The sequence below is a fragment of the Lonchura striata genome, chromosome 2 (assembly GCF_046129695.1).
Source record: "Lonchura striata isolate bLonStr1 chromosome 2, bLonStr1.mat, whole genome shotgun sequence".
Classification (NCBI taxonomy): domain Eukaryota; kingdom Metazoa; phylum Chordata; class Aves; order Passeriformes; family Estrildidae; genus Lonchura; species Lonchura striata.
In genome coordinates, this window is record NC_134604.1 from 14,745,409 (window position 1) to 14,816,136 (window position 70,728).

The window sequence follows — 70,728 nt, forward strand, 5'->3', positions numbered from 1 at the left end:
GCCCTGCTGCTGCAACCACACAAACAAAAAGCTGGGGGCACAACCTTTGGGCAAAGCAGTCAGGGCACAGATAGCCCCTTAGAAGGGTCTCACAAAAGAAGCATCACTCAACAACTTGCCTTTCTTATGGGCAGGCCTTCAGCTTCAGGAGTACCTTCAGTGTGACTCAGTATGACAGTCCTTTCAATAGCTAACCATTATTTCAGTGAAGCACTTTCTTCTGATATCCAGTCTGAGCCTCCCTGGGTGCAACTTGGGGCCCATTTAACCAGCAAACTATTTACACCTTGTCTGTCTTCTAAAGATGTAACAAAACTGAGCACCTGTTGAAAGACTTCTCAATGCAGTTTCCCTGGTTGCTTTCCTGGGGTTTCTCCAGCTTTCAGCCCTTAGCTGGTTTTGCAAGTGCATGGCCAAAGCCATAAATCCAGGTAATGGGTAATCTGGCAATCAGGAACCAAGATAAGGGAGTCACTCTTGTAACAGACAAGCTTTTCTGGGGATACAAACACAGCCTCCTCTGCCAAGATGCACCATTGTGTTGGCCACCTGTCCCAGGAGTCTTGGGAGCTGGCACTGATGAATTCACACAGGTGTGTCCACTTGTTCTTTGTTCTCTTTAATTTTTTTTTTCCAGTTACTCAAAGCTGGGAATGCCTCTGCTGCCCCTGGTTGATTCTCCTCCTCTAGCTGTTACACTCCTTTTATGTCTACAAAGGATATTTTTTCCTTGATTTTACTTAGGGAGTCTTAAAAATCATACAATGACAGCTACTCTCTGTTCTGGGTGAGGGAAGGGTCCCTCTCAGATTCCTTACATTAACCTTCACACATGTCAGCTACAGACTGCTGGTACACAAGCGTGTACCTAGGAAAACTCCCAGTGATAAATCTCCTCAAGTTCATGTCACTTGCCAAAGTGGCAAACCTGGTGCACAAACATAACTTTGATTTTGCATTTCATATGTGATTGGCCAAACACAGAGGCCAGTTTCTTCATAAAGGGAGCTTACATCATCATTTGTAAAAAAACAGGGCATCAAAAACAGCAGGTCCACGGATGTCAACACATTTTAATCTTTTTTTATTTGGAAAATCTACAGTTTATCCAGTCTGGGTAAGCTTGAATCAAACCTAGCAAAAAGTTTGTGGCAACCCCTTTGTTGCCCTCACCATGTGTCTGTAGTCACTTTGATGGCCATCTCAGTCTCAGCCTGTCACAGGTGTCCTTGAGTGCCCTGACAGAAAGCTCTTCTTTCTGCACCCATTTTTAAGGCTGCTAGTAAATTCACCTCAGTGTAAGAAGCTCAAAGCAGCAGTTCTTGATCAAACACAATATGAACACTTTAAGATGGAATCCTCTCACAATACTGGCACCTATTTCGGTGTGAAGAACGTACTCCTTGAAAAACAGGGAAGGTGCTCTGAACTACAAAGAAATGGAACATGAAGTGGTGATGCTGCCAAGCTTCTGGTGGTTTGCTTGTTCACTTCCACAAGCACATGCCTAGGTTAAGGTATTGCATTTTAGCATTGATACATCAACTGTTTGCTTTCTGGTTTTTCAATCAGTCTGGTGTCAGTTTGCTTTCTGCCATTTTTTTCCCCTTAAATGCCATGGAGATGTGGAGATCCTCAGCACCTGACTGGACATGGCCTTCAGCAGCCTGCTCTGGCTGACCCTGCTTCACAGGGAGTTGGACTAGGTGGTCTCCAGGGCTGCCTTCCAACCTGTGAGTCAGTAATTCCAACATCATAAACCACTGGGAGAGGGGGAAGATTTAATACTTCACATCCAAACCAAGGGCTGCCATTATCTGCTTGGAAAGCACTTAACTTTCTGCAGCGTTAACAAGCAGTCTTCTCCAGGCTATGAAAAACTGCATGTGTTGATGGAGCTGAAATGCTTGGAATAGTTTCCTGTCAAACGGGCTTGAAGAAGAGTAAGACAGTGAACTGTTCTCCTTGTTTATATATCTTTTAGCAGCTCTTCAGAGTGTTGGTGCTCTCTGCATATAAGTGATTGATGTATCACTCCATGCCAAAAGTTTTTTCAGTGCAGGTGAAAATGGTTGATCAATACCTAAGTTTAAGAAACAATCTTCAGTGGGCAGCCACAATTCTTCAAATGTCTTTCTTAAACTTACTTCTTTCTATTTAGATGGCAGTTTTGCTCAGTGTAAATGAATTTCTATAAAAGCTGCTGGGTAGGTACGGTGTTCCTTTCAGCACTACAATACCAAGAGAAATGCAAAGGCTAAGACTAGCTAGAGCTTGCTGCAAAATGGAAAAACAGTTCAGTACTTCTCCTAACTCTGTCATTCCCACCAGATTTCTTTCATTACTTTTCTCCAACATTGGAGTTTGGTCATTTCAATTATTTAAGCATTGGGGACTTTTTAGAGACAAAACACTTTTAATAATAAAAGCATAGAGACTTTTAATACTGATATATTGGCCTTGTCAAAACAAAACCAAAAATAAAAGAAAGGTGACTGTTAAATCACTAGCCAGCTGAAGTTCAAAGTAATCAAAGACTGAAATTGCTCTGATGTTGTAAAAAAAATGGAGCCAAGGTTTGATATGGTAGTGTTTCTGAACTATTACAGATATTTTGAAATGCAAGTTGGTTTTTATACCTTCTGTCTAGATTCAAGCAGTTTTATTTTAGTAGTGATGTAGTAAATGCTGGCTTGTCATTTATAATCAACCTAGAGTTACTTTGTTTCTTTTCCTTTTCCTTGAAGTAGAGTCACATTACCCATTTTTTATACTTCGTTACTTTACACATTTTCAAGACAGCCAAATCTTTTTCTGAAGATTTCTCACAAATTGCGAACTTTTAATTACTGAACTGGAGGACAGTATGGTATAAAAAGTGTTCTCACATTTCAAAATATCTGTAATAGTTCAGAAACTGCTGAAATAATACACAGAATGCTGAAAGGAAGAAACCTCTGGAATCCAACCTCCTGCTCAAAGCAGGACTGTCACCAGCACCAGATCAGGTTAGGCAAGGCCACAGTCAAAAAACCTCCAGTGATGGAGATCCAGCAACCAGCCATCTTCCCCTTTTGTCCTTTTGGTCCTTTTGCACCCATTCATACTTTGCCTGTGAACACAGTGATCTCCAGCCCTCCACACTTGTAAGCAAATGTGCTGTATGGCACAAGCACAAAGAGGACACAGCAATGTGCCTGTCAGTTGTAGTGTTTTGTAAATTGATGGAGTTATGTTTTCCCTTTCATTCTATTTCTGTATTCCCATCTTATTTTGTTGATGACTGTTTCTCCATCTGTACACAGCCATGGAATCTGATGAGCCTGTATCAGTCATCACTTCTCCAGCAGAAAAGGTCTTTCATGCAAATTGGTATTTTAACTTTAACAAACAAAGCCTCAGCAGGAGAACACTGAACCCTGTCCATTTGTCTCTTACTGCAGTTCCCATACACTTCAGGGTACACAGTGACTAAGGCTGCTGACTAATTCACATTGTTTGTGCCCTGCTAACAATAGCTTGAAGTGAAAAGGGAATCTGGAGGCTTTTAGGTATTTTTCTCTTTGTTACCAGGAAAGATTTTCAGATTCCTGAAAAAACACTCTTCTTTTTGTCATCCTGGAGGTCCTCAACTCATAGCCAGCCTATTTTGTACCCCTACTAAGCACAAACTATGTTATTTCCACGTTTTAGCTCCTAGAAAGGCTGGGTAATTTTGTCTTTTATAACCTGGGAGCAAAACCATCACCCATAAATGCAGTGTGCTCATCAGTTGGGACACCGGGGTCAAGGTGAAAAACAGCTTGGTTTTTTACAGCTTCGGGAAACCCGTCTGCTGTCTCATGCCTGTGGCCACAGGGTGGCTTCCTCTGTCTGCAAAGCTGCTCACGGTCCTCGGGTAAGGCGGCAGGGAACCCAAGTGCTACCGTGCCTAAGCAAACCCCTTCCCACGTCAGCTCCCGTGCAGGGAGAACTTCTCCAGCATCAGCGGGGGAAGAACTCAAGCAAACACACCCAAGCTCTCATATTTTCCACCACAATTCATGGAAATACGCAGAGTCAACTTCTTTCTTCCCTCCAGGTATGTGTTACCTGGAGAAATTAAGAAGAGCAGGCACCACAATGTAAACGCATGTACATTTCCTTCCACTAGGGAAACAGTGGCAAATACAAAGCTAATAATTCCAGAATAATGACTTTCTATATCTTCTCCCACTTTGCACAGCATTGTGTCCTCACACGGAACTCCTTCCTGTGTGTCCTGTTTTCTACCCCTGATTAAGTACTACACCCCCCCAGTTCAGCTGCTTTCCTTTCTGCCCTGAAGCTAAGCCTGGCAGTAAGATGTCACAGCTCCTGCTTGTTCCGTGGTTTAAGCCCAGTTGGAAATAAAACACACAACCTCTCGCTCAATCCCCCTCACTCCTTTTCAGCCCGGGGAAGTGGGGAGGAGAATCAAAAGTAAAACTTTTAGGTTGAAATAAGAACAGTTTCCTGATTGAAAACACAGTAAAATGCAATAATAATGGTAAATAATAATCATAATATAAAGGGAAAGGGGAAAAAAAAATTAAAAGAGTGAGCACAATGCAATTGTTCACCACCCCTTTCCTGAAATCAGATTGGTCCCACTTCCAAGTAACCAAGTTTATACACTGGGCATGAGTTCTATGATGTGGAATATCCCTTCAGCCAGTTCCAGTCACCCATCCCGGCTATGCCCCCACCTAGTTTCCTTTCGTGCAGCCCCTCACTGGCAGAGCACACACATACCAAATAATAATTAAAAAAAAAATTAAAAAAAAAATTAAAAGACCTTGATTTAGGATAAAGACGACTCAGCAGAAACCAAAGCTGTGGACAGGAACTTCATGTACACAGATGATCTTCCTGTTTTGGTTTTCATTCACGTTCAAGCAATAACTCAATGCACTCAAGGCTATGCTGCTGCTAGTAACAGATGAAATCCCTGCAGGAGTGTCCCTTCTGTTGATGCAGTTTGTGCCCTCCTTCCATGGAGACATGACTGGGATCCTGGGAAAGGAGGTAGTTCTTTCTTCCTCCTGACTACCCTGTCATACAGAAGTTACCTGCTTCCTGCCATAGCAAATCTGACCGTAGCAGCAGTGTGTCTGTGGCAACCTGAACTAGGAATTTTTGCAGGATCAGAAGGGAACTCTTCCTTCTACCCTGTCTGCCTGCTGAGATGCTCCCCAGGGCAGTGGTTGTTGGGCATTTGTCAGGTGCTGGTACCACCTCTGAAATGCTGATGGATTTGCTCCTCCAAAGTTCCTGTTTGTTGACAGCTCTCAGAGCAAATCCCTTCTGTTTGTTATGAGTTGCCCGGGGGGAAATATCTGTGTGGACACGTTTGTGACTGCAGCTCTGGAGCGGGGGCTGCCCATCTGGTATCACCTTGCAGCATGTAAATAGCTTGGGCTGGCTGTAAATAGCTTGGAGTGGCAAAATCCTGAGAGCTGCAGGGCTGCAGAAAGCAACCTCTCTTTATATCAGCTTGGAACTGCTGGAAACAATCTGTCTGCACAGGTGGTCCACTTCAACATTCAGCAAATACTTGAGGTAGGGACTCAGATTGAGGGGGGTTTTTTTATTATTATTTTTGCTGAAGCTTTCATTTTGCTCATCTGTTTATGTTTTCCTTCATGATTCTGCAGCTCACAATTGCATCCTTTCTCTTTTGCTTACTCACTTTCCTTCTTTGCCACGGAGAAGAAAATATTTCCTGCTTTGCCACAGAGAAGAAAAGATTTCAAGACTGGTGGTTTTGTAATCCCTGGCATCTGAGGTACAAAACTGTCCTGTTCACCTGAGCTGTCTCCTTGATTCTGACACTGTCCAATCCCTTATTCCCACCATTAAATAGCTGGTGTTGGATGAAGTGGTCTGGGCACCCATGAGTTTGCAGTATTTTGCCCACCTGTCCAGTAAGTCAGCTCCATGTGGAGCTTGAGTGGTTGTGCAGCATCTTTGAAGTGAAGAAAAAAAAAATAACTCTGAAGATTAAAAGCAGGGTGGGGGGAGGTAATGCCTTTAAAGCTTTAAAAATATTCCCATGAGTGATCTCAGCTTTAGCTGTGGTACATGTCACTCCCTGCTCCTAGATTTATCCCCCCAGTATCCCTTCCCTGATATCTTTGATTCTTACTTTTTAAAATAAAATGGGATCTTTCTTACCATTATGTTTTCCTTCTTCTGCTGCTTTTTTTCTGCAGAAACTGCTAATGCCAGCCCTCTTGATGCTAACTGCTGTTGCTTACTGTTTGGCTGGTTTTGGCCTCAAAACAGTAAATACTGACAGAAAAATTCTTGTCTTGGGTGTTGATGGCATTTGTAAGGGCAGCCTGCCCAACAGTTGCATTCATGGTGGTTGTTGGAGCTCAGCAGGGATGCCAGGCTGGGAAGTGACAGAATCCAGCTAGAGTAGACAAGATATCAAATTGGTTTTTTGTTGAGTTTTTCTGCCTCAGCCTGAGAGTCTTGGAGGAGAAAGAAGAGATAGCAAATACAAAAATCAGGTTCTGGTGTCTAAGAAGTAATCTTCTATTTAAAATACTTTTAGGAGAGTAATTAGACTTTTGGCTGTCGTTATTGAAGAAATAAGCCTAAATGTGGCTGGGTTTTGCTCTTTTCTGACACCTGTATCTATGATTATTGTCATCCAACTCTAAGCCCAGCACGTCTGGTGCCGTGTTCTGACATGTATCACTTATCAGAAGAGGAGCAACCTTGAGTCTCCTTCAAGAAAAATATCTGACACCAGATGCCTCAGTATGGCACAAGATGTCCATAAATGTTTGTTGCTCAGTTGACTCAATTTCTTTAAGTAATCACTCTGTTTGTTCCCAGTATTCAGCAGGGGCAGTAGATTTTAAGACCTCTTGCTGAATATTCAACTAAGATTGCTTTTGTTTGCTCCTGCAGGAAGGATTCCTGGTTGCTGAACCTGATGTAACTGCGCAGATGGACCAGGAAGAAGAGCAAGAAGAGCCTTGGAGGAGACACACATGGGTGAGGAGCAAGTGATGTCAGTTTATAAACACAGAGCAAGCAAAATGCTCTTCAGGCTGCCTCAGTGCTATTTGAACCACTCTGTTTTATGCAGGTCACATTGAGACTTGCTCTTTCCCCTCAGGGAAAGCAGCCTGCTTGCCTTTGTCAGCTTGCAGGTAAGGGTGTGTAGGAAAAGGGAATATTAGGAATGTGTGAAGGTTTTTTGGGGATAAGGAGACACCTGTAGTATTGCTCTTGGCTCTGCTGTTCATGGCACGTCTGCTCAGGGTCATGTGATGAGGCTGAAGAGCCTCTCCATCTGGGTTTCCATTTGCTCCCAGTCTTCCCTTTACTGCTTCTCCTACATGGTGCAAACAAGGCTCCCTAAGGTAGTAGCTTGCCTGTTTGCTGTGCCAATTCCCAGTGGGAATCACAGCCATGCATTTTGTTCCAGGTGGTGAGCTGGGGCCCCTTCCAGATCACCTTGAATGCACATATCTGCAGGACGTGCTGGCAGCGGGCTCCAGAGGAGGAGAGGAGCAGTTTGGGGACAGCATGGGAGTCAGCGTGGTTGCTCAGAGGCCCAGCAAGGTGGCTGTGAGGAGGGAAAGGAGGTTTAGCTGCCCTGCTCTGACATCAGCCTGGTGAAAAGGTGGGTGAGAAGGGCGGCAGCTTCAAGGTGGGTCCTTCACATGGAGCATCCAACCATCTGCTCCGAGTGCATCTAGGGCTTCAGCCGGTGCATCTACTGGTCCAGCACCAGCGCACGCACACCGGGGAACGCTCCTTCCTGTGCAGGGCCTGCGGCAAGGCCTCCAGCCAGAGCTCCCACCTCATCCAGCACCGGCACGCCCACACGGGCCAGAAGCCCTGCACCTCCACAAGTGCAGCAAAGCCTTCAGCCAGAGCTCCAGCCTCCTCAAGCAGCAGCGCGTCCACACAGGGCTCAAGCTGTACACATGCAGCGAATGCGGGAAGTTCTTCAGTTCTTCCGCAGCAGCTCCACCTGCATCAAGCACCAGTGCATGCACACGGGCCAGCGGCCCTACAAGCATGCAGCCTGCAGGAAGGGCTTCGGCCGGCACCGCCACCTCCTGCAGCCCTGTGGCCATGGGCAGTGCGGGAAGCGCTTCAGGCAGAGCTCCAACCTCATCAACCACACGCACACCTCTTGGGGTCTGGGTGTTGGGATGACCCCAAGATTGTAAAAGTCCTTGTTTCCCAGTCCATGCCAAAGAAGGAGTCTGAATGCATAGGACTGGCTTCTCAAGGTTGTTTCTTTTTCCTTATCTATGACATTCTTTCTCTGACCTGCTGAGTTCTGTCTAGCAAGTCGGCCATGGCATTCTGTCCCCAGTCTCAGGTGGCATTTACATTTTATACTCAAAACTACGTGTACTATGTTTACAATAATGTGCCAATATCTATCACTTATGTTAGACAGTGTGTTTCTACCTTAAACCAATAGAAAAGTGTCACCATCACACCAAGACATGGAGGACAAGAAGAAGAAGAAGGCCAGGACATGCCCAAATCCCTCCATCTGCTACCCCCTCAACCCCATTCTAAAAACCCCAAAATTCTACTTTTTCACCTTGTGCTAACTCAACTATCACATTACTCAAACCCTTGTGGCTTCTAATTCCTTGGACAAAGTTGTCAGTTTTTTCCACAGGTTAAAATTGAAGCTGCAGGTGTTTTTGACTTCATGCCAAGGTCTCCAAGCCCCCTGCCAGGGTCTCAGGGCAGCCAGAGGGATGTCCTGGACTACGACACACACCCACAGTGAAGCCGTACAAGTAGGCAGTGTGGCTGTGGCTTCAGCAGCAGCCCCACCACTGCTGCCAGCGTTGGGAGAGCTCTCACTTCCAGCCCCAGCTGGTGCAGCACCAGAAGCACCACGTGGAGTAGTTGGTGCAGAGGAGAAGGCTCCATGGATCATAGGAAGCTGGCAGGTGTTGGGAAGACATAAAGCTGCTCCCTGGACATCTTGTAAAGGGCATGAATTTTGGTGGAGGAAGCCCTCAGAGCCTGTCCCTTTTTTGTTTTCCTTTTTAAATTTTTTTTTTTTTACTTTGCGGTATTCACATTTCCTCTGAACAGAGAGAGACTTAGATTTCTCAGGATTTTTCCTGAAAGAAGCTGTGAGAGAAGCAGAGAAAAGAATGATCAAAACAATTCTTATCTCACTTGCTGCTGCTCATTGTTGTGCACATGTGGAATGTGTTAGAGAGATTGTTTACCCAAGGTGATTTCTTAATTGGACACTGGTGATGGTGATTGATTGACCAATTAGGTCACAGCTGTGGTGGTATTCTTAGCAGAGACAGTCACAGGTTTTTCTAGTTAGTTAGTTAGTGATAGTTCTTGTTAGTGTAATATAGTATAATATAGTATAATAAAGTAATTAATTAGCCTTCTGATATCATGGAGTTCTGTGTATCATTCTTCCCACATCAGGCATCGCAGCACCGATATTACTTTTTTGTTGTTGTTGGATTTATCCAAATCTGTTAGTGAGCACTGTCCCAACACTCAAGCAGGGATGCAGGCCACTGCTGAATAAATGAAATTACGTAGAGCACGTTCACTGTGGTGCAGTGTTTGTTGTGAGCCTCTCTTTTGGGGATGAAGAACAGAGGGGTACTTACACAGTATGGTACATTCAAGGACAGAGAGAACCTAGAAATGTTCCAAGGATCAGTGTCTTTTTTTGTTATTTCTAGAGAGGAGTGATTTTTATCCCAATAAAAACCAGCTAAAATTTGTACCTGTTTCCTGTACAAGCTGCCTGTGTTTTCTCTCATGGTAAGGTCGCAGCCTGGGATGATTGCTTCCCATAGAATCCATATCTCCCACATGCCAGCAGTCTTGGCTTTAGATGGTGTTTGCATCTATTTATTTGAAACCCCTGCAATGCTGTGCTGGGAGCCTCTGTGTGCATATTGTGGGCCCAGCTGATGCTGTTCCGGGACCATGCGTATGAAACTGTGTGTTTGCTGGGTTGTATCATTGTTAAATTGACAATTCCACAAATCATGCTGCTGTCTGACAGCTTAGTCCTCAGCAGCAGTTAACTAAACTAACATCCTAATAGGTTTTTCTCTCAGAGTCCTGTTTAGGTGCTTTTGTGGGTGGTACTTTATGAATGTTTCTGTAAGGCTTTAAAAAGTATTTAGGATGACTTTTTCAATTGCAGTCTTTTAATTGTCTGATGAACTGAAAATGAACAGGAAAATGATGAACAGAAAAATTATGGCACTTGAAAAATGAGCTGTGTCAAACTGATCTTGTATTAAATGTTAAACATTTTTTCTTGCATAAAACCTTTGAATTCAAATACCATGGGTTTGCATTGTTAATTATTACAAAGAATAATTACGATTTCTTGGCCGATTCTGAGAATTCTGTGATGTTTTTGTGAGTGGTTTTGACAGTTTTAATAATTACTGTCTAAGGAACATGAGGGATGCAGGATTCTGAGAAAGCAGAAGGGTCTGACCTCTGAGGAGGTCTTCTTCACTTTGAGGAGGAGAATACTACTACTGGAAGTCTGTCCTTAATAGGAATTCTAGCTCAGGCGACCACTTGGTACGGGGGAGGAGGAGGGAACTGGCAGTAATAACAAAGATGTTAATATCTCTAGCATGGAAGAACTCCCTGTAATGAGTGTGGCAGTATATACTGAAATGCCTGTTCCACCCACAAAGACAAATGGGAAGAAATCACAGTGTGCTTCAGGCAAGAAAACGAAGCCATCAAATCTGTTGTGCTACAGAATTTTTATTTTCAGCACCATACATGGGTCTGGTGCAAACAATGAGCTTTCACACAGGGGTGAGCTCCCAAATGGGGGAGATCACTCAGGGAAGAGAGAATGCCCAGCATGAAGAGCACAGGATCCCTAGGAAACAAGGAAGCTGTGACCAGAATATGAGTGGAATTAATGTCTGAGTAATGTGGATACATCCATGCCTCCCTTAGCCACCAACTGCTGCCACAAAGTGCACAACTTCTTGCTCCACCAGCAGCAGATCTGGTTTAAGTCATTTGGTCTCTACTCCCACCTTCTCCCTGAGAGCCTGAATTAATACAGTTGTGCTAAGTGTTCACATGGCTGTACTCTTAAGATCCATGAGATGATCCATGATTTTTAAATGACAGACTTCTCAGAATTCATTCCAAACTTGATTAGTCCAATCTAGACCACAGGCTCATGAGGAGCACGGTATGTACCACTGAGAGGCTTGGAGTCAGAGAAAAGACAGGCCAAAAAAAAAAAAAAGGAAAGAAATAATGTGGCCAGAATTGCTGTTTGTTCCAAAAGAGACATAATTTAGGAGGTTTGTTGCTTTTCTTAATCATTTTTTTAAAGTTTCTAAGAAGGGCTAGACCTGAAAAAGCCTGACACATAGCCTTTGTTGTTTCTGCATTCTCAGCCCCATCAGAAAGTCCATTGCCACCAGAGGATGGAAACTACTATTCATTTTGGTGGTGTCCTTGCTGCACATGCTGTTACCAAAACATTTATTTATTCTGAATATTAATTCTGCCCCCATAAAGTGGCCGAAAAGATGTCTCTTGCCTCAGAGTTGGAGTTGCAGCCAATTGTGTACATTTGCAGAATAGACAAAGCAAGGCCAGGGACATGACATTTACAGAGTAAAAGGTGCCAGGAGCACAGAAGCCAAGCAGTATTAACCCAGGTGAACTCTTCTGCTCTAATACTGTTTCTGTTAGTTTTCAAACTAGGCTCATGGAGAGCCTGCTGATGGGCATTACCTGCACCCAGTTAAGTCCTCACAGGGGCACTGCTGCTGTGCCCTTACTCTCCACTCCTGCCATGACAAGCCAGGGCACTTTGTGCTCTCTCTGTTCAGTCATTATAAATCCCCTGGTTCAGAGCCTATAGCACCCAGTTCAGCTTCATTACATGGTTAATTCAGGTTCCCTTAGCTGGGAGCCAGGCAGAGTGGGAGAACTATGAATATCGGAGGACATTTTCTTATTCTCTCCTAGTCATTCATTGAGGTACAAGAAGAATAGGCCATTTGGGGATCAGCCTCTTTCTAGAGATGGCAAACAAAAGTGCTGTGAGGATTTGGCCTGACTGCATGACTTCTCAGAGAGCTGGCTGTCATGTTCTAAAAACGCCAGGTTGCCACCTAACTAGCTGTGGCCTGGACAATATGTTGGTTTTGGTGCATCTCATGCCTTGATCTTCTAGACTTCTAGCTCTTGCTGCAAGTGCCCCCATGGACAGCCTTGTTCATCTGGCAGTGAGTGACTGAATGTGGGCTGTGACAAACAATTTTACTCCAGAATATACTATATAGAGAGAATATAGTACACTAATACCTTATGCAGAGCAGATGGACAGGGACAGCACCCAGGTTCACTCCCTGGGGGTGTACTATACGTGGGTAAAACAACATAAGAGTCCTAATCAGCTGAGTAAGGTGATCGATGCTCATGCAGCATTTTTGTGTTGCCACTTGATGTGCTGAAGTACACCAGTGTGTTACCCTTCCCTTTGCTAGAATTTAGTGTTAACCTGCAGGCAGCTGTTTTCCTTTTCCTTTTCTGTTTTCCTCCTCCCAACTGGCAGCCTCACAGACACCAGCATTCTCACTTGCCCACCTAAACAGTTTGTCCAGTATTTAGACCATTACTTTTTTTTTGTTTTCCCATTAATCTGAACTAGTTTAATCATGAAATCAAGTGTAATTTAGATGCTGAAACAGGAAATCCGTTAAGCTTAGCTGCAAGGGAAGTTTTTACATTGATTTTCTTGCAAGTAAGGTTGAGCTTTTCACAGAAGTGTGTGGATCTCAGATGTTCCCAGTAATACTTGGGATGCTATCCACACTCTGCCTTTCAAAGATCTTTGAAGTAATACAAAATTAGGCTTCTGTTCTTCAAACACATTTTAAAATATGTTCTCTGCATGCTGCACATGCTTGAGTGTTTAACTTTTATATAGACTTATAATTATCTTGAAAACCTCTAAATCCCTTTGTTTTTGGGAGCTCTGTAACTCCAAGCTCATTGATATGATGAGGGAAGTTGGAACACTTAGGAATTGTTTCATCTACAATGCAGCATCTTCTCTTAATTAAGAAGTGTCTCTCATCAGGATGACAGGCTGTCCATGGAGACCTCTTGATTACAGAGCTCTGCTACAGTAACTTTCCTTTTACAGCTATTCACAAGAACCAGCCTAAGTTGCATTTTACTGAAACTGGTGAGAGAAATTTTTCATTCAAGCACCATAGTGGCCTGAACAGAAGGCAGCCTCAGATCCCTCTTCTGAGGAGCAAAGACAAAAACTTTTATATATATAAATATATATTTCTATTTAAAGAGGGGAAAAAAAGAAAAAAAAAGAAAAAAAACCACCCAAACTCCAAACACATTTCATAATTTCCCTCCCCCAGTACTAATTAAAACATACCTTAGGCTCAGAGGCTGCTACCCACACAAGTTCTTTCACTCTGTCCATGGGGTGAAGGCCTTCCAGTGCATGGGACCAAGTGATGTCCAAGCCTTGGCAGCTCAGCTCCACAAAGATCCAGTTCCAAGTTGCATCAGTTGGCTCTGGCTGCCAGGGTTGCACATTGCTCTCTCTGTAAATTGGCTGCACTGGGGTGTTGTGTGCACTGTGGTTTTACCAATTTGAGTCTTTTTACTCTCTCAGAAATCCTGAACACTTGACTGTGCTGAAAGCTTCAGCTCAAGAAGCTGAGACTCCAAGTTATAAAGAAAAGCATTCCAGGTACCAGGTCCACACACCCTTTCTGTATGCACTCAGTAACTGTGGCCAAGTTCATGCATGAAGATTTGTAGGACCTGCATTTTAGACAGCTATTGTTCAAACTTTAAATGCATAGGTCTACTCTTCAAAGCCCAAAATTGCCAAAAATCTGAAAGAGAAATCCAGGAGAGTTTACATAGCTAAAATAGCCTTCAATTTAGTGACCTCAGCTTCCTTACAGAATCAGTGATGTGAAGATGAGAGGGGTTGCAAACCCCTTGTCAGGGATGCTGTCAGCAGCGGGGCTGTTCCCTGAGGGCAGCCCCAGAGCCAGCAACAGTAGATCCTGCTGGGCTATGTCCTTCCAACAGGGCCAGGGGCCAGAGGCCTCTGGGCATTCTCATTTGGCTGTCTTGCTTTGGCCCATATTTCCCTCTACATCCTCCTGCCAGAGGTTCATTTGCAAGGACCATGGGTGACTTTTCTGTCACTGCACATAAATTTAGTAATGACTAGTAGACATACTGGTCCTGAGGAAGGACACAATAGTGGGCAGTGTATCTTTACACTTTTTACACACTTTACACACCTTTTACACACTTTACACAAGGTAAAGCTTTTAGCTTTTTGTGCTACTGCTTTACCTGATCTCCACACTACTTGATGTTAAAACTCCTTGCCAAAACTTTTAACTCCAAGGTGAGCAGGCCTGAGGCCTGTAGAAAGACACATTCTGGTTTTGCCAGGAAACAGAGAATTTTGAGAGACTAAATTAATTAATGATTTAGCAGGCTCTTGAGTGTAATATGCAACCAGTTGGAGCTCTGCCTCTCACTACCCTGCAGTACCTATTCAGAGACAAGTGCACTGAGTGATTTGTTGCTCAAAGAGAAGATCTGATAACTAGGACATGAAAATCACTCCCACCTGCTCTGGAGAGGCTGATGGAAACCAACATGTCATGTAAGCAGAAAGGATTTCTGTCACACAGCAAGGATTAAATGAAAACACTACACCTGCTGTAATAAGTGGTCCTGTGCCATTTGAGGCATTTTCTTCAGGCTTCTTTCTCTAATTCAGAAATGGCCCTGAATCACAAACCTGTACCTACAGCCAGGTGCTCATGGATAAGTGCACAAGTTGAAACCAGGAATTCCTGTGGGAGCTGCAGGGCATCTCATTTTGGCTGGCACGGACACTTTCCCACCCAGAAGTGACTTCCTGCAGAGCTCTGAGCTGGGTGACCTCTCTGTGTTTCTGCTGTCAGGTCTCCCTCACCCTCATTAGGCTTTAAGCTATGGATGGACACCTTTCTTGCTCCATGTTGGCTTGGAGACTTCTGCAGAGGGGGAGCATTGAGGGACAGACAGGAGTGATAAAGAAGCCTGAAGAAACACTGAGCACTTTTACTGAGAGCACTGAGCACTTTTTTAGGTGATAAAAGAGAGGATGAGTGACAATTTTCAGAGCAAAGGGATGCTGTGCCTTGCACAGGGAAATACAGGGCAGAGCTGGGAGCTGTTTCTCCTGCACCTGACTGCTGATAACACCTATCAGACATGATCTAAACACGTAAATGCTGCTTAGGTGACTCCTACAAATAATGTGAGTCTTAAAACCAATACTGAGACAGGATCTGAATGAAGCTGATTGTTTATGACACAAAAATAATCCAGAGTACTGCAGACCTAAGGACAAAGAAGCCAAAAGAAAAGAACATGCCTCAAATAAAAAGATAAAGGCTTTCTGAATTAAAAATAAGGTTTTACATTTGCAAGAACAGAGGAGAGTTTATCCTTCCTCTGAAGGAGTTTGACTCCATAGGGTACCTGCATGGATTTTTTTGTATGAAAATGGTGGGCAGAATGTATTTTCTGTTATCCTGTGAATGGTATGATATTTATGGAGGGTCTGCTGCTCCACTGGAGAATATTTGGTTTATTGCCCAGTAATCAAAAAAATGGGTTGAAAACTATTCATGTAAACTGCTCACATCTTAGCAAAAACTGGGCAAATTATTTGCCTGCAGGATAATAAAAAGGCAGATTGGTGGGAGCTTTTCCTGCTTTTATTCTCCATGGTGACAACTCAAAGGCAATGACTTCGATGTTGTACGCATGGCAAATGTATAATGCTTGGTAACTGGGGATGTGGATGTCTACCAAAAAGCTATAAAAGTGTTACATTTTCATTATAGAGTATTGTTACATTCTTCTTCCCCTCATATTGAAGAAGTTCATTACAGGGGAGGATAATCTAAGTAAAATAACAGCAGAAAAGAAAGCCACTCACTCACTGTGTGATGGCTGGGAAATGGCTGTGGCAGGCAGCAACAGAGGCAGGAAAAAAGCCCAGCCCATCTGTAAACAGCAAGAGAACTGTACTCCTGGGCCAGGGCTCAAGTTTCCCTGGACTGAATTTTGCTTTTAAGCCAAGCCTGTCAGCTTCTAGTTCACACTTGTAACTCACATGCAAGTAATAGCACCTTGGAACTCCATTTGCTTTCTGACTCATTAAATGCTGTTCCTCTCTGCCACTGCCCTCACCAAGGACAATGAAACCTGAATGCATTTGCTCCTGCTGTTTGCACTCCACAGCTCTGACTGCAGCTGCCCTGGGGTTAAAAAAAATACTGACCAATTTTGAAATTATGTTCAGCTTTAATTTTTAAAATGTTTCCAGTAACACCCCTGCTTGGGCTTGAGAGACTATCTAGAGGGCTTGGGGTTTTGTTGGGGCATTCTGTAATTTTTGTTTTTATAGGAGGTAAAAGTGCTTTTACAAAATGCCACTTATTCTACATCCAAACCAGTTGGAACCCCAAGGCACCACATTAAAGGCTGACTGGAAATAGCCAAGGGAAAGCAGAGGGGTCATAGAAGCATTACAAGCATGACAAAAAATGACAGGCAAAAGGGAGAAGAGGTGATGGCCTCCCCTGGCAAGGGTCCCTGTGCAGGCAGGGGTGAACGTCAGAATTATAAAGGTCAGAAAAGCATTCACATGGAAATCATGGCAGGTTCCTTCCTTCAATATTAGCTAACTTTAAATTTCTGCTGTTTCTAATGCTGGTAAATCCAGCTGGCATTTTTGAGATCACATCAAAATGATAGCTGTTCCTTCACATCATGCAGTAGATACCTTCTCTGATCTTCCAGGAAATGAGAAAAGGACTTTACAAGCCTCAGGTGACATGAGGGTGGTTTCAATATCACAGGTGTTGTAGAAAGCATGTACAGCTGGCAAAGCCTGGTGAAGACGCTACACCACAGAGGTTTCTGGAATTACAGGGGCAAATCTGCAGCACCTGGTAGATGCCAAAGGTTTCTTTGTTCCTGGATTCTACTTTGCTCCAGTAAAAAATGGGCTAAATCCCATTTTAGCTTTTATTTCCACATGTGCCAAACCCAGTACTTGGTGACGAAGAACGGATCCTCACCCACATCTTGTGTGAAAGCTACCTGGAGAAAAAGACAGCTCCATGCAGTTTCTCAATGATCTCCACATCACTAACATTATTTTCAGAATAGCCCAGGCATGATAAACACTGTGATGCTGCCTTTATGTACCTGGAACAGCTTGTGGCAAGGTTTGACTGCTGAAATATTTTGTGATTGCTCCTTCTCAGGGGTCTCTCCCAGAAGCTGTCCTTTATCTCTCAGAGATGCAGCTCTGGGGTGCTGATAGCCACCCCTGACCCAACACCAGTAACAAAGGTGGAGAAGTTAAAACTCCAGTCCCTTTTACCATATGTCAGCACAAAGACCTGAGCAATTCTGGCTGCCTGTTTCAGATCATAAATGTTGAGGGTTTATCAAAAATTTAAAGTATTCAGAGTGCTAGTTTTGTTAATTTTCCCTTTCAGTGGAAATGGAGTGTTCTGAGGATGTTCACACCGAAACCACCCACTGGAACTTTTACAATGTACTTTAAAGGAATAATGGGATTGATGAGAAGTCATTACCATTGATATTTATTTTCCCATTCCATTATGTCAAAACCTTTTTTTTCTCCAGTAGCCAAGATCACTTTTTTTGACAGTACAGCCAAATCTACTGCTAAAGCTTGATCCTGCTTTTGATCTAGGGGCTCTTTTAAATTTTTACAGGATTCTCTCTCATTATCTATTTTCTTAGCATATCACTGTTGTGATGCTGTCATTTTAAGACTACAAACCTCTCCATGTCCTTGACATGACCCAGACATCTGTATCTAGTAAGAAAAGGATTTTAATTTTATGCCAGCAATAAAAATTCATCACTGGAAAACTTATAATTTAAGACCCCATATTAACCAGGCTCATTATTTCCCAGCACTAGCATTCTGCAGGTGTTCTGAAAGATGGCACAGACACAAACCATTACTCCTCTCCTGAAACACGAGGCTCCTCTCTAGCTGTCTGTCAGTCTCTGGGCCCCTGCTCCCCTGCTGCAGGAGTCACAGGTCATTAGGGTTGTGTAGCTGTGCAGACACTCTCTAGTCACCCCTCACTTCTTGATTTGGTCCATTTGCTGCTGCTGCAGACACATTTCTAATGGGAAAAATAAAGGTGGCCTGAGGACAGACATGATTAGTAACTGAAAATTCCTGCAGATTTGTACAGAGATACAAATCCAAAATTGTAGAGCAAGGTTGCTGATGCTCAGATCTGACTTAAGGGACTTAAGGCCTCCTTTTTTCTGCAGCTGAAACTTTTATCATCTGGTAAAACTCACAGAATCACTAGTCATAAAATCTTTAGTACTCTTCCAGGTACTTAGATTCAAGAGATGTTTCCAAATTCTCACAAACAGTTGTTTGTACAATTAGAACAGTTTTCTTAAAATAATTAGCTTGCAACTACTTACTTATAAGCTAGATACATAAATGGCAACTTCTCACACACAGTGCACAGATACACCAAAGTACCAGCACTGCACAAACAAAACTGACTCAAATAAATGAAGACTTGTATTTTTAATACACAGAGCTCATTCCTGAGGGCTTGATCAAATAAACTAGAGTGACTGAGATAAGGGACAGAACATAACTGAAATGAGATGATTGTAATACTCAGGCTTTCAGTATTATTTAAAATACAGAGGTATTCAGAGACTGTAAAACTGCTGGTTTGGCCCCTTTCTGGCATAGTTAGATGCACTTTCAAATTTCTATGTCAAGTGTTTCCTGGGGCTAAGGGAAATTATAGCAGGCTAAACTGCCTTGAAATTCATGGCACAGGGGTTGCCAAGGTTTTCAGACTAACAAAATACCAACTTACTAAAATCCTCATATGTCAGGAATTAAATGTTTGATTTAAAACAGCATGGAGTGTAGCTCTGTAGACTTCTTAAAGCCTCAGAGACCTCAGATGGCAGGCACCTGCCCACCTCTTGCTAACTGTGCTATGATTTTCCTAAGAACACAAAATTAATGGTAAAAAAAAGATTAAAATACATAAAATGTTACGTCTCTCCAGCCATAATACAGACAGATGGTAAATGCAGTTGCTAAGTTGCTCTCCCTGTTTGAAAAGTCATGACACTCAGGCAGTCAGGTCCCCAGTGCTGGTAGAAGGGAAACATCAGACCCGTTTTAAAGGGACAAAAGAACAGGGCCCCAGGAACTCTTGACCAATCAGCCTCACCTCTGTGCCCTGAAAGATCCTCCTGAAAGCCATCTCAGGGGAGATGGATGGGAGAGAAGTGATTAAAGCTGGCTTGGCTTCACCAGGGACAAATCACACCTACTTACTCAGAGACCTTCTTGGCAGAGTGTTTGCACTGATGGATAAGAAAACATCTGATGTCATGCACCTTGACTTCTGGCCTTTGACACAGTCTCACACAACATTTAATTTCTAAACTGGAGAGAGATGGGTTTGATGGATGGACTGCTAGATGGACAAGGAATTGGCTGGATGGCCACATCCAGAGCATCAGTAAATGGCTCAGTGTCCAAAAGGACATCAGTTACAAGTGTTGTCCCTCAAGGGCCTGCACCAAGGCTGACACTGTTCAACCTTCATTAATGGCACAGACAGTGGGACTGAGTGCCCTCTCAGCAGTCTGTGGGTGACACCAAGCTGGATGATGCCAGGGATGCCATTCAGAGTGACCCTGGGACAGGCCTGAGGAGCAGGCCCATGAGAACCTCAGCAAAGTGTGGGGTGCTACACCTGAGTCAGAGCAATCCCTGGTATTGATGCACACTGGGGGAAGAATGGACTGGGAGGCCTGAGAGGGACTTGGGGAACTAGATGATCTTTAAGGTCTCTTCCAAACCACACTACAATTCTATAATTTTACAGTGGTGGATGAAGACTGGACATGAGCTAGCCATGTGGTCTCACTGCCCAGAAAACCAACCATATCCTGGGCTGCATCAGGTGAGTGACCAGCAAGCCAAGGAGTGGAATTTCCCTCTGCTCTATTCTCTTGAGACCCCACACAGTGTACTGCATTCAACTCTGGGACCACCCACACAAAGACATGAACCTGTTAGAGCAGATCCAGAGGAGGGAGACAAAAATAGTCAGAGGGGCTGGAATATCTCTTCTATAAAGACAGGCTGAGAGAGTCGGCACTGTTAAGCCTGGAGAAGGCTCCGTGGAGACCTTAGAACCTTCCAGTGGCTAAAGGGGCCTACAAGAAAGTTGGATATGGGCATTTTACATTGATTTTCAAGTAAAAGAGGGTAATTTTAGATTAGATACAAGGAAGAAATTCTTTACTGTGAGGGTGATGAAATTCTGGAACAGGTTGCCCAGAGAAGCTGTGAATGTTCTATCCCTGAATGTGTTCGTGGCCCCAGCTGGATGGGGCTTTGAGCAACCTCCTATGTAGAAGACATCCCTTCCCTTTGCAGAGGTTTGAAACTTTAAATGTTGAAATTTTTAAAGGATACCTCCTGCACAAACAATTCTGCAATTCCACAATTGTATGCTCCTGCTGGCTAATTTCTCTCTGGCCAGGAAGACCCAGGACTGGGATTTCCAAAACTACAGTCATCACTAGAGGAGCATGGGAGAAGAATGTTTTCCTTTCATCAACTCACCCTCTCACGTGAAAACTGACATCAAATCTATGGGGATTAGTTTTCCTCTCCTCTGACCATTCCTGGTGGGTAAACTATCTGGCAAAGGAGTAATACAGAAATTAATCTAAAATTTTTATGGAGAACTGCAGTGACATTAAAAACAGTACTGCCAGTATAAGCATGTGAGGCCAGACAGCTTCCCAAATTCCCAGAGGAACAACAAAGATGTTATTTCAGAGGCTGATAATGTCCCTAACACAACAGGGCACTAAGTTGTTTCTAGGTATAATAGGAATTAAGATACTGGACCTTAAAATGTTCCCATCATCTTCCCTCACATGATGATTTTAGCAGCTAAATAAATGACTGCATAATACTCTATGAAAACCAGAATGTCAGGCTTCCAAATGGTGTGAAGCACTCACTTCTAAATAAAGCTATTCCTGAGACAACAGCCACTAAAACCACATCCCAACCAAAGTGAATGGAATAGTTTTAAGTGAAAAAGATGACTTTCAAAGCTGGTATCCATCCACAGTGCTTGTTCTTTTCCCACTGCTGTTCCTGCTCTCTTCAGCAGTAGTTTCTCCTGGGAAACTATTCCCAGAAAGGATTGATACCAGCGGCACAGGATGATGGTCTGCAGCTGCCCTTTGATACTGATACTGTCCCCTTTTTGCTTCCTTGAAACAAAAAAGCCACTCACTAGAGTGGCAGAAGTGTCTGGTGGTGCTGGAAGCAGAGCAGTAGGAAGGCTAGAGCACTGCTTTTAAAACAGCAGAGTAGGTACTCCAGCTTGAAGCTCTACAGGGGCACAGTTGAGCTGCAAGGAAATGCAACAGCATCAAAACAAAACACAGTTGGGGGCAGGGGGGAAACAAATCATGCTCTCATCACAATAAAAGCTACTTTGACCCACTTTCAAAACAATACATCAATCTCACCTGCAACTCTCATCACACAACGAACAGAACTAAATATATTGAACAAACCAACTCATAATTGTCTCTTTCCCCATTCAGCCCTTATCAAGGTAACATCTCATGAGTCATTTTCTTACAGTGTCTGAAAGGATGTGGATTTTCTTTCATGATTTAGGGCCTGATCAGCTGGAGGCAGTCTGCAGTTGTAAGAACAAGGCCTCCTCCCAGCACAGGGGTGATACAGAAAAAGCTTTCAGTGTGGAAACAATTTTGATCCAAACAGAACTGAGGAGACAGAGAGAGCAAGAGGTACACAGGCCTCCCTCTGCACATGGGACAGGGCAAGAGGCACAAAGGCAGCCTCACTTGTAGTTCAGGGCTGCAGGGAGGGCTGCAGGGACAGTAGGAATGTGGCTGCCCTCCAGTGCAGAATGGATGGCACTGGAAAACAGGGTGCCAAAGAGAGCCCTAGCCTCATTTTCCTGGCAGATTCCCAGAGCCTCTGAGATAGAGTGCTGTCCATGGGAGTCTGTCTCTTACAAAAGCCTCAGCTCCCCTGGATGAAAGAAAAAATTGAAACAGTCCATGGCTGATGGCTGCAAAGGTTCACAGAGGCATGTCTTGCTTGGTGCTCTGCATCTTCTCTGCAGTCACTTCATGACATCCAGCCCATCAAATGACAGGTCCACAACAAGTTCAAACCACAAGGGACATCCTTGTTGGGAAATCATTCTGAGAGGAAAGAGAGAAGATTAAATGTCAACAGGAAAGCTCTCGTTGGAACAGACAGAGGGACAGACAAAGCTTTGACAGAGACACAACAGTAACAGCTTTGTACACTCACAATCCAGTCCTCTCTCCCACAGCCAAGCTACTCTAATGATAAGGTCTCCCTCATGGTGCAGCCTTCCCCAGCTGGGTTAGATTGGGAAGATCCCCTTCCCCAGCAGCCATGAACTTATCAGGCCTCACTAGCTTGGATTGTGGCAGGATGTTTTGCACTTGCTGGTATCCTAGGGGAGGAATGCTTTTGGCATGAATGGCCCCCAAGGGAGCCCATGGGCCCATGCACCCATGGGAGTCTGTGATCTCACCCCTTTCAGAAAGATGTCTCTTACATCATCCCCTGCTACCAGCCCTGTCCCAGTCCAGAAGAACAAGAGCCTCTCAACCCTTCCTTAACAAGAATCAAGGCCAAAGCAAAGCTGTAATTTCTGTAAGGCCTGGGTAACTTCCCTACCATGATCCTCCTGAACGCTAGATAAACTCCTACCATCTTGGATTACCAGGCCACAGATGCCAAAGACATCCCTGACCTCCCCAGTCCCAGACACATCTGGCTTTCCCCTCCTTCATGGACTCCTGTGTAAGAGTTATTACCCTTTCTGGCTTCCTGCCCCCCCAGTTCCTTTCCCTCTTCCCACAGGGAGTGACACCTAGACCCCAGGTGTCACTCTCCTGGAAAACCCCCTTGCCCATCAACTTGGGTTAGTAACCCCTGCCTGGTGGCTCTCTGCTCAGCCTATTTGGACGAGGACCACCAGACATGGCCTCACTGTTTTCTTGGGGTCCTTTTTCCTCTTCTTGTCAGAGGCATTGAGGTAGGCCTGTTCCCTGGCCCTGTAGGAAGGGCCTCGGCTCAGCTCCCTCTCGCTGTAGGGGGGCAGGCTGTCCTCCTCCTCCTCCTCGTCCTGCTCGGGGGATGACGACTGCTGCGGCGGCGGCTGCGACTTCTCGGCTTTGTAGGTGGAGGGTGGTGACCAGGCGTAGTACGTGCTGCCTCCTCTCTGGCTGGGCTGCGAGCTCAGCTTCGAGGGGGTCGCACAATGGTCACCGCTCTCGTCATAGCTCCGGGATTTCCTCTCCAAGACGCTGCTGAGGTAGGAGTGATCGTATTTCTGGCTCCCTCCGGGCGTCCGGCTCACCAGCCTGGGAAGGTGCTTCTCCTCGTGGGCCCGTCTCCGTGGCGGGCTGTAGGACCAGCCCCGATCCGAGTCCGTCAGCGGCTCCCGGTTGCCCCTGCAGCGCTTGGTGTAGTATTCCTCCAGGGAGCTGTCCTGGTGGGGCAGCCCCCCGCCGCGCCCGCCGTGCGACTCGGAGCGCTCGAAGCGCCGCATCTCCTGGCTGTCCGCCCGCCGCGGCCGCTGGCTGTAGGACTCGGCAAAGGCCGCCAGCTCGTCCATGGACACGGCCGGCACTCCCACAGAGAAACTCTTACGGGACAGCATCTCTGACTTGGATCTCTGCTGGCTGGAAGAGGGAGGAGGTAGAGTTAGAGGGCAGGATACAGCTGCATGCATCCCCTAGGCTGCCTGCAGACAATGGAGGGAAACAGGCCCTCCTGGGGGCATGAATCATCTGAGCTGTTTTCATCATCTTCCACAGGAAAAGAATCTATCACATCCTTGAAACCCTGGGTTCTCTTTGCTGAATGTAAAGGCAGCTTAGTGCCGATAGCTCAGGCTCTTCATGTCTAATGTTACCTGAGGTTATCCCCAGGGTGCACCTGCCCTGTCCTCCAACATGCAGGGCTGGACCTGCTTCTCCTTCATCCTAGAACTTGTGGGTGTATATCCTGCTGAAAAACCCAAGAGCCCAGCTATAGAAGCTCACAGCAGGGCAGTTTTGAAGCAGGTTTAAAGACAGTGAGCTGGTACAATAGCCCAGTACTGAAGGAAGAAAACCCCTGCCATTGCTTTTTGAATGCTGGGATGCTTGAGGGAAGGGTTATGCTATCTCTCTTCTAGGCACCAGAGTGCGAGTCCTTCGAGCCTGGAGCACCTGTCTAGCTGCACCAAAGCAGGAGGGTATGACTCCTATATAAAAAAGCACACCAGCACTGGGAAGTGCTGGAGGCATCAAGTACAAAGCTCAAGAGAGAGATTTCACACTATGGGAAGGCTGGCTTGGTTCCGTATTGCTCTCACTTTCACATCCCACTGGGACTGGGGCTTGTACCTAGCTTTACCCAGCTGGGTAAGCTTCAGCAGGCTTGTGGCAATCAGCTTTATTCTGACCTCATCTAATGATATGTCCAGATTTCCTATTTCTCTCTAGCCACTCTCTCCTGCTAAGCATAACACAGGCAGCAGGAAATAGGGGACAGCTAACAGTCCATCTGTCCCTTCTGCTTTCTTTACCACTTTGCCAGATAGAGGCGCCCCCCGATGTGGTGTCCCTCACCTGTGCCAGTAGCTGTCCCGCTCATCCCTGTAATCAGACACAGCCTGTGATCTGGAGGTGCTGCCGCTGCCCACGACTCCTGCCCAGTACTCGGCGTCGCCGTCCATGTCCCCCGCGGGGGGCAGAGGCTTCCTCCGCGCCTGCCGGTAGGGCTGGCGGAAGTTCAGGTCCTCCTCGTGCAGCGAGCTCAGCTCAGAGACAGTGTTGTTATCTGCAGGGAAGGATGCAGGAAAGAAATGAGATGGGCATTGCCTGATGGCAGCCAGGCGGGGATTCTGAGGGTATCACAAACGGTGCGAGATGCCAGTGCTCCAGATAAGTGACTTCAGCCTTCAGAAAGAGCTTTCCACCTGTGAGCTCCCTGCCCTTGCAAGGTGGTCACCAAGCTTGGTGGGACACCACTAGAGCACAGAAGTTGTGCCACCTCCCCTTTTCCTGGTGTGAGACAGGCTGGCTCTGGATTTGGCCCGACTTGCCCAGTTAAAACAAAAGCAACTCCCTCAAAAAAAAGATTAAGGAAAAAGTAAAAGTCTATCTGAATCACTGTCAGTCTCTACTCCATCAAGCACACTGACATCTGTAGGCCTGACATACCAATCTGCAGAGGTCTTTTTATAGTAAATCTTGTGGGTGGAGAAGACAGTGTGCTCAGCAGTGACTGTTTTAGAAGTATATATAATTTGTTCGTTATGCCTAATCTGTACAGAGCTTTGATGTAGTGTCATTCCTTAAAGCCCTTCCCTTCAATGATTTTCAGGATCCCACACGTCTGGTTTAAGTGAGCCTCTAGCAGTGCCTAACATGGGTTAGCTCCATGTGCTGCCCACAGGAACTGAGCCCCCAGCCTGCCACTGTCCTCTGCACACAGCAGCCACAGGACAAGGAGCAGCACTGCCAGCCCTCCCCACACAGCTTGTTCCATTCTGCACCTCTGCCTCCCAATGTATAAAGATCCTCACTTGGGTTTGTATTCTGACACACATTAAGTGCAGCCTCAGCCTTTAAGGAAATAAAAGTTTACAAGAGGCTATGGGAAGACAGTGAAGTTCCTTACAGAAGCTCAGTTCTGAGTTTGCACCATGTCCCTGTTCAGCACCCTGCTCCTTCTGCATGGCATCAGCCATTCCAAACAAACTTCATGCTTCCTTCAAGCCACACTGTGGTCACTGCAGCCCACAAAAGACACTTTCAATAAAATCATCCCTCTCCTATTTTGCCATGCTGGGAATTTACAGACACCACACTCTTAAGAAATTGTGAAAACAATATCCCAGCTATTATCACACCACAGGCTGCAGATGGTATGAGTGGGACTTGTTTTTTCAGATGCTGATGATCCCAAAGTTTAATTATGAGTGGACAATTTTCATGAGCTTTTCAGTAGCCCTCACTTTGCTCTAAGAATGATTAGGTAAGCACCAGACCTTTAAAATCGGAACATACCTGTAGATACCTAAAATCTAAGACTTTTTATGTCCCAATTAGCTTATCCTGGATATCATATCCTAGGGGCTGACCCTGAGGCAAACAAGTGAAAATTTAACTATGAATTTTCCAGTCTTGCTTAGGTCAGTGGAAAAAAAAAAAATCAAACCATGCTTGTTTCTCACATCGGTCTCGCATCCTCCTAGCCGGGTCAAACTGAGCCAATTCTTTCTCGACATAGTACAGCACCTTCATGGAGTCCCTGTCCTTGTCAGTCTGGATCCTGTACCCTTTGCGCACTGCTAGGGAGAGAAAAAGAAAACATCAGAGGAAAACCCATGTAAAAACAAGGAGCCTTTCCCACAATACTGCTTCTATAGCTGAGCTCACGTCTGCAGGCAGGTAGGCTGCGTCAAAACACACTGAGTCAGTCGCTGCTTCACAAGAAATTAATCTACAGTGTGGGATGTGAAGTTGTAAGAACTTGCATCATTTTCAGGAACAGCAAAAATGGTTTGGAAATGCCCAATTTGTACAACCCAGTGCAGCCAGTGATGGACACTGAGCATGGTGGGACATCCTCACAGCACCTCACCCTCCCTCCTGTGAGACAGGCTCGCTCTGGAGCTGGCCCGCTTTGCCCAGCTACAACAAAAGCAACCCCCTCATTGCCATAGAGCGATTCCAACTTCCAACTCCTATAGATGACGGCAGAGAGAAAAAGCAGAACTCTTTTCTCCTTCCTCAGCACTACTGAAAAGATTCGTCATGGTACAGGAGAAGCACTCCCAGAAGATCAGGCTTCCTCTAAGCTCTCAGTCTGCAGAAGCATGTGGCTGAGCATTTGGGAGCTGTCACTGTGCAAGACCACTCCACCCTCCCACCCCCATGAATTCTCCTCACACAGGTTGAAGAGCATGTGGCAGAAGCTCCAGAGAATATAGAAGGAAACACAAAGTCCCACAAAGCACACCACGCTGCTTTGAGATTTTTACTGACTCCAGGGATGAGGCCAACCAGGTCACTGGTAGCTGTGAAACTGCCTGCTCTGGAATTTTTTACAAGCTTTACTTTACAGAAAAGGTATATATCTTAGACATACATTAAATGCTTGACTTCTGGGAAGTCTGGACAGCTTTTTTGACTTGTTTGCGTGCCCGTGTGTAAAAAAGAAGGCCCTACACAGCCGGAGCCAAAGCAGATTTAACTCTGGCAGGTTAGCTCCATGCACACTTTACCCACTAACAACAGCTACAAACAGCCTGACTACCTTAAGGCAGAGCTATAATCAGCAAGCAGAGAACTCTACCCTTCCACTCCTTCTTTGAAGAAAATAAGGTTTCCATAGCAGATTATTTAACAAGGGTATCAGCCTAGAGCTATTTCAGGATTGACAGAAATTCAGGTCTAGGTACCAGAGAAGACTACAACCCTCAAATTCAGCCTTATTAGAGAACCATTGTAAGGACAATTCACTTAGCACTACAAAATGGAACCTGCCTGCCTTGCATGGGGTTAATAGGTTCCCTTGCAGGAATACTGCAGTGTTGCATGAATGCTCTTGCTGGGGAACAATTTGAACACTTGGACAGTGGTTCTGAGCCAACCTGTTCCTTCTGTTTTATCCCTCACCACCGCAACACATCGAGCTATTAACATATGGGTTTGGTAGTACGTCGCATAGTATGTGCTGTGTGGGCTGAGCAAGGACTTGGCAGAGGTATTCTTAGGCACCTCCTGTCCCAAACTGCTGTGCATGTGTCTCTGTGCACTAGGAAATAACCATGCTGTGCTTCAGGAATGGCCGTGCCATGGGTAGAATTCAGAAGCAAAGTGCTTTACTGTGAGTTTGGACTGCTCACCTGTAAAATATCTTGAGATATTACCTTGTGTGTCTGCACTTGGGAATGGTATAGGATGTAAAAATATAGTAGAGGTCTATCAGGGTCCTTCTTTTAACATGCCTCCAGACAGCTCAGCTGACAACAGTGTGTGCTTTATTATCCCTGATGAGTGAGTGAGAGCACAGTGGCTGGAAATGCAGACAGTGGTTTACAGAACACAAGGAATCCTGCCTCTGCCTCCCAAAGTGGAAGCACAGCAGGTCTCCTCAAGTGAGGCTGGACTGACTGCCCTCAGAAGTGACAGCTCTGGCTGCACTGCATGAGCAGCAAGGGCAGTTCTCTACTTCACCATCATGCCTGGCACCTCACTTCTGTCTGGTTCTGTGCCAGGAAAGAGGCCTCTCGCTATTCTTTCTTCTAATTTGTGGACTAGGAGCTCAGCTAAGCTGCCACCTCATTTATATACAGGCTAGTAAATCACTCTGACCTTCTCATAACCTTTGGGGAACTTGAACAGGCAGCTCCCAGACTCTGTTTCCCCAGAGCCACTGCTCACACTGAGGCTGTGCCAAACATCTATTGGGCAACCTCTATAGCTCCTGGAACTGATGGAGAATTAGCTAGGCTTCATGCTAGCATCATACTAAACTTGCTATTACAGCTGTGTATCAAAAGGCAAATTAATTTTTGGTTAATTCTGCAAGCATCTAGAAATTAATTTTGTATTTAAATCTGAAAAAAATATTGTGAACAGCTCATAAAAAGTATTTGCCACTACAGAGAAAGCAGTTTTGTCTCTATGTTTGTTTATCAGATACTTCTCATAATGGTACTAAATGTCCAATTTATTATATTTCTTCATTATTCCTTCAGCTGAGAACCAAAAATATTATTGTTTCTTCCTCACACTCTTCATCTGTAAATTGCCATAATCCTTTAATCAGATCTGAATCATTTTAAGTCCATTTTGATTATAGAGAAATAAAGATGCAGAGATGTTGACCACATGTCCAGAACCACTCACTGAAGTCAAAGGGAATGGAACATTCTTCCATATTTTCTTCTCTTGAACAGTTCATAAAATTCTAATGCTTAATTTGTATTTAACTGGACACTATTTTTATTCTTCTGTGGGTGGAAACAACTCAGCCAAAACTGTAAGCTGTCTTCCCTCCCCAGAAAGGGCAGCACTACTCTTTTTTTCCAGACAAGTATGTTTAGGAAGTAAATGATGTCTCATCCTTATACCCTTTTCATGTTAAAGATCTAAGACCAAAAGGTTCCTTGTGTGCAGAATTTAAAGGATCTATGCAAGAGCCTCTAAGTAACCACTGCATTTAAAATAGAGCATAAATCCTAACTTATGTGTTGTCAACACTCTTCTAAGTAAGACAGCTAAATGTTTTGGGAGATTTTTTTTTCATTCATAACACCTTGAACAGGTCCATGATCCAGACTACGGGTTTGTCCATATTATTGCCAAAAAAGATTAATTTTTAAAAAAGCTTAAGAACCTCTGTTGCCTTGCCACAAAGGTTAAAGCTCGGTGATAATGTTTTTATTTGCCATATACACTATTTCCTGTCAAGTCCTGAGGTGAGGGATTGAGTCCAGAAACCTGATTTGGCTGTACTATATATTAAATGCATCCTTCTGTGTAAGGATCATGGGATCCTAAGAGCCATTCCATTTGGCTACCAAACATATCCTCTGTTTTTTGTTCTGAATTTGTGCTCTGCTAGCAGAGACAAGACTGGGAGCTGTGATCTGACTCTTAAAAAATCCCTGGAGTTCCCACAACCAACACCACACTCTATGTGCAGTGACATTTTTCACAGGAGAAAAAAATTGAAGCACTGGGGTGTCATTCATCATTTTCTGACAAAGGTTTTTGAATTGGATACATTCTGCATTGGATCAGTGATTTATTTCAAATCACTCTATTCCATAGCTCTGTTTTGATCTCAGTGACCAAAAAAAAAAAAAGTATGATTGTTGAAAGAAAATACTTTTTGTAGTTCCAGAAAGGTTGGTAGACTGACTGGAGCAGCAGAACATGTGTAGGGTTGTTCCAGAAGCTTAATTAATTATGCAACTTAATCCTGTCTTTTCAGATACATTTTATCAACACACTGTCATGAGTTAATTTAACAACTGATACTTAGTGTGGTGCTTTGAAATCAGACATGTAGCTGGGTCAGTGATGACTCTACATTGGTGAGAGTAATTTCTGCTGCAGAATATTTGACTTTAGATAGCTACTCTGATCCTGAAATACATGTGGCTAAATAGCTGCCCTCTCTTCTCCTTGATGGCAGCTTCCTTTGCAGCAGCAAAGTGACCCTCCCTGAGACAAGAGGCATCACACTGAGGCTCTAGGTCTGACACAATTCCTTTCTAGTCAGAAGCCTTTCATCACTCACATTTCACAATTGCAAAGGCTGAACAAAAAAAGTGACCTACTGACTTCTGTAAAAGTAGAGAACAGGGTCCAGCCCCAAAAGATCTTAGGCAGAAATACCAAGGGAATAGGTTACTTTGCCCAAAATGCCACGGGGACAGTAAAACATGCTGCAGCAAAAACTGCTGCCAGAGTCCAAGCAGTGCCCTACAGAGGGCTGGAAGGACAGTTTACAAAGAGAAAGCAGCTTGTGAGGCATCAGCTCTAAGGGGAAAATGACTCCTGCATCTGCTCTCCTGAAATCATCTTCATCCTTTTGTCCTCTGCGAGCAAACATCTGCAGCAGTAATGAGAGGGGTCCTGTACAGGAACTTGGCCTCCCATTCCCTGCTGACCTAATTAGGCACCCACAAACTGACTCTATGTTGGTGGCCCTAGAAAAGTTAGACTACATGGCCCTAATGCAAATGTCCTTGTCAAAGACAGGATTAAAATGCAGTTTCCCTGTGTTTCTGATCTTCACACCACTCAATCAGTGAATCGTTCCTCCCCTTCCCAGCCCTATTCCCAGTAAGAGGATTGAATGTTGTGCCTAGCACTGCAAATTACCATTTTGGCTTCCTCCGCTGGCCTCACTTGGGGCTAAGGGAGGGGGGTGTGACTTATCCATCAGCACAGCAGGAGACGGGACACCAGCTACAGGAACACTGGGGATGTAGTATGGACCTGGCATGGCAGAGACTGCAGGAGGGTATCCAGCTTTTGCTGCTTTGCCAGCTATATACACTGAAAAAGAAAAAGAACAAGAGTCACCATCACACACCAGCCTCCCCCCACAGACCCACTGTACACATGGACAAAACCTGCACCACCAGCCCCACAGGAGACAATCAGACAAATAAATTAACAAGGACCAATCTGAATTTCTCTAAGCCTCAAAGGGTACTGAGGGGAGTTTAAAATATGCACTGCATATAATAATAGGGCATATAATAATAATGGCACTGCGAGATGCCCAGAAAGACACTCAGGGTGTTATAGCCAGCATTACTGCTGCCATGATTTAGTGGCAGTTCAGCTTTAAAAATAACCGATGACTCAAACAACAGGATGAGGCGCATGGAGCTTGACAGGTCTAACTGAGCCTGACCAGGAACCTTACTGTGTTGCAAGGATTTTGCACTGTTGTAGAGGACAGCTGATTTGCATTGCCAGGAAGAAACTTCCCAGGATGCTCTTAGCTCTGACCCGAAACATTCACTGACACAACAACAACAACTTTGGAATGGGAGCATGACACTTCGGAAAAGCAGGCACAGCTGCCAAGGCAGGGAGGGCTTGGGGAATTACATTTGTAATTAACTTTGAGCATTCAACCATTGAGTAATAGGTCAGATGCTTCACTCCCTAAGAACCAGTTCTTTAGCCAAGCAAAGTGCTCAGGGCAAAGGAAACAATATTAGCAGATTCTCCTCCTGTTCTGCCAGGGAGCAGAAGTAGCAGGGCAGATTTGCACCAGGTTTGGACAGGGTCACTCACGCGCCCGGGGACAGCAGCAGGACTCGGGACAGCAGGGGCAGCGGACGTAACAGCAGCAGCTGTGTGGGCAGCACTGGCACCAGCAGATCCCCACCAGGAGGAAGAACAGGAACGCCCCCAGGATCACCAGGCCCACAAAGACCCACTCTGGAAAACAAGGGGAGAAAGGGAGATATTTACAGGACTGCACATTGCTGTGGAAGAGAACGTCAGCAACATCCCCCCAGTGGAGAGCATGGGGACAAAACACACAGGTGAATAACAGAAGTTGACGGACTCCTTGTGGGTCTAGGACTAGGTCTATTCCTCCTCTTGTCAAAGCAGAAATGGCACATGACAGTGAGAAGTAAGCTACCAAAATGTGGTCCCTTCCAGCAGCATCTCTGGCTAGCTGGGAGATGCGCAGCAGAGGCAGGAGCCCTGGCTCCCCAGCCAGAAACCCTTCACCCCACAGCAGACCTGCGCCAATGCCGCAGGACGTGCTCCATTAGCCTTTGGACCTCATCAAAGACTCATTCTTCTTGGCCATGTTCATGCCCTGCTTATGTGTTTGTTCCCTACCCACATTCTGGATTTAATGGGACAAACGATGGTGAAAAGCAGGCTATAAATAGCCCAGTAAACGAGCCAGGCCTGCCCCTTCGCAGCGAGGCCTACGCGCGCAATTATTCTTTTGAATGTGCCGAACGAGCATCCTATTCAGGCACCACAGCCAGCCAGGAAACCTAACAACCACTTTTTTCCTCCCTCATTGAAGCCTCAGATTGATGTGTGCCAGGCCCCAAAAGGGAGCAGCTGAAAAACACCCTACAAGTGAAAGCACTCAAGAGCTGGCTCACAAAAGCCAGGATGCGGCTTAAAGGGGAAGGAGAGGGAGAAAAGGTTTCTCGAACGCTGCTGCTGGAAAATGTGGTGGGAGCAGGGCTCAGTCTGTGCCAGGGCAGCACCTACTGCTACACAGGAGTTCCACAGACTAAGGGAATGATCAGTGAACAGATCTGGACCAAGAAATTACAAGACTCTGAGCATACAGGAGGCCTGGAGTTGGTTTTAAGTCAGAGAAATGCACCAACCTATCTCAAAGCAAGACTGCTGGTGGGGAAAAGACTTCAGGTATACACAGGTGGTTATTCAACCACCTCGGAAAAATGACAAAAAGCAAATAAAGGCATGGTGAGGCTGCAGTGGGAAAGGGTTTATCCCCACTTCAGAGGGAAAAAAAGCAGCAGACCACAATTTCCAAGCAGAAGTCCAGCAGTGACTAAAGAGTCTCCTGGTACAGTATTGAGATGAAGAAGTATTGATAAAAGGATTGCAATATGCATGAAGAATCACACTGGAAAAAACAGTGCACTCCTCACCTGTGTTGCTAAGCTAAAATGTCAAGGAAAAATGTTTCACTTGGACCATTCAAAATAGAATTTTTCCTAGTTCTTAATACAATGCAAAATTAAGAAATGTCATTATTGATCCATCCACAGTGTTCTGTTCGAACAAAAGTATGATTCTTTACTTTGCTGGAGTTTTCCTTAACTCTTTTACAAACAACTCCCCTTTTTAAAAAAATGCCATTTTAAATCTAGAATTTAAAATTTCCTTTGAAAAATGTCAGTCAAAGACCTGGCATCTACAAATCAACACTTCAGAAGTGTGAATTTTTTTTAATCCTTTATTTATTTTTTGGCTGACACACATGCATTTCATTTAAATTTGCATTTAATTTTGGTTTCTCTGGAATAATATTTTGGGCTTGAACTTACAATATGCTGAGAAAAACTCAGCTGACAAGTAAGGAATGGGCAGAAGGGAAGCATTCATGAATGGGAAAGCAAGAGCTGAGAGATTACTGACCCAGTCCATAAAGTTCTGCTTTTAGCAGCTGTTTTGCTTAATATTTTCAAATTACCTTGACATAGAAAATGAGAATGTGCTAAAATATCATGACAGTAAGCAGTAGGGATGCATTGTCACTGGAGGCTGGGATGTGTTATACAAAGGGCCAGTAGTCCTTGTGTCTAAAATAGAAAACGTGAAATGCAGTATTATCCTGAATTTCAAAGTATGCAGCAATACTTTCAGTGTCACAGGTTCAAAGATAAGGACAATTTCTATTCTGAACAGGACTTTGCTGGTTCAGAGGAACTAAAAAACAAAAGAAATTATCCAGTATACATAGCATTACTGTCACCCCTCATGCAATACAGCCACCAAAAATGGCAAATGTAATCCTAGGCCCAATAAGGGAAGAATTTCCAGCAATATTAAGAAAATATCAATGCCATCACACAAGGTCTTCTCTGTACTTGACTTCGTCTGAAGTTTCTGATGTTATATAGCTCTGGTCATCTTTGCAGCAAAAAAGATGAATTTAGGCCAGAGCCAATGGAAAGCAGAGATTTATTTGAGGGATGAAGGGACTCTGAAGCCTGCCTGGCAGCAGGGGAGCTGAAGCCTCTGAGTTACTCTATTAAACAGAAGGCTCAGAGAAGATGTAGCTCCTGCCTGTAAATATGGTAGGAGGATAAATGCAGGAGAAAAAGCAGGTATTATAGTTTTAAAGATCTTACATAAATGGACAGAAATAGATGATCAGTGATGTAGAGAGAAGCTAAAAGAAGCCCATCAGAGACGGTGAGCCAATGGGAAAGAGAAAAACCAAACCTTAGGTCACTCCTAAGCTTGCTATGCTTACAGAAAGATGAAATTACATGGTGGTGTGGAGAGAATGCAAGATAGAGAGCCAGACTATCCTTTCCAGTCCTGTACTTCCTAATCTATGCCAATCTAAGCAACATCTTAGTGGCTTTTTCTTTATTGTGTTCTCATCTTGTTTTCTGCAACCATCATGGACACAGAGAAGGAGGTGAAGCTGTACTGCTTGACACAAGAGGCCAGCCACAGCTATCCAGTGAAACTTAGATGTCAGATCTCCAGAGTTAGTGAATAGTTCACAACCGCTCCATAAAGGATAAAAGCCTGGTAGAGGAATAAACAGACAGCAAGTCCATTAGAAGTCTATCTGTGGTCTCCCTGAAAATATCCTAGGAGTACAAAAGGGGTCAGATTAGTGTACATTGCACATTGCAGGATACTCACTCAGCATATAAAGTGGATGTTTAAAATCAGTGTCCCAGCCATAGGGACCTGTGAGTCAAGATTTTACTTCACAGGAAGATAGACAATTTCCTTTTCTGATGGGGTTAAAAAAACACCAAAAAGAGCCTGCTGGCTCTTCCTTTAAAACAAAACAAAACTGGGTTTCAACCAGTTTCCAATATAACTGTGTAATGCTGGGATTCAAATGACTACCAAGCTGACATGCTCTGTGTCTTTGCTGTCTGGAAACAACTGGTTTGTGCTCACAAAAGTATCTGCTTTCCTTTACTCAGGTAACAGGCAAAAACCAACAGCTGTGGTGTGAAATGTGGTTTGCTGCTGCATCTTACACTTTCTTCTTGTCCACCTCTGCAGTGAGGGTACCAGAAAGATATCTGGCCTACACACCACAATTTTATACTCATTCAATAAAATTCTAAATAATGGGAAGAAAAGTGTTAGGCAATAGAGAATCAACTGTTATCTATCTATGCTAAAAAGACCAATCCCTCTTCTGCCATGCAGGAATCCTAAGGAGCTTTGGGTTACACTGGAGGAGGGCGAGTGTCTGCCTTCTCTCCATTTGCATCTCTGGGACAGGCTCAAAAATAGCTTCACACATTTATGTGGAGTTGCATTTTTGCACAAACGTGTGAAATAAATGTTCCTCGGGTACCACCAGGGAATGATCAGATGACTCGACGGCTAAATATTCTCACAGCTTTTCCCTTTCAAGAACAATCTGTTGCACAGCCTCTGTCTCCTCTACAAAGAGTGCCAGAACTGGTGGCTCTCACTAGTTTTGGCTAGCAAGGGATTTCTCATGGGCACGGAGCTCTCACGTCAGGCCCAGCCACCTGGTGTTACAGAACATGGCCTGGCCATGCAGCACAAGAGGGGCTGTGCCACTGATGGGGTGCTAGCATTGCTCTATTCCCAGCAACTCCTGTGCTACCATCTGTGGTGATGGTGGAGCAGTAGCACAGGCCAGGTCTGGGGAGCTGAGTGACTGCACAGAGACACACAGGGCTGTGGGGTCTCCCAGGCTGAAGCACACTTTCCTCTGTGCTAGCAGGGGGAGAGCAGAGAGCTTGATAGAAAACGTCCCCAGAACAGCTTTGGCATTTCTGCTCTCACACTGATCCTGGCATGATATCAATCATCTCTCTGTGCTGGCTCCAAGCATAGCCCAGCATCAGCTCTCTCGGGTCCAAACCCAGCACTTTCCTAGTAAGTGATAGGTTTTTCTCTTTAAATCCCCAGATAAAACACACATGAAGTGAAACATACACCACATAAAGATGCTGCAGAAGGATAAACAGACAAGATGACAGAGGAAGAGATGATTAAGGGTGAAATGACTGAATACCTGGCATAATCTCCACAGCAAAACTGGGCAAGAGATCAGCAAGCAGCCCTGTCCTGCCTAGAAAAGACAGAAGGAGGAGAAGGAGAGAGGTTACTGCAAGAAAAACACACTCCCCAGCCCCTGCCTTAGCCTCCAGTTCCCTTCCTCATCAGCCCACTTGCACTCTGCGTTATGTGAATTCCTATCAACCACAGATGTCATCCTGCTCGATGCCTGGTGTCTGCCTCTGCACTTCTGCCATTTCTGTGTCCTTGTATTTTATCTTTATCAGCAGAGCTGGGGAGAAAGAATCTGGAACAGAGCTTCTTCAATCTAGGCACAAAATGACAAGAAAAAGGAGTCCCTTTAGCATGGTTACATGGTAACATCTTCCTGGAGTTATGCTCTACACATGCAAAAGCTCCTGGAAATGCACAACAGCCCTTAAACAAAAGGACACAGTTTATTTTTGAAATGTACTGATATCGTTTCTACGGATATGAAACATCTTTAACCCAAGGCTATTGATAAATCAGCCACGTGCTTCCAAAACCCGTGGATGCTGCTCTCCATGTGGGGCTCTGTGAGTGCACTGACAGCTCCAGAAAGGAGCTTTGAAGGAATGCTGTGCATATGTGCTAATTATTTGGAGATGCACAAGCATCTTGGTGAGACTGTGTGACAAAGGCCAACACCCAATGGAAGTAAACCAGCCAGGGAAGGATTTGTGCAGAAATTTGTGTGATCACTTTGCAAAAGAAAAAGGAAAGAAACAAAAAAAAAAAAGAAAAAAAAAAGAGACAAGTCCACTTCAAATTTAAAACTTACAACCAAATACAAACAAACAAACTCCAAGCCCAAGGGCAGCTTGGTGCCTGTTTGTTTTGGCACAGAACGTCTGGGATTTTTCCAGCACACAGCCAACATCCTGCACAGTGCTCAGCTGTAATTTACACACACCTGTGCATTGGCAGAACAGCCCTAAGAGCATCTGTGCTATGAACTCTCCCATAGAGCCCCAGGATCATGCTGGGATTCTTAAAGACATGCATATGATAGGAGAGCTGCACTCTGAAGAGAGACACACATTGTGGGCATTAGCATTACAATAGGAGCAGCTAAGGGTAAGCCAATGCAAAAGTGGTAGAAAGCTACCTTTAACCTCCCCACATGCCCTCCAGGTCCTGCACTACGCAGCACTCAGACACAGTGATGGACTGGATCCCAAGTTCCTCGGCATCTAGTCTGTCCTTGAAGGTTATTACAATCAAACTCCCGCCATCCATTTTTTCTCAGTGCTTCAGCAGAGACTCTGTAGAGATCAAAAATCCACAAGGAAGCCTGCTGGAGCCATAATGAGTATAGCATGACTACAGGCAGTGCTTTGCAGCCACTTGCAACTCATCAGAGCTGACTAGTACTCACAGGAACGCCCATCCTGATGAAGTGGTCCAAAATCCTTAGCAAAAGATAACATGGTAATGCTTCACATAAATGCTCCCCATTTACCACTTTGAGGGAGGACTCTTGCCACCAGTTTGCTGCGACATTTTCATCTACACTTACAAAGAGTTTCATGACATCCTTTGCAGTCCATTTCCTGGAAGGATGAAGTGTCCAAGAAGCTCACGACTAGAGTGTTATGTTCCACGTGCATATTAAGTATATCCCTTATTTTGATTAAAAAATATGCAATTCTTTTGCAGGCCTGTTGTGCATATGTGAACAGCACCCACATGAACCACATGCATGCAGGATATGGGCAGACATGAGCATGTAGCTCATCTCCTATGTGTTATTTCCTCTGCACAAGCTCACATGCAGCCCTAGTGTGACAGCAGATGCCACTGGACAAATTGCTGGAGGTACATAGCTAATTTAGGGCTTCTATTTGGGGTAAAAAAGGCAAAAAAATGACACCATTAAACAGCAGAAACTCCTTTTCAAACAGTCGTTGACAAATGGGTGCCTGCTTTATTTTGAACCTACCTGGAGAGCTTTGAACCCTGCTAGTGCTGGGTACCTTCTGATCTCCAAAAGGAATCACATGTCCAAAAGGAAAAAGCATCCCTTAATATAACAGTGCCTGAGAACTTGGTAAAAACAAAGACAACCAAAGCAGCTCCTCTGTGCTACCCATGAGCAGCCAGTTTCCCTGCTTGAGCAGCCATTTTCCCTGCTTGTGCAGCCTCACTTGGCTTGTCAAAAGTATTTGCCTGAGGAATTTGCATCCCTGCCTTGCCAAGGGGACTCACACAGCCCTGGGGGCCCGAGCCCCCAGCAGGGATGCACAAAGCCTGGAAAAACCCAAGGCAGCAGCAAACCCCACCACAGCTCAGCCTGAACTCTGCCTGCCATGCCCAGCCCAGGTGGCAGCCAGCAAGCACAATGCCCACCCTGGATGCCATCCCCCCAGCAGCTTTCCACAGCTCAGCCCCTCCCAGCCCCGGGCTGGATAAATCCCCTGATTAACCCTTCCCCACACCATTCCTTCAGGGAATACAACAGGCTGAGGCTGCCCATGGTTGCCCCAGCAACGGGAGGCTCCCACCACTGTCCCTCATTGAGGGTGACTTTCTCCCCTCTGCTGCTGCTGCCAGCAACAAGTGGAGCAAAAATCCCCCTGTCCTGCCAGCCAGCGGGCACTGAGGGCAGCTCAGGGGGGCAGCACTGCCACTGGCTATCACCTCCTGCCCTCTGCAAGCCTGACCCACACATGGGCACAGCTCAGAGCCCGGTGGTGGCCACAAAGGGGATCCCAGGGCAGTGCCCTGGTGGGTCACACACTGCTCAAAACAGAGAGCAGGGTGTCCTTTCAGACCCATGGCAGTAAGAGCAGGCAGGAGGCAGTCAGAGCACCCATGGCCAGTATCCACCCATCTCTCCATGCCTAGGATGTTCCTTCCATGGGCTTTAAACTCACCCCCTTCTCTCTCATTTCTTTCAAGGAAGTTTTAAAGTGGATGCTGGGGCTAAATAGAAATTGGTGGGGAAAAAACAATTCAATAAATTATCCTGCCAAGAGACCATCTGGCCAGACCACCTCTGCACAGCAGCTCTGCCCACCTGGGAAAGGGCTGCAGGCACTCCAGGTCATAGATGGGCACCACTGCTGAGTCACAGATCTGTGCCCCCACCCACAAGAGCTTTGTGTCCTCTGTGCAAGCTCCCACCACCAAGGGGACGGAGGGAATAGACAATGGCCCCATTTTCCAGGGTCGTCCCGGGTGACTGTGTCAGAGCTAGGAGCTTGTCCTCATTCTGCAAGGATCTGGGACATGTGCCATCGCTATCCCCACCACGCTGCTGAAGGGTTTTACCTGCCCACAGTGGCCACCAGGCACCTCACACGCCCCAGGCCCCAGCCAGCCTTGAAATGCAACGGAGCTTGCAAGCACCCCATCTGCACTGGCAGAGCACAGGAGGAGGAATGGGAGAGGAAAAGCTGAGGGGATGCAGAGCAGCTCCAAGAGGTGCAGACACACAGCAGAGGCCAGCGAGGACAGGAGTTAATACACAGGAGGCAGGCAGGCGACAGAGCAGTGAGCAAATAGCAGCGGAGCAGGGAAGACCTGGAGTCAAGCACACAATTAGCAGAGAGTCTGCAGAGAAGAGACACAAAAATAATTAGGGTAAGTGGTGCAGCTGAAAAGAACTGATGGCATGAATAAAGTAGGCGCAGGTGCAGTCAGAAACATGGCAATTGGGTAAATACAGGAACATGGCAAATACTGGCAGTCGCATAAATGTGATAAATATTGGGTAACTATGGCAGTAACTGCTGAACTGTTTTCCTGTTTGAAGGCTGCTTCCACAGCCCAACCTGCTGCAGTGGGATCACAGGACACAGCAACTAGAGAGGGAATTATTTCCTTCTCAGTGGTGGAAAACTTTGCCAAGCCATGCCACAGCAAGAGGCCCCTGGCAAGGGGCACTGGCCTGAGGAGAGGGTGGAAAGCACAGGAGAGGAAGTGCAGCCCTTGTAAATCAGACACTTTTCCAAGGCAGCTGCTGTGAGATTTATTGGGGGAGCATGGCTCTGCAAAGCGTTCCTCTGTGCTCCCTCTGCTTGGAGTAAACTTTATCCTTTCTTCCCATCCTTCTCTTCAATTGGATGGAGAAACAGCAGCAGCCCCTTTTGGAGATCAAAGTTTTAGCAGGCAACAAAGACCTCCAAGGAGGCTGTTGCCATGGCTACCTTAGTAACCGCGCTCTTTTAATCACACCAGTCGCCTTTGTGAGCAGCCAGCGTGTGGCTGTCGCTGGCAAATAAGGAGGAAAACAGGGGTAAAAAACCTTGGCAACAAGTAGCACTTCTAATCGGTGTGAAATAAATAACCAGGAGTAGGCTGGGCTAGGATGAGGGGGACTGGAAGCAGGTTACAACAGCAGCAGCACAGTGGTCTGGGGCAGTGCATCAACACTTTTTCAGGATTTTTAAGAGGAAGTTTGCAAGCTCTTCCTTCGCCTGCTGGCACTACCCACCTTTGGTCACAGCTCAAGGTCGCTGAGCCCTCTCTGTGGAGCTGCTCACAGACATTTTCCCAGCGGAGATGTGGGCCAACACATCCCCAACACAAGGCCACCAGCGCAACTCTGCCAACTCCTGTGACCGAGCACTGGCTCAGATGCTACTGGCAGCTTTTCAGCAAAGCAGAGCAAAATCCTAAAACCAACATCATACAAGGGAAAATTCTGCCAAGAACTTTTCAATCTCCAAAATCATGTCAAATTTTATTATACAGTCTCTCCTGGCATAGAAGAGACTCCAAACCTGGCTATATTTATACCAGCTATTGAGTCACTTTGCTGAGTAAGAACTGCCTTATTAGCATTGCATACCATACACACGTGTCCCAGTGGAGATTTATCCTCACTGAAAGTCAACACATGTCTCTATTAGTACATTAATTACTGTACAATATGCTGTGTGTATATGTATCTACATTCTTTACATTCTTTACTACTATTACTATGGGTGTGAGACTTTTTAAATTTTGTGTTTAGGCTAAATGGATACTGGCTGATTATATAAACTGCAGAAGATGTCAGTTTACCAATGTTAGTTGCCAATTGTCTCTAGAAATCAACACAAACCTCAAGTACTAATTGTTGTTATTGAAAACATAACAATGGGAGAAGCTTCAGCTTCTTACTTGGGGAATTTCAGGTCTGTCAGACTGACCTTGGTGCTCAGGAAGGTTACAGAATAGATGATCTTGAGTGTGACCACACAGGACATAGAGAACAACCAGAGGATTAGAAGGATCTTGGGTTTAGGAAAGGCAAGTCCTGTTTGACCAACTGACCTCCTTTTATGACCAGGTGACCCACCCAGATGATGAAAGAAAGACTGTGGATGTGTCTTCCTGGACCTAATAAAGCCTTTGGGAGTATCTCCCACAGAATTTTCCTGGAGGAGCTGCAAGTGCCACAGGCTGGGGAAGAGTGGCTGAAAAACTGTGCAATGAAAGAGGACCTGGGGTGCTGGTCAACACCAGCTGAACATCAGCCAGAGTGTGCCCAGGTGGGCAAGGAGGCCAATGGCATCCTGGTTTGGATCAGGGATAGTGAGGCCAGCAGGAGCAGGGCAGTGATTGTCCTCCTGTACTCAGCGTTGGTGTGGCCCCTCAAGCCCTGTGTTCGTGTTTGGGCCCCTCACTCTGAGAAAGGCATTGAGGGGCTGCAGTGAGTGCAGAGAAGGGAACGGAGCTGGGGAAGGGTCTGGAGCACAAGTCTGATGAGGAGTGACTGAGGGTATTTAACCTGGAGAAAAGGAGGCTCAGCAGGGACCTTACCACTCTCTACGACTGCCTGAAAGGAGGGTGTGGAAAGCTGGGTCTATATCTGCTCTTAGGGAAGAAGTGACAGAATGAAAGGAAATGGCCTCAAGCTGTGCCAGGAGAGCTTCAGGTTGGACATCAGGAAGAATTTTGTCACTGAAAGGGTGGTTAAGCACTGGAATGGACTCCCTGGGCTGCCCAGGAAAGTGGTGGAGTCATCATCCCTGGAAGTGTTCAAGAAACAACTGGACATGGCATTTACTGCTACAGTCAGTGATCTTGAAGGTCTTCTCCAACATTAATGATTCTATGATTCTGTGATTAACCATCAAATAATATTTCACTGATATGCAGTTTATATCAAATTATCTGCTGAATTGGATGGCAAAGAAAGCTGGCAATATCTGTCTAGCAAAGTGCACAGATCACTAACCAAGGCATCAAACCAACAACTGGCATTAGTGGAGTACTTTCTGGCCTCTTCCAGAAACTCAACAGGTCCTGGCGAACGGAGCCACTGTTTTGTGAAGCATGTCAAAGCTATGGAAAATCTCAGAATGCAAACATCACCGAGCTTGCACAACCTATGTGTTCTAGGGTGCCCAGCTGTGCTGAACTGTATGTACAGGCACTGCTCTGTAGCTGTTCCAGCTTGGGAAGGGAGCAGTGTGATAGCTTCTATAGGTCCCTGCACTTAGTAAATTCTGGCTCTTGGGAAGCTTATTGGGTTGTATGCAAGGCATGCAATGAAGCTGGACTGTTTCCTGATGTGAGCTGGTGACACAAAGCCAGGATGACACTGACACTGCACTATACTTCTGGTTTGAAGGTTACTCCAGGCATGCTGCATCCTTGCATGGTACAAATGCAGCTCCCTTCAGAAAGGCTGCAATGACTTATTTTACTGAAGCCCATTGACATTCTCATATAAAAAAGCAACACACAGGGGCTACAAATAACAATATGATTAATAGCACTGTCTGTGTTTCAAGAAGCAGGACATTAGCTGCCAGCTACTATGACAGAAATGTAGACTTTCTTCAATTAGAGATTCAGTCTGTTAGATCCAATCACATTAAAAAGTTTAAAAAATAAAATGTATAAAGTTTCAAAGGGATTCATTAGCACAGCTGTAATGTCAGCAAAGGTTCTCGTTTTCTAATAAAACACATGAGTGCAGGGAGTATCACTTGATTGCTGCTGTGGAATTGCTAAGTCTGGAGTAGTCTGCAGCAGAGGCAGAGTTCATACAGTTTCCAGCACACTACATCCTGATGGAAGACTCCAAATGCAATCAAAATGCACGCATATCAGAGAATCACAGAATCTTTTAGGTTGAAAAAGACCTCTGAGCTCATTGAGCCTAACTTGTGACAAAACACCACCAGACCATGGAACAGAGTGCCACATCCAGTCTTTCCTTAAACACCTCAGAGACAGTGACTTCAACACCTCCCTGGGCACCCCATTCCAATGTTTAACTAACCTTTCTGTGAATAAATTCACAGAAAAAGTGAAAAAAGTGCCTTCTGATGTCCAGCCTGAACCTCTCCCAACACAGCTTGAGGATGAGCCCCCACCTTGCTACAACCTCCTTTCAGACAGTTGCAAAGAATAATAAGGTCTCAAATATATTTTTAAAATATAATATATGTGTAATAGTATGTTTTTAAATTCTCTCCTTACTCTAGAGGAGGTTCACCACCAGCCAATCTGCTGTGTTTCTGAGACAGAGGTTACCACTTCTCTTCCCTCAACTGCACTGATTCCCTTAGAGAAAGTTAAAGTCCCTGAATAAGCAAAAGAAACTGAATGGTCTTTTCAGCAAAGTACATAATAAGCACATGCCTAACATCAGGTATGCTTTACAAATTCAATCAGCTTTGCTGAGCACAAGTGGATATAAATATATGCTTGTATGCTTTTCTGAAATAAGCGTGACATGTGGACAGCACATGGGATTCTCTGATGCTCTCCAGAGCTGGCCAGCAGCTCTGTGTGTCAACATGACACATCCAGGTAACAAAACCCAACCTGCAATCCCATCATGACCCAGGCTCCCTGGCTATTTAAGAAGTCACTGAATTTCTCTCTGATCACCTTCCTAAGAAAAAAAGGAAATAAAGCAAAATATAAAACCTGGGCAAATTACAGTAAGTCGTGATAAAGTGCCTTTTGATCATTTTTTCATGGTATGATTCACTGTATAAAAGCAGGACCCTGCACTTTTAGCTAAACAAACTTCCATTAATTTATTGATGCTATTAGTATGATAGCTACCATTTTTGCTTCTCAGTCCTTTCATGATTTCAACATGGTATTAAACTGCCCTTTCATCCTGGCATAAATATGAAACCGCTAGAAGGGATATTTTCCTATTTCCTTTTCCATTCTGAATTTTCTGTCACCCCAAGGATAACATGAGTGGGTAGAACCTCTGGTCTATTCAAAATTCTAATTTATGCTGAAATCATGCAGCAACCCCAAAATAAGCAATGTAAATTGTATCTGAGAGACCACTGTCAGCAGGGAGCAAACAGCAATGTGCTCTGGGAATTGTAGCATCTCTCACTATCCCTCTGCTGCTCCAACCTCTGTAACAGGGAGACTGGGTTCCACCCAAAGAGCAGCAGACCAGCAAACCTTTTACAACATGTTCCCTAGGACTGTAAAATTGCTACAACCTATATCTGTATTCAGTGCCTCCCTCCAAGCAATGGGAACAAAAAATATCCCAGAATATGCAGAATATTAAGGAATGGTGTTTTCATCACTGGCTGCTTCATCATTTAGCCATCAATAGGGAGAGATTAAAGGAAAACAAAGAAAAAATAACAGCAAAGACAGAAGAAAAGAAAAAGGTGGGAAGGGGAAAAGAGGGAAGGAGGAAAACAGGTAGGTAACCCTGGAATTGCACCAAAAGCTGGAATGTTGCCTCTACCCAGGAAAAGCAATATACAGAAGCTGCCTAACAGCATGAGGCAGAAGGAAGCCCACGACAAGTCTGCTTTCATGCTGCTGACAAACTTGGCAGAGAGCTGCATAAAGGGCAAGCTCAGGCCCAGAGGTAGAACAGAAAAGCAGATGTGGTCAAGAGTGATGCAGCCTAAGCTACATGTCGCCCAACATAACCACAATGAACTGGGGGCAGAGACATCAAGCCAGCTCCAGAGGAGGGGATTTCTGTGTTTTCTCCCCACAGCCTTCTGTACACACTGAAAAACCAATTCTTCCTGTTACCATGGTAGTATTTCATCACTGGTGTCTGAGCACAGTTGTAGCTATACAAGAGGAAGACACCAAATCCTAGACAGGAAGGTGAAAAAGGGACAAAATTTCAGCAGTTCATCACTACATAGACACAGGACCTCAGGAGAGGATTTTAACAGCTACCACTGCCACCTGGCAAAGATAGCCTCACCTGAACTCAGACAGGTTGATCCTTTGCATGTTACTAAGTGGCAGATGATGCACAGTCACACTGTGGATTTACACAGGCATGTGACACTGTTTTCTGGAGTGACTAGACTGACCTTCCACTTTCTGACCTTCCACTCCAAATGTCCATTGTTTGGCTGATATTAAAGGGGTGAAGAGAGGCAATGGCACTGTGACAGCCACTCATCCATTCAGTCTGGTTTACATGGCGATGATAACTACAGCTCCAAATATAAACACCAGTTAAACTCTGACCATTGGCAGGACATCAAGGGAATGCTTGACAGATGTGTTCTATTGTACACCTCCACAGATCACCTACACACTATCAACCCAAGCTTTTTAATATTTCCATCACAGGATGCACAGATCTGTACACACAAGAGCCATGGTGAGGTCTTAAGGTAAGTTGGGAAAAACTCAGCTTGGTCTCCTGGGGCATCTAGGGTTGAAGTGCTACTGCCATTTCCAGGTGTGTCAACAAAAGCCCCTGAAAGGCCCATTCCACTCTGCTTTTCTCCTCTAGCTGGAATGGCTGCTTTTCTGACCTTTACAGTGAGCTGTATCATGGAAGCCACCACTGAAAGTAAACCCTGTAAATAGGGAAGAAACTGATCCTGCTCAGCACACTGCTCAAGGGAACTTAACAGAAACAGAGCCAAGCACACACACCACAGAGAGGGTAGGTCCTGTTAGTGGCAGCACCGGGTCAGACCTGATTAGGATGACTGTGAAACTGCACCTCTAACTGGACAAGTGTCATCAGGCACCCCAAAAAAAAATCTCCCAAACTGACACATTCAACACAGTGCTTCTTGACAGCCTCACAGGTCAGAACAGTGGGATGAGGACTGCAAAAATCACACGATCTGATGTGTTCTGGGTGTCTGCTGTTAAAAGACTCTGTCTCAAGTGTTCATTTTGCTGCAGTTTTTTTGTTTTATCCCTTAAAAACAAGGGTTCTGCCTTTCCATAGCCCTGCACTCTCCACAGTCATTTACGCCTGTGTAACGTGTGAGCAGTGTGGGTGTAAACATTACTATTCTGGTTTGGTAGCATTTGCCACCCACTTTGCCTAGGTGTGAATGACTGCACAAGGTGCAAGGCAATGGTGACAGTGCTGCAGGGACTGTTTTACATAGCTCCTACATCAATAGTAATACAGTGCACAGGGATGGAGAGACAGCAAGAGAGCAGGAGGAAAGATGCATCAGGTATCTGCCGAAAAAACAGCCTGACAAGAGGCCTCACCAAGAACAAGCAACTCCACTGATTCTTCATTCTTGCCCTCCACATCATCAGGTGTGATGATAAGGCAGTAATACAGGCCACTGTCTCCCCACATCAACTTCCCGATTTGCAGGTCTGCATCTGGAAGGCAAAAAAGAAAAGTCAGGTTTTCCCTCCAACACTTACAAGAAGAATGGAGTGTTGAATGCACTGGGTCCATCTCTGTGTCCCAAATCCATCTAATTTCCTTTCTAAGAAGAAGGGTTAACCTTATCAAGAATATCACAGCATTCAGGAAAAAACAACCAGTCAGGACTTCTGGCTGTAGGTGGAAAAACAGATAATGCTGCAGAGGCAGCTCACCCTGCAAGTGCCAAGAGCAGAAGTGGTCATGAATGTTTCTCTGTCCTTCCTGTCACCTAGGGCACACGTCCCAACACATTCATGTCATGGACGAAGGGCTTAGACAGTGTGTCCTCTACAGCACCTCAGTCATTTGTGAAGAGATTATACAGAGACAAAAGAAAACACTCCTTCTTATGAGACTGATCTCATGATCTTCACACCAAGGAGTTTCCACTTCTGGCTAGGTGGTCCCCCTCGTCAGACACCTTGTACTTTTGAGGGACAAGGTCTCTCACACAACCTTCCAGACAAAAATGTTTAAGGACCTTGCTGTCCCTCACCTCCACCCAACCTGACTTCACCCCAGAGAAATCTCTTTCTTTCACTCTGCCTTCACCTCACAGAAATCTCTTCCTTTCACTCTCACTTAAAGCTGTGTGGGTTTAAGTTCATGACAGAGTAAGCTGGTGAAGTCTGTGGCTGAACAAACATGAGGTGTAGGATAATCTTGATATTTCAGAACTAGGAAAATATCAGTGGCATTTACAAGGAACAAACACCTATCCTGCAGAGACTGAATTTGTATCTCTTGCTGCCACCCCTTTGCTAAAGAAAATCTATATACACAGCAATATGCAGAAGTCAGGGGAAAAAGCTTCCACTTCATGGAAGGGAGAAAAGGATACTGTATTTGAAGACCTACGTGGAGTCAATTGAAGGTTAGTGCCAAAGGAAATTTTGGGTATAGGATTGGTTAGCTGAATCCTAAATGTCTGACTTAGAACAGCTTCCTTCCCACAGTCTTTTCTGAGGGAATCAAGTGAACAATTTCTGCCAGACTCCAATATCCCAAATTGCTGAGGGTCCATTCCAGCCCCCACCAAGTATCACCGGGGTAGGAGAGTTACCATGGACAATGCTGACGTCTCTTTCCTTATAGAAGTCTCCTATGGTGATGGCAGATCCCTGCTTGGAGGCCACGACACGGACTGTCCTCCTGCTGTCCACACAGTCCAGGTAGGGATCCCAGTCCAGGTTCCTCTTGCTCATTGTTTGCAATCCTGAAGTCACCATACCCAGAGCTTCTCCCATCCGGTCCTGGCAGTAGGATTTGTACCTCCACTGTACCACAGCTGGTTGGGTGGAAGAAGTGGAGAAATGGCAGCGAAGCAGAGCAGGCTGAAATAACATGGCCACCTTCTTCTTCTCTGGCACAGTGACCTGCAACCCTTCCACCTCAGCTAGAAGACAAAAACATGAGTATCAGATGCCTTGGCACTGCTTGAAGAGGGAGCTACTGCATTTTATCACAATATCTTTCTCCCCTCATAGATAAAATTGTCCATCTGTTTCAGGTGCTAGGGCGCAACACTCCTCAATGTATGTAATTCTGCTGTTGGCAGCAGAATTAAATTTGCTTTTTCATAGCTTAAAGTCACAAAGAAAAACACAGCATGATGGGGCTGAAGGCTCAAATGTAGCATCCTTATGCTATAGAAGCCCTAACACAATGGTGTGATGATTCACAGCTTCTGGGGCAGGTTCAAACATAAGGAAGAAGTATTTTAGGGATGGCCATGCTCCACTTGAACAGCAGGTCAGCCAAGGGGCCAGATCCTGAGTTCATGACAATCCCACTGCAGAATAAGTCACCTCACTCCCCATTTCAGTGGCATCACACTCACACCTCCTCTTTACAAGTCAGGCAACACACAGTGCCTGGACCAGCACATTCTGCACTGGTGCCCAGTTAGTGCTGCCTGCTCTGCCAAACTCCAGAGATGCAGGAAGGAGTGGATCCAAATCACAGAGCTCTTCCCAGGGCTGGCAAGTAGCACTGAGACAAATTGCTCCACGTGGGAGGTGTGGAGAAAAAGGGCCCAAACTCTCAAGTTTTTCACATTCCCAGGCAGGAGAGGGATCTCAACATGTAATGTTTATCTAGCAGCTGACAGGAGAGCTGCAGCCTGCACCTGATGCAATAAGACCTGATGCATTAAGAAGATGCAGGGGACTGCTGTTACACCCTTGTGTAGCTGAGGAAAAGTCAGTGAGCAATGTCAGCCTTCTAGAGAGTGAGGCACTCCATCCACCCACAGGGGTATGGCCAAAACTCCCCTACATGCCCTTTGTTGCTTCCCTCCTTGTGCTGCAGGCAGCAATGTCTGAGAGCACTCACATTAACACTGGAAAAAGGGAATCAGGTTCAGTATGGAAAATGTTGGTGCTACCACACACCTCACTCAGAGCAGGTGGAAAAGACAGAATACACAGGGGAACAGGGAAAAAGAGGAAATACAAGGAAACATTCAAGACAACACAGCATAAGAGAAAGCAAACACAACATCTGCAGAAGGGACTGGTGGACTTGGGGAAGGTTAGTGAGGAATGAGAAGACTGAGGACAAAGAGATATCAAGAAGCAGTAGAAAAGAAGGGGAAATGCAAGAAAGAAGGGAAAAAAAGAGTAAGGATAAACTATCAGAGCAAATAGAAGAAGCAGAATGATAAGCAGGATGACAATCAGGAAGCTTGCATTCAGTTGGAAGAAGCTGGAGAAGTGTCTTAGCCCAGGTCAAAGTAAGTACAAAGGGCTGCAGCCAGGTTGCAGGAGATTTAGAAGTAATGTAGAGAAGAGAGGAAATTGAGTCAGCAAAAATAACCCACCCACTCCAAAAAGCAGAGATGAAAATTGGCAAAAGAAAGTGAAATGACAGGAGATATCTTTAGAATGGGGGTGGGGGGAAAAGGCATAGACTAAAGCACTGGAGCTTGAAGCAGACAGAGAGCAATAAATGCATCAACTATGTAACAACAGGCATGAAGAGACAAGGTCAAGCTGGAGACAGCTGCAGACCTGAAAAGCAAGAGTAAGCAGAGATTGCATGTTCAGTATTCAGAACCAAAGGAAAGTGAAGAGTCTGATAAAACAGTGAATATTAAATTCAACAAGTTATCACTGTCTGCAGTGATACACTGTCTGCAGTGAACTGTAAAGCACAATGAAGTCTATAAATCCCAGCTGGAGAGGAAAACACAGCATGGATAGAACCTAGGGAAAAGCTTATTTCAGAGAGGCAAGGTGGTCACTGATACTAACAGTTACTGATCTAGGCAGGATTGGACCTTGGGGACTACTATGTGAAGGCTTGAGGAGCACAAGGGTGCTCTGGCATTTGCACAGAAATGCTATATTATGCATATAATGGATGCAGGACACTACACACATTGTCCTTGTGCCATGTGGAAGTGGCACAGGAGGTTAGCAGTTTTGCCAGAAGCACCTGGACCCAACTGCAGACACTGAGTGTGGCTGTTCTCTCAGAGCACCATCAGGCATAGCTGAGGTCTCCCACAGGACAGGCAGGGAATGAGGCAGCTCCTGCACTTTCCCGAGACACAGGCAAAGAGATTATTCAGGAAGTGGCAGCTGGGACATTTCTGCCAGGCTTCCTTTACCCAGGGACCAAGCACAGGGGCCATGTGGCACTAAGGGAACGCCACCACTTGCTTCTCAAGGTGAACCAAGTGGTGATGCCTAATCCTCTCCCCTCCAGAGATTCACACTTTCTGGGAAACGTGAAGAACACCTCAAAAAACCAATGGCTCCAGTCAGACCTGTGTCTGGCAGCTCCATGACCCCTCAGAGTCTGAGGCCAAAGCCAGCAAGTGGCAAGAGCTGATCAAGTGACTCATCACGTTACCTCAGCTTCAGGGATAAAACAGTGACACACTGAATATTTCAATCTTTCCCTTGTGAACCAAGTATGCTGCTTAGTTAACACAGTGCTCTCAGCTAACCATGCACCACAGCCCTCCTTCCCTGTTAATGAGATTAATGAGTTTGGCAAGCCAGGGACTGCTTTAATAAATGATTAGCTGAGCTTTAGAAAATTCTCATCTGACTAACTTTCCCCACCCTACCCCCATGTGAATATCTACATCAAGAAAAGCAGCTTTTGGGAAAATACAGGAATACTTTTTCTACCAAAAAAGCATTTTGGAGATGTGCAGAATATTATCTGGCATCTTTTATATCCTACCCCAAGCTCTTTATTAACTTCTTAAGTATTATTTTCAGTTTCCTTCCAGGAATAGCATTTAAGAGCAACACAGTGCCTCAGATTGGGAGACTGGAGCAGAGGAAACTTTAGATCTATTTAAGTCAAATTATATATAATTATATATGGCTGAATTGGGAAATTATACACCTGTTATTTCCTCTGCCAAAAAAGAATTACTGGAATTGATTCATGTAGTATGTCACTGCTGTAAGAGTGTCCACCAAAAAGGCCACCAGGATGTCTGACTGCCTGAAGACAAGATGGTGGCTTTATACTGATCAGTCATGTCCAGGTATAGGAATTATAAGACTTCCTAAACTTCAAGAACAAACTGCTGACCTCAAAATGTAGTGTAGCCAAGACAAGAAAAGCCTCAGATGTATCACAGGGCAGAACTCTGAGTTGTTAATACAGTACAGAAAAAAAAAGAGTGAAATATATGAAAAATTATGAGAAGCTTAGTGACAGCACTGTGGTAACTCTTTGTCTAGTTTAATACAAATAGGACTAAAAAGAAACTGAATTGTGTTGTGCTATGTTTTGACTAATGCAGACAGAGCAAAATTAGCCTTAACTTCGAAGTCATGACTGAAATGCAATTTCTGCACTCTAGAGAAGGAACCTGTTCATTGTGAATTTCACAATGTTTCAAGTTTAACAAGAATAAAATCTAGCTCCTGGGAATCTCATGACTACATGGTTGTTTTGCTTTCCTCCCTTCTTGCTCTCCTAAACCCAAAGAAAAAGGTCTGAAAATATTAATCAATTGCATCTTATAAACATTGTTATCCTTTCTCTTAGAAAATAAAAAAAATCCATGGTTTTGTGTGTCTATATAAATATATATATACGCACTCCCGGAGAAAGAGCTTAAAAATAATCACACTTCCGAAATATAATTGTATGGGGTTTGTCTGTTTCAGTTGGCAATGTGCATTTGTCTCCTTGCTCTGATTCCTTTCCTGAACTATCCTCAGATTATGCATTCAAACTATGCAATCAACACTACACACAAGCTACCACTAATACATTTCACTGGTGATTAAAGAAAATTCCAGGAAGCGATTACAGAGGGGATATTTGTAAGGGCGGGTTTGAGCCTTCTGTGCCTGATCTTCCTAAGCGCCTTCCCTGAGCAAGAGAAGGCAATTGAGAGGTGATAACTGAGGCTTTTGGTTTGCCACTGACCTCCAGAGAAGCCTGTGCCTCCCTGAGATGAAACGAATCCCAGGAAGATTTAACTTCACTGCACAGCTTCTAGGAATAGAATCACAGAATGGTTTGGGTTGGAGAGGACCTTAAATATCATGTAGTTAGAATAAAATTGATCTGAAGCACCAAACCCTGGAAGTAATGGCAAAGCCAAATACTGTTGCTCAGTAGAACGTGTCTCAGGCTGCATCCTTCTGGAACACACAAGACTCGAGTCCAAGAGAAGGAAGGCAGCACACATTATTCTTCAGGTTACACGGGTCTCCCTATCTGTGCATGTATCTCATCTTTCTTAGCAATTATTTGGCTCATGCTACTCCTTGCCTGAGGTAGTACAGCTGATTCTACAAACTACAAAAATTGCATCCTCCATTTTCATGTACCTTTATTGACAGGAGTGGCAGTTGTGCACACAGGAGAATGGAAATGGAAATCACTGGGTCCTGAACCAGGAATCTCAGGAAAGCTACTCCTAGACTTTACCTCAGGGCTTTGGCAGAAAAGCATCTGTTCACTGGTAAGAGACAGTGCCCTTAGGGTAGCTCATACCACTTCCCAAATAAAATAAACTGTTGGGCAAAAGTATTTGGCACCTTGGATACTCTGTATCATTTCAAAGTGCTCTCCCCACTGCTGAATCCTGATACACCATTCACACCTTCATATGTGGATCAAGCTGGGATCAGGAAGATCTGGGCTTTGAGACCAGAAAGTCAAAAATTATAAAGAGATGTGTAAACAGATGAATGGTGAGCCAGTGGGATCACTGAGATTGTATTGTACACGTTCTTGCCTACTCATGTTGGACTACATCCAATCCATGCAATTTACCAGCAAAAGTCATCACCATCAGATTATGGCGAGTGCTTATGGGAAATTAATTGGATGCCTTGGTCTGGTTCCTACGAGACTTGTGTTCTTAGCAACGTGACCACTAATTGTCAACTTTTTTTGGAAGCAAGAAACCAATGCCTGAACAGCTGCAGCTGAGGTGAAAGCATGGTTCTGTTTTCAATAGCTCCATAGCAAAACCAAGAATTTCAGCTCTCCAGCTACTTAACCTGGAAAGGGGAAAACCCAAAGCAGCTGCAGAAGAACAGCCAGCACTCACAGCACAAAACCACTCCATGTAGGACAGCCCAGGCTGTGCAAAATTACTACAGTAGGCATTTGACTATTCCTTGCTCTTAGCCATTCTCCGTGGTGCTCTCCCCAGGCACCCCTTGCTCCTCACTTCATTCTCTTCATCATCTTCCCTGTGCTCATTACACTCCTTTCACACATTCACAAAAGTCACCCTGGATACTCACAGGTGAATTATCTCAGCTCTGGCCACCAGATCAAACCCACCCTGTCTTACTGCTGTCTGAAACCTGTTACAGTTGTCAGATGCCTCCTGATCTAGACTTGGTTCAGCATCCCAGAAATCATTCCCAGAAATATCACTCATTAGAAGCCTGAGAACAAAGCAAAAGAAACGTGTAAAGAATTCCTCCAAGCCTTGTAACACCAAGCCATAATACCTGTCCTTGGGATTTCCACTGCTGCCAGTCTCACTCAAGGTGACCTCACAGGAATAAAAAGTAAGAAAAACATAAGATTTCTTCCCAGTTAAGCTACACTTGCTATGCTCTGTGAAACCAAGCAAGAGAAGTCAGATGAACACTTTAAATCAAGACAAGTAAAAGAGTCTAACCATTTCCCTGCCTCCTCAAGAAGTGTGGTCAGCTGGCCAGAAACAGCAAAGACACAACTGTGCTCCAGCATGCCCCCTGTGCCTGCCCTCCTGACCTGTGGCTGGGAAAGAACAGGTACAGCAACAGTGTGCAGGGACTGAGTGCTAAATTACTGGTGGAAAAGCACTTATCATGAAGATCCCATTCTAACATGGACAGTCTTCTAATTGTAATTTTCCCAAGCTTAGTCCAAGTTGTGAGGCAGGAAAAATTTGATCTGCTTGTTCTGTACTAAAACTGGAGTTCAGTCGCCAGCACAGCACTATGCTCTTGTTTCAAATTTGTTTCAAATGCATTAGAAATTACAGCATTAATAAGAAAATGGTAAACACAAGGGGAGGATTCATTCCAGAATCAAGCTGCACTTGGTAATTTACAAGAACAGGCTTTACACAGGGACTAAGGATACTTGGCAAATTGTATCTTCTTTTTATAGAATGAGAGCACAGTCCCACACATATCTTAACCCATGTGACCTCACAGGAAGGAATAAAGAACGACCTGCTCTTCATCCATTTGCTGTTGTTATTAAAACACTCGCTTCAGGCACGTGGGAGAGCAGGACAGGAGGGGGAGAAGCCAAACAAAATCCATTGTACCTCACACAGGATTTTTTGAAATTGCTGTAAGAACTCACAATGCGCAAAACCAAACAAAAGATAAATGCAAGAGCCAAAAATTAAAGACAAATAAAGGACAGAGAGGAATTACTGCTGTGAGGAAAGGGACTGAAAGTGCTGATTAGAAATTTCTCAGCCGACTTTGAGGAGGGAGGAGGGGAGGGAAGGGAATGAGAGGCTTCTCTTTCGTGCTCGCTTTTGTCTCCCTGCTTCTTCCCCATCTTGCACTCTGTCCCCTGGCCCCTCCACCTCCCAACCCCCACTACTCTTGCCCAGAGTGGAGTGTACCACTCTGGCTGGATTAGGGCTCCTTACCTTACTGCAGACCTTTCATTCCTTTGCACAGCCACTGGGGAGAGGAAAATCTTGAATCCATGTTTGCTAGCTAGCCCCCTCTCCCTTTTCCGTGCACACACACACTCACACACCTTTGCTTATTTGCTTTCTGTCGGCTGTGAAAAAGGACATCAGCACCTGATTTATGGCTGGCAGCAGCGGCTGGAGGAGGCTGGAGGGGAGCAGGCGAGCACTGACTGCCTCCATCCCTCAGCACACAGCTATGGATAACCTGTTGCCTGCCGGAAGCCTGTGCCTGCCAGCTCTCCACAGCACCAGCAGCACGCAGTCCTGTCTCAAAATCACAGCGCTGGAGGAAACTGGAAGGTCTTCCCACTGCAGCCGTAACTCTCTCTCTGCATTGACCCTGCATGCTCCAAGCAGTGCTCGCTGCCAGGAATCTTGAACTGCCCTCACTGGAAGGAGAAAAGTGTCAACAGCCCAGTCTTTTAGCTCGATAAAAAAATCCTGATTAGCCTGACTTGTCTAGATAAATAAGCTCTTTATAAAAAGGGAGGAATGTAATGTCATTACATTACATGTACATTAGCTACACCCTACACTGCTTTGCCAGTCCTTGAATGCTATTTATCAGCACGCTACTATGGCTAGTAGGAAAGGAGGGGCAGCTGTGGGTGCGCAGGCACTCCAGACCAACTCACTGAAGTGGGATACATTTGGAAGCAGTCAAATGGCAGGGAAGGAGGAAGGGAGAGATAGGAAGAAGAATGAACTGGAAGCTGCTGAAGCCCCAGATGAGGCCGTGAAACCCTGGAAGGGAGCAGTAGGCAGGCACCGGTGTTGAGGATGACTCAGAGTGAAAATGCAAGGAAAGGGGTGGGTGGGTGGTGGGAGAGAGGTGTTATGACTAAAAAGCCGAATTTACTGCTTGTGAATCCTAAATCCGAATAGGAAGAGGGAAGAGGCTGAGGTCTTTTTTGTGGGATACATAGGTGACAGTGGGAAAAATATGCCATTTAACCCAAGTGTGTCTGTTTCTTCTTTCAGCCTGTATCCAGCCTGCCTGGCTAAGTCATCCTACTGCAGCTTTTCCTATAGCTTGCTGCTCCTGCCTGTGCTTGGCTGCTTCACCGGCTCACAGGAGGCAGATCTTGCTCCTGACCTGACACGGCTTCTCTTTCTCCCCAGTTCCCGGCTGCCCCGCCGCTCTCACCTGCTGTAATCCCTTCCCTCTCCTTTCCTCGCTGCCCAGCTCTCAGACCCAGCTCCTTTTCACCTTGTCCCCCCCGCCCTCTCCCCATCACTGAGCCCTCTCTGCTCGCCTCTCCGGCTCCCCTCCCCCTGCCCTAGCGGGGGACTTGCCCGACCTTTTCGGGAGCCGGCGAGGTGAGGGGTGGGCGGCGAGCTGGGCTGGGGGGCAATCCCGTCCTGCGCTCACAAAGGCCTGGGCGCAACTGCACCGTCACGGGGAAGGCCCCCCTAGAATCCTGCCCTCTGGAAGCCGGGGCAGAGGCAAGGCAGCCCCCTCCTCTCACACCTCTGCTGAGACGGCATGTGCAGTCAGGACACCGGCTAAAGGAGAAGTTCCTGCAATTGTTCCCGGCACGGCACGGGCGGGCGGGGGGAGCCGGGGGTTCGTCGCCATCCCTCCCGCACCGCGGCCAAGGACACTCCGACCCCCCCGGGCCGGCTGCCCCTTCCCCGAGACGAGCGCGCTCTCTCCCCCGCGGCGAGCGGGGCCCAAGCGCCGCCGGCACCACGCGGAGCGGAGAGGAGAGAAGAGAAGCGCCGGGGGCCGCCCGGACCTGCCCCGCGCCCCGGCCGGGCGGGAGGCACCGGCTGCCCCCCCGTTCCCAGCCCTCTCCGCAAAAGTCTGCGAACTGCCCCGCGGGACGCCCCCGAGCCCCACGCCGGCTCCCTCCGAAGCATCTCCCCAAAGCACCCCCAGTTTTCGCCCTCGGGAAAGCCGCGGAGCCCGGCGGGCTGAGCACGGCGTGGGACGTCGGGGCCACCGGGCCACCCGTGCCCCCTCCCGCGGCCCTACCTGCGATCCACAGCAGGACGATCCATCCCAGGACGTGCCCATCCATCTTCCCAGTGGTCCAGGCGGCGCGGGGCGGCGGGATTGCGCGGGGGCGGCCCCGCTCGGGCAGCCGCCTCCCCGCAGAGCCGGCCGGGCTGGCGGAGCGGGCGCGCCGTGTGGCTCCGCTCCGCTCCTCCCCCGGGCCGGCTCCCCGCGGCCGCCCCCGCCGCTGTCCGGGCTCGGGCGGGGGGCGGCGGCGGAGAGGGGAGGGGGACGCGGCTTCTCGAAACTGCTTCTCTTCCCCGCTCCCTCCCTCCGGCAAAGGCGCGTTTCGGTTGCCTGTGCCGCTCCTCAGCCTACGGGCACCCCGGCACGTCCCTCTGCAACTCCTTCAGCCCCCCCGGCATCCCCGCTTCTTCGCGGGGTTCTTACAACTTCTCTAGTAAGCGCTTGAAAATGTCCTCGCCGATCATCTGTCCTCCCCACATTAGACAAATGTACACCTTGGGAAATGAGCGTAGAGGGTTCCTGTTCTAAATTTCCCTGGGGTTTCCACTTCCAGCACGGGCACAGCAACTAATTATTGTAATTTTAGATAAAGGAGTATAATTTTAGATGAGGAGGTGTTCTGTCTCTTAACAATGGGCAGCCGAGTTGCGGGGTGTTAAATTTTCGTGTTAACATGATACTGGAAGGGGATGGGGGTTTTGTTTGGGTTTGGCGTGTTTTGGGGGTTTTTTTTTGTTTGTTTGTTTGGTTTTTTGGGTTTTTTTGGGTTTTTTTTTGTGAGAAAAGGGTCACATACAGCCTTAAATGACATTTTAGAATATGGATGTTGCTTAGAAATTAAATGGTCCTGGCCGCAGCAAACCCACGTGGATACACATTAACTGTACTTAAAACTTTTAAAGTTTCTATGAAAACATAATAAGCCAGTGGAATTATTCATGGGCCTAAATAGCTGACTAAAATAGCATCATGCTTCCTTTTGTGGCTCAGCACCGGAGAGAGGCACAGAGTGCTAAATGGCACTCCCCATCCAGCACAGCTTCCCTTTGAGTGTTACTCATCCTCAGGCACTTTTCTTACGGGGGTTTGGCTGGTGTTTGCAACCAAAGCTGGGATGCTGCAGGCATCAGTGATCCACATGAGAGATGGGACTAGTCTCCAACTTTGTCTCATCTGGAATTTGCCAAAAAACACAAATGATTGATTTTTCGAAAGCAAAGTGCCTTGGTGTGTCCTGCTGCTAAAGGCAGGGTGCACAGGGATGCCTGCAATAAATCTGCACAAGCTGTTGACATTCTAGCAGGTGTTCTCCAGTTGCTTGTAGATTCCTCATCATTTCGCCTTTCAGACTGAACTTCTCTACAAGCAAGATAAGCTTTTCTTTAAAAGTGCAAATAAAAAAAGATCAATAATTTCTGAAGGAAAAACCAAACCAGCATGTTTGCAGTGATAAAAGATGTGTTGAAACATCTTTGGTTGTTTTCAGACAGGTGTAGTCCCTCTGTTACTACAGTTAAAATTGAATTAAGCAAGGAGACAATCCTTAGGCACACGATCTGGTTTTAAGTGTTTTATTTGGAGCCATTGAATGTTATTTAAAAATATTTTTCACATGGAAGTTTATTTTCATTCAGCATTGCTTTAAAAAAATACACTCCCACCCCAATCAGTGTCCTGGTGTTCCTCTGACCTGATACATTATGCATTTAACTGTTATGCAGTACTAGCTAAAAGTTCCTATTAAGATGTCCCTATTACACTAAATAATGTATACATGTGCAGCAGTGCTGTTCTCCTTCAGCACACTGATCTGACACCCCACGGCCTTCAGCACAGGTGGAAGACAAAGTAGAAATTCTCATTAGGGGCACAAGCCCCCAGCAATGTGTGTTTCCAGAAAATTCAGATAGAACTGGTACTTTTCAGATGGTATTTTACATCAGCACAGAGCCTGCCTCACCACGGTTACCTATCTATAGGATATTATCCATGAAAGTTTGTATGGGTAAGACTCTTAAAATGTAAATACAAAGCTATTTTTCTCTTCTTCCCCAACCATTTTTCCTGATAACCCTCAACGTTTCAAGTGAAATCCTGGTTCCTTGCCTTTTTGTAACTTAGCTGGCCAGGATTCTGAGCCAGAGTTTCCTGAGACAATGCTGATGTTGATATTATCTCATCTGTTTAACACTGGGAGATGTACGATCCCTTATGTGTCACTGTTGTTAGCTACTACTGGGGTTTTTTGTTAGTTTTTTTTTTTTTTTAATCTACTCCAGCTTTTGCAAATAAATTTGGCATGCATCACTTTTGCTAAACTTTTGACTCACGACAAAGGAAGGAAAGATTTTCAATAGAAGGAAGCACCATTGTTTCGCATGTAACGTTGGATTTATATCTGCTTTGAAATTCTCATAAACTTACTGTAGGGTCCTTTCTCACTTAATGTTAGCTGTCATTTGTATATATCCACCTAAGATGGATGCCCAGGCCCTGAATAGATGTTCCAGATCTCTGTAGACCTTTGATCTCCTGATTGCAACATCCGAGCTGGCTTAATAGTTAATGTTGGGATGTTGTCTTTCCTTTTAGCCCAAGACAGAAAGCAGCATGGATGCAGTTAGCCCCAGTTCACCTTCAAACGGCGGGGAAATTCCTATGCAATTAGCCAGATGGCTTCAAGCCACAGCCCAGCAGGGATTCTCTGTCCTTTAAAAACAACACACTGGACTTAAACCTTCATCTCCCTCAGTCACTTGACAACCTTGACGTCGGATGAGCAAATTCCCGGTGTTTGCCCTGTGTAATTTAGCCCCAGACAGAATCGGAGGAATACCACACTGCAACACTGTTTGATTTCACTGCTGATCCCGTGACTCCACCTGAAGGAGTTCTCTAAGCCGTGGGATCATGAACAAATTCAGCTGAACAATGGGGAAACAAACAAACTAATTTTTACTCATATGCTGCAGCAGCTGCTGGCTCTTTTCTCTCTTTGCCAAGTACTTCATTCCTCCCTCCCTCGTCTCATCTTTCAGTACCAATCTTGTGGTCGTTTCCTCTGCTGATACGCAGAGTCAGCTTTTTAAATTACCACCACCACCACGTGGAACGATTTACACCAGCACCTCAGTCAGAATGACCCATCTCGGCAACATCCCTGAAAAAACACTCTGCTGCATGAAGATTTTCATGCCGTTCAGCCCCCTGGATTTCCCTTGTAGAAATTTCCATAGAAACAGTGATTTCCACAGCTTTTCCGGGATGCCATGCTAGACTCAGCCATTAGACTCTGCTCTCTTGGTTTAGTACTGAGATCAGCACGTTGCAGAACTTACTGGGTGACACACCATCCGTTCATTGCGTTTAGTGAGTCTCTTCAGGTAGCTAGTGAGTAAAACTTTTCCTCGTTTGCTGTGTTACACTAGAATCTTCTATTAATCCTTGATAGCTTCACATCAAGACATTGTTGAAATATATTCACTCTCTATATTGTTTTTTTTCCAAGCTGCCTGGTTACATTTGATAGCACAATAATACAGAGCTTTTACATCCCAATAACATCAGGAGTGAGTGATATGTATATATAAGCTGCTACTGTTTTTTAATAATGATGTCTGTACCAATAAATGTTTAGAATATTTAATAGAGAAATTTGGCTTTCTCACTACAATGAACCTTCAGGTCTGTAATATAAATTCAACATTAGGAAGAACCCAAGAGAACAGCACCCTGCTATAGTATTTACTCCTCTGTATAAATTTCCTATCCTTCTCCTGACTCTTTTTTAGACCAAAAATCACAGCATGCCTTTGCTACACTTACAGAATAAACCTGAAATTTTCATTTAAAACACTAATGGCATGTCAGCAATAATGTTTTGTGAAGTTATCATATAGGTAAAGGATCACAAGTGAATCATCCCAGCTCACCATCTTTTGTGTGTCCTTATAGACAAAAATACACAATAGGACAAATTCTGCTTGCATATCTACAGATAACCTAGAAGGTAACAAGCTGTTAAATAAATAAAAATACCTTAGCTTATATAGGGTATTCTACAAGTATAGTCAGCAGTAAGCTCTGATTGGTTAATTTACAAAGGTCTTTGTTTTACTTCTCCTACATGGGGTTAAAGCAGTAGCTAAGTTCTCCAAGCCAAGTTTCTCACCTCTTAGTCATGTCTTCCCAGGACATTTCATCTTTGTTGAGCATATCTTCAAGGCTATGCCTGTCCCTATTATCTCGTTCCCAGATCTTGTACAACTATGCAGTTTCTCAGGCCTCAAAACAGGGCCTGGTTCCCAAGCTCTGTTTCCCAGGTCAGACAAAGCCTGATTCTGGAGTCTTAAACAGAGGGTTTTTGAAACAGGTATTCCATAGAATCACAGTCTTGTTCCAACAACCATTCTCCAACACAAACCAATGTGACAGAATGTATTTGATACAAACCCATGTTGATTGGCATTAATTACATTACTTTTCTTTAATTCATTATTGAAGCAAATCCTGTATCAGTGATTCTATACTTTTGCCTGGGATCCCTGTCAGTCTAATAGGTCTGTAATTTCTCAGGTCATCCTACTCAGGGCCAGATCCCAAACAAGACTTTGGAAAAATTTTCAGTACCTAACATTTAGAACTCAAATCTAAAAAAAAAACCCTCATTCAGCAGCAGATTGAGACTGAAAGAACACATGTACTGTCAAAGTTGCCTAAAGGCTTACAGTTTTCCTTCTCTGCATACCCAGATAGTCCTGAGCACAGAGATGTCTAACAAACTCCCAAGGTCCTTGTTTCCTACCTAAAAACCTGGTCTGATCTGATGTTAAAGATTTCCCAGACTTTGTCCAGGATACTTGGAACAATGTGGTGATTTCACTGGAGCCCTGGCATGAAAGGTGTTTGAAACTGATGGCAGAGAGGGAATGCAGCTGTAGCACACCTGGGTAGCTGGTTGCCATCTACCAGGTTTAGCAGTCCTGGGATGTGCTGGTCAGCAGGGTTACAGCACTTGCCCAGCAGGTCCCCTGCATACTGCAATTCCATGACCTGCTGCACTGCAACCCCCAGCACAAATGCTACAAATTCTGGAGAGAAGACAGAAGCATTATCAGCTCTCATTTGAGTTCTCTGAGAAACCTGGAAAAAAGGTGCTGATACCATCCATGAAGCCTGGTCCAGGACATTGTCAACAGGTCCAACACTCAGCAAAACCCTGCATGGGAACAAGGCAAGGTGAGTTCTTGTAAAAAGACCTCCTGACTCCTAAGTGTACTAAGTTACATCCTTAATCACATAGGTGAGATATAAGCTACCCTGCACTCTTGCAGTTGTAGCACTGTTCAAAAAGAAAGCTAAGATTCACTAAGTCAAAAGGTCAAAAAAGAAAGCTGGCAGCTGTAGCTGACTGGTTAAATCATTCACCTGGGGAAGGGAGGCCTACAGGCTCTCATCCCTGAGATGCTTATGCATTACATGTGAAACAATAATAATTACTGGTCTATACTTTGTATCATTCTCCAGAGAATTTGTATGTTATAAAATCTCCATTACCAGGCTGAGAAAGAAATCAGCCGTGAGATTATGTGACAAAAGCTTGTCTCCATAGCACACAAAGGAGTGCAGAGGGACAATGGCACTTTAGTGGTTGGTAGCCCAACTAACACCCTGCCCTGGGAGTAGCCCTCCAACACCCACCACAAAAGCTCATCAATGCCCATTTTCACAACTCCAAAGAAGCACAGGGAAACAATGGCAGATGGGAACCCTCAGATAGGAACTCAGAATAAAGGAAAAAAACCATTCCAGGCTCTTCCTAGGGCTGTCCCAGGAAATCCTCTGCCCCAGGGTGCAGACTGGAGCCTGTCAAGATGAGTCAACATCACAGCAACTTTAGGACTGAGGGGGACTGTATCCTACAGTTTTAGGACTCAGGGGGTGCAAGGAAAGAGCAGTTCAGGATTTCATAGGACTTCTCATGGGATACTTAGGGAAAGAATCAAAGGCAAAGAAAGGGAGAGATCTAGGTGATTTGGGAAGGAACAAGTAAGATAAATAGATGGAAAAGGGGATAGAAAGAGCCAGTTGTGTGTGAAGAGTTTTCTGGGTGATGTGCTTATCCATCATGCACACTGTGTTCCTGTGTTATTATTAAATCCCTTTATAACTTATTTTCTGAGTGAGCAACTCTCTGTTTTGGGCAAGTCCGTGTGGATGGCGGTCTGGTGCCAGCCTCTAGTCATGCCACAGGTGGGAGAGTCCATGTGCCTGGGCGACAGTGACTGGGCAGATAGGAGTAAGCCAATTTAAATGCCAGCACCTGGCGTGGGGCTGCAGGTAGATAGTGCCCCTCCGTGTCCCTGGGGCCAGGAGCTGGAATGAGTGACTGTCTGGGTGCCACCAGCTGGGCCTGGACTGCAGAGCACTGGCATGGCTGGGTGCCAGCATCTGGAGAACCCTGAGGGAGTGACTAGGATTACTGTCCCCTAGAGCAGACCAGCAGCCAGAAGCCCTCGTGTCAGTGGTGCCAGGAGGGAGTGAGCATGACAGCTGTTAGTTACAATCCAGCTGGACTTCTTTGTGGGAAGGTGGTGTACCCTGAGAGCCAGGGAGGGGGAGAGAGTGGCTCATCTCTTAAGGGAAAACCACAGGAGGAGCTGGGTTAGGCTAGGAATACATACTTGACCTTCCTTCACTTGGACCTGGGAGCATGGAGTTGCATCAGCCTCGCCTCTCCTGGGTTGATGGATCTGGCCTGATTCCTCCAACATAAACACCAAATATTTCCCTTTGTGGGGGAGTGCTGTAGCCCCAGACCAGCAGGTAAGTGGGGAACAGCAGATGTAGTCACTGCCATGCTTTGTAGAATAACTTTGCTCATTCTTTCTGACAAAAAAATCTGTGAGGAAAGATTATAGCCTTGAATCCTGAATGAATGAAAATACATTACTGGCTGAAAAGTTCCAGATAGTTTTTCTGTCCATATAGTACCAGGGTACATAGACCCTATTTTGAGATACTGGCAAACTCCATGCATTGATAGAAAAGCACAGGCTGGCAGAGGAGTTCTCTGGACCATTTATACTGATTTTGTAAATTCTAGAGCTGCATTTCCAAAGCCAGGTACAGAGGACTTAAAGTATTGGCATATCAATTAACTAAATTCAGTGCTTAAAAGAAACAATAAAAAAACCCCTCTAAGTACTATATAAATACTGGCACAACACTTGTTGTTATCTGCTGGAAGGGCTCCAGTGGCACAAATGTTATTTTCAAATCAGTGTAAATGGTCCAGAATAGTCCTTTGCCTGCTAAGTTAAACAGCAGAAAAATGAAGATTGAAAACATGGGTTTCTTCAGAGGCACTGGGCTCTCCTCAGGGCCCTAGGGAAGAATACTGATGGTGAGATGCTCTGAAAATGATCTGTTTTTTTAATCTGACCCCCACTCCACACAGGAAAATCCTTTCTCTCTCTACTGCTTATGAATTTTATTTTCCAACCACACCTCTAGCCCTAGGAGAGCTATCACTGGAGCCTTGTGTTTTTCAAACAGTTGATGCACACATTATCTGAATTTCTTTAAAAGGAAGGGCTGCTGAAGGGTGGGTCCCAAAGCTGCACATGAGAGAAAAGAATATGATGTGAAGAAAAATAAAGCACAAGTGCACAGATGCACTCCTAGCAACAACTCTTACAGTAATGTAACACCAAACACTTGCCTTTCTGCCTGAAAGAACTAGGCTCTGTGCAGATGTTTATATTTACAAGATACAAGTCATTTCTTGCAGTTTTTCCTCAGAGACTTAGCATTAATGCATCTGGAACTAGGCTGGAATAGAAATTATTTTCCACAGCAGTAAAAGTGACTTTAAAAATGCTTACCTTGAGGTTATATTATGATTTTCTACATTTTTAACAATGTGATTGGCTCCTCCTGTATGTTTAAAAGCAAATTTCCTAAGTGGAACACAAACCAAACTGTTTCACAAGATTTGAGCTGGACAGAACTGCCTCCAGAATGAGCCAGCATTTTTTAACCCTCAGAGAAACCAGTCACCAGGGAGATGCAAGAGCAGTCTGGCCTGAGCTTACCTGACAGCTATTCCAGCATTGACAAACATAATTAGCTAAGTCAAAGGTTTAAGCCTGAACCTCCTTTGCAGATGAGCAGACAGATAAAAGATGAAAAAAAGTGCCTTGATGGAGGGAAAGAGGCAGATTTTTCCAGTTATGTGGAAATGCATAGATGTGTTTCATTGCTGTTTTTTTCCTTCTGTCTAAGTTTATAGTAAATTCAAGAAGATTCTAAGATGGAGAATTGCAAAGAATCTTCCATGTCAGCACTGCACCATTTATTTTCATGGAGACTGGATAACTCCACTGAAGATGGCTGCATGTGAAGCAGATGGATGCTGAAGGAGATTCCCCAAAAGACAGGGGAACAGCAAAGAATGTGGGAGACATCACATGCCCTGGCCAAGAAAAAACAGGCCAGAAGTTAATCAGGGCCTATGCCAATATTGCCACTTCAGTAACCCTGTCTAATATCAAATGAGGGTCCTCAACAGGGTCCTCTGTTCCAGGCAACCAGATTTCTGCAAACTGATTAAAGTTAATTTTAAAGACAATTGTGATTATTGCCCTGCTAGCTTCCTAGCTTCTTTTTTTTTTTTTTTTTTTTTTTTTTTTTTTTTTTTTTTTTTTTTTTACTATGGCCAGTGAAGATCATTTGATTTTTGAGAGAGATCAATAGAAAGCTTAAGGCAGGAAGCAACTCTGTGCCACTTATCAAGATGATGCAGATCGGATTATTTCCAGATTTTATTTCATCTGAACTGTGGTTCCCTATGCACTTTCAATGAAGAAAGCGTCAGTTATGTCAGCAAGATAGATGAAGGGAAAAAAACCCCAACAACCACAAAAAGCAACCCAAAACCACAAAAAAGAGAGTCTGAACAGCAACCTCAGTTTTGTGTAACACGAGCTCCCAAATAATTTTTAATAAATGAGTTTGCCCTTACAAGTGCACACATGCCCACTCACCTGCCATATATCTCAAAACTAAACCCAGGGCTCTCACCTGAAATTGGTCTTTGCTTTTTCTCCTTTTCCTTCCTGACCCTGGTGCAAGCTTCTGCTCCCATGGGGTATTTATTATCTTTCAGTACCCAAAGAACATTAAAAATTTAATAATTTAAGAAAAGCAGCCATGCCACACTCTCATCAGGACCTGTTGTAAGGTTGTTGTCCACAAAATTCAGATTCACCTATGTGGTATGCAACAAGCAAATAATTACACACTTGAGAGAGACATTGATTATTTACTTATTTTAGAATTGCACAAGCCTGCGTGCTTGGTGATATTTCACAAATCAAGCATAGCCCACTGGGCTTTCCATGCCATTACTTACACACAAAAAGCGTTGGGCTAGTAACCTCCCAAGTATGATTGGTAATAATTACCACACAGTTACATAGTCCCATCTGACCCCCATGCATGCTCAGGAGAAGGATCTTCACCTAGACAGGGATCTCTCTGACCTGGAGGCACGATTCTCAGTGTTGCAATGGAGGTAGTTCACCTCTATCCAGGTGTGTTTAAGAGGCATCTGGATCTGACACTGGATGAGGTGGTTTTGTTTTTTAGGAGTTACGGTGATAGTGCTGAGTTAGACTGGTTCAACTTAAAGGTCTCTTCCAACCCTGATTTTAGGATTCTACAGGATGTGTGGGCTTTAAACCTTTTGCCAAGTTGGCAGTATATACATCAACACCTTGATTTACTTCATCCATAGAGCTTGTTTGCTACAGAATGTCCTTGACTAAGTGGTGCTAACCACTTGCCGGGTTCTACTGACATACAGTATCTTTTATTTTATGAAAGACAGGAAACCTGGCCTGGATATTAGAAAGGAATTCCCTACTGTGAGGATGGTGAGGCACAGGAACAGGCTGCCCATGCCTGGAAAGCGTTCAAGGCCGCTGAGCAACCTACCCTGGTAAAACTACATCTACTTTAAGGCCCACTCCTTAACACCCTATGGTTCTGTAACCCCTGGGGCTTGTTGGGCGCTATCTGTCCCGCTGGTAACTCTCCTTTGTGGCCGGTAAGGAGCAGGCAGAGCCGCAGCACGGCCCAGCGCAGCGCGGGCGCCGCCCGCCCGCCCCTCATGAGGGGCCGCCCGCTGCCGCGTGGGCAGGCGCTGCGGCGGGGCACGGCGCTGCGGCGAGGCCATGGCGCGGCGCGGCGGCCGCCGCAGCGCCTTCGCCTGCTTCGTGCACGACCAGCTGCCCGAGCTGGAGCGCCGCGGGCTGCCCGTGGCCCGCATGGCGGACGCCGTGCCCTACTGCTGCCACGCGTGGGAGGTGAGGGCGGAATGCCGGCGGGGCCTTTCCTGGAGGGTGGGCTCGGCGCCATTTCAGACGTGGCCGTGCCGGCCTCGCCTCGGCGCGGGGCAGCGCTGGTCGTGTGCCCTGGGCGGGGTGGTGGCGTCCTCGGCTGGAGGAGTGGTTCCAGGAGGTCTCTTGTTCGTGGCTTGCCCTCGCTCGGAGGTACTTCACCTTCGCCTTGCTGGGTGTTTGTAATCATGGCTTGCGGCGGTATTGGGAAAAAAGCGCCTGGGTGTGTTTGAGTCAGTCTTGGCAGCCATCGATAATGTCCTTTGGAAGTGCAGGAGTGATTTCTTACACATGGGGTTTGTTGGTTTGTGGGGCTGCTAGAAGGAAGTGGTGCAAACCTTTTTGTAACAGCTAATTTTCCTTCAAGTCCCTGACAGAGGAAGAGAAGGCAGTGTATGCAGAGAAGGCTCGTACATGGAATAGCAAGAAACGCTCTCAGAAGACAGTAAAGGAGGTAAATGCTGCCAATGGAACGCCCTCAATAGACGGAGGAGTAATCGGGGTCGGGCTCTGTGTGCTTAGATACAAGGATGCTGTGCAAGTTCCACCTGCTCTCCACATCCTCCAGCCTCTGGAGGGTATGGCTGCAGTACTAGTACATACCATTATACGGGTTATGCAGGTAAATGTTCTGGGTTGAATTGAAGGTAAAAATACTTGATACCTCTTTCAACCATCACAACTTGTTCCTTTTGGCTCATTTACCAAGTAAAATGTAGTTCTCTAACACCTTAGCTTTATGTTTAACAGTATTTTACACTGCCTAACTTAATTTAGAAAAATTATACTGTAAATTGGTGTTACTTCTTGTTATAGGTTCATGTTGGTTTTGCTTTGTGGATGTCATTGGTTTAAGCAGATGTTTGTCTGGTGGCCTAAAAACACATCTTCGAGGCACCTGATCTGTTGTTCTGCAGGAGCTGTGTAGTGAACCAGGTCAATGAAGTGTTACGGCATATGCACAAATAGAATAATTACACCCTGCCATTATTTTGAGGTTGGTTGGCTATGGGAGAGAGTAGTAACAGTGTTGTGGAGAACAATATAGAAGTCGGCAGTTGGGCTGAGTGTTTGTGGTTGTGTCTGAAATGGTACAAAACAGATAATTTTTGCTATTTACTGCCTTGAAAAGTTGCTTGTCTGTTTTGTTTGTTTCTGTCTCTTTTCCTCTCCCCACACTTCTCTGAAGCAGATTTACTTAAGAGTTTGAATTATGTGAGGTGTCAGCTTATTTTATTTCATTTCAGTCTTTGTTGGTTGTGTAAAAACTTGTGTGTCCAAGGAAAGAAAGTCACGTTTACTGTCTAAGTAAATGGATAATACTGCATTTACTTCTTAATGCTCTATTACTAGATAGTGACTCTGAACAATGAATTAATGGTGAGAATAAATTCCAGGACTTCAAAACACTTACTAGGTGATAGAGGGAATGACAGGATGGTTGTAGTTTGGAGTAACTAGAAAAAATGGATTAGTTAAATGTGTCAGTCTAGACTAGAAGGGGGGTGTTAGCAATGTTTTCTGGTTTTGGGGACCTGTGTGTCTGGGAAGAAGCTGTTTAAAATGTGATCATCCTTGTGTGGTTTAGCAGGCTGAGTGTGTAATTATTGAAACTCCATTTTTATATGTCAGAGAGAGCTAAGTGAAATGGCAGGTAAGTCACAAATGGAGGCTTCTTTGTTTCCTTCCACAAGTTGTAGCATTTTAGAAGATTGCAATCACGGGGAGTAATGAATAATTGCTTTACCAGAATAAAAATCACCATCCGTACTGTATTAATGGAAATAGGTAAATATAGATATATGAGATTATGTGCTCTCATTTTATTAATCCCAGCCCAGTACACAGACAACCACAGTCACTTTGTGTAGTGAAAGCCCACGTTCCTCTTTTGGAGGTGGCCAAAGCTTGCTTAGATGAGAATAATTCCTCATTTTGTTTTAAATAGTTGAAACGGATAACCAATTAACTTTGCCTGAGATGGTTATCTGCAATTGGGGTACCTGGGTGTGGATGTTATTCCCAATTTGTGTTTGAGTGATCAGATTCTGTAAGGCTGCCAGGTTTCTTTTTCTATTAAAAGCTTATTGTTCATGAATGGATTTTCAGAGCAATCCAATGACTTCCTTAAGGCTTTATCAGCTTTTCATGAACCTGTTTCCCAGTCAAAGACAACTAACACATATGCCAGGTGCTTTTTTCATAAAACTCATGGAGAAAAGTTTTAAATTTCAGTTTGAAGAGTTCCTTGCCTGTGACAGGTGGTTGAATAATAACTCCTTGGGTTTTTTTGTATTACATTTTGTAAATTTAGCTGTAGTTCTTTATAGCAGTAATGGGTTGACAAAGGTACTGAAGAGCAATCTTGCTTGCCTGGCCTGCACTTTAATAGGTTAAACTTTTCCACCTAATGACAGCTATTAGTGGATATTGCATTTCCCTCTGATACAAGGAGCTGAAGGACTTTATTTGGGACGAGAACACTTTTGCTGTGTTGTTTTTTTTTTTAACTTTCTCATCTTTTCCAGACTTGTAATGCGCTTGATCCGGTTCCTGCTCCTCTGACCACAAACATGCCCACTGCTACTCCTTTGCCAGATGCCTCTGCTCTGTCTTGGAAGAATGATCAGGGTATGGTGATTTTTAACCAGTTGATCCTGGTAGATGAGCTTGCCCTTTGAGGATATTCTCTCAGTGATACATGTACAAAGACTGTTTACATTTTGTTAAAAGTCGTTTGTGTCAGATGTTTTACACTACTGGGCTACTGCTGTAAAATGTAGAGGGACATCAGGGAAAATACTGTTCCCCCTCCAACCTCCAAGTATTCTATCCTCTGTTTTTTAGCTCAATGGCAGTATAGCCACTAACAGTTTCTTAACAGTTATTTCAAAGTTTTTAATGAAAAGGTAATTTTTCAAGTCCTACATTTATGATTTGACACGGTCTAATCCAAGTTCAGCGTACAAGAATACTTGTACTGATTTCAAAGGGTTAAGAATTGCTAGATACCAGAGTTGCAAATTTG

General features: G+C 45.2%; 3 protein-coding genes across 11 annotated transcripts in view; 2 read left to right on the plus strand and 1 right to left on the minus strand.

Moving 5' to 3' along the window:
• Positions 1-5,235: 5,235 nt before the first annotated feature.
• Positions 5,236-9,434, plus strand: LOC110480162 (uncharacterized). Of its 3 annotated transcripts, XM_021547919.2 has the most exons (6): positions 5,236-5,580; positions 5,676-5,806; positions 6,943-7,029; positions 7,124-7,187; positions 7,466-7,602; positions 7,810-9,434. In XM_021547919.2, exons 3-6 carry the CDS (start codon positions 6,982-6,984, stop codon positions 8,203-8,205), a joined length of 645 nt encoding a protein of 214 aa, XP_021403594.2. In that variant the 5' UTR covers positions 5,236-5,580; positions 5,676-5,806; positions 6,943-6,981; the 3' UTR covers positions 8,206-9,434. The 3 variants fall into 3 exon arrangements, 1 of the variants encoding a protein (XP_021403594.2); XR_013339440.1 differs by lacking the exon at positions 7,124-7,187 and having other exon boundaries at positions 7,466-7,663; XR_013339439.1 differs by lacking the exon at positions 7,124-7,187.
• A 1,344-nt stretch (positions 9,435-10,778) lies between these two features.
• ILDR2 (immunoglobulin like domain containing receptor 2) lies at positions 10,779-57,448 on the minus strand. 7 transcript variants are annotated; one of them, XM_021547925.3, is made up of 10 exons: positions 57,310-57,448; positions 48,246-48,578; positions 47,014-47,133; positions 36,563-36,619; positions 32,098-32,244; positions 31,168-31,344; positions 26,499-26,612; positions 24,889-25,099; positions 23,262-23,955; positions 10,779-22,437 (listed from the first exon to the last, which is right to left on the minus strand). In XM_021547925.3, the coding sequence occupies exons 1-10, from the start codon at positions 57,353-57,355 to the stop codon at positions 22,402-22,404; spliced, it is 1,935 nt and encodes a 644-aa protein (XP_021403600.1). In that variant the 5' UTR covers positions 57,356-57,448; the 3' UTR covers positions 10,779-22,401. The 7 variants fall into 7 exon arrangements, with proteins under 7 accessions (XP_021403600.1, XP_077637310.1, XP_031361719.1 ...); XM_077781184.1 differs by having other exon boundaries at positions 23,208-23,955; XM_031505859.2 differs by having other exon boundaries at positions 26,499-26,615.
• A 10,087-nt stretch (positions 57,449-67,535) lies between these two features.
• The window catches only part of MAEL (maelstrom spermatogenic transposon silencer), a 10,424-nt gene continuing 7,231 nt past the window's right edge, over positions 67,536-70,728 (plus strand). Inside the window, exons 1-3 of the mRNA XM_031506305.1 lie at positions 67,536-67,667; positions 68,068-68,154; positions 70,229-70,331. Coding sequence (XP_031362165.1) covers positions 67,536-67,667; positions 68,068-68,154; positions 70,229-70,331 — 322 coding nt within the window. The remainder of the gene's footprint in view (positions 67,668-68,067; positions 68,155-70,228; positions 70,332-70,728) is intronic.

Bases quoted from the DNA above. Each gene is read 5' to 3' on its own strand.
- LOC110480162 (XM_021547919.2), top strand. From the start codon at position 6,982: ATGGACCAGGAAGAAGAGCAAGAAGAGCCTTGGAGGAGACACACATGG. The intron at 7,188-7,465 runs GTAAGGGTGTGT...ATTTTGTTCCAG, and splicing joins TTGCCTTTGTCAGCTTGCAG to GTGGTGAGCTGGGGCCCCTT. The intron at 7,603-7,809 runs GTGGCTGTGAGG...CTTCCTGTGCAG, and splicing joins TTGCTCAGAGGCCCAGCAAG to GGCCTGCGGCAAGGCCTCCA.
- ILDR2 (XM_077781183.1), bottom strand. From the start codon at position 57,355: ATGGATGGGCACGTCCTGGGATGGATCGTCCTGCTGTGGATCGCAG. The intron at 48,579-57,309 runs GTAGGGCCGCGG...TTTGTCTTCTAG, and splicing joins CGTCCTGCTGTGGATCGCAG to CTGAGGTGGAAGGGTTGCAG. The intron at 47,134-48,245 runs GTAACTCTCCTA...TTTGCCTTCCAG, and splicing joins AGACGTCAGCATTGTCCATG to ATGCAGACCTGCAAATCGGG.